Source organism: Schistocerca nitens, chromosome 1 (genome assembly GCF_023898315.1).
Source record: "Schistocerca nitens isolate TAMUIC-IGC-003100 chromosome 1, iqSchNite1.1, whole genome shotgun sequence".
Lineage (NCBI taxonomy): Eukaryota > Metazoa > Arthropoda > Insecta > Orthoptera > Acrididae > Schistocerca > Schistocerca nitens.
In genome coordinates this window covers 1034697383-1034769471 of record NC_064614.1, presented here as the reverse complement: position 1 = coordinate 1034769471, position 72089 = coordinate 1034697383, and positions in this window count along the sequence as shown.

The following is a 72089-nucleotide window of genomic DNA, read 5'->3' as shown; positions in this document are numbered from 1 at the left end:
TTCTTCGTTAACTGTAGTGACTCCTTAAGCTGCCTTCTAGCTCTTTGTCAGAGCTTCCCTCGGTATCCTTTGGTAATGGCTATCCTGGTGTCATTGGATGCCATTGTAAAGAGTGGACGTTCAGAATCCTTCATTTGGACCCAGGACATTTCGGGATCCAGGGCAATGAACTTGCTGACATCCTGGCGAACAGGCTTCCACAAATCAGTTCTGGTTATTGCCCTGCCATAGAGTGATCTCCGATCAGTTTTCTGCAGTAATGCTTTCGCAGTTTGGGAAACTGAATGCCCCACTTTCAGTACGCCAATTAAACTACGTGTTATCAAGGAGACAACGAATCTGTGGCGGCCTTCCATGCGAGCCTCTCGCCGGAACTCCACTTTCCTTTGCCGCTCTGCATCCTCCATACTTTGCTAACAAACGGTCACCCCATCCTTCGTGAGGACCCACCTTGGTGTCACTGTGGCTCTCACAAGACAGTCGTCCACATTTTGGTGGACTTCCTAATTTTAGCCGCTCTACGAGGTGCTTTTAAACCTCTCACCACACTGCCAACGGTAGTGGGAGACAAAGCCTCAATGGCCGATATTGCTTTACATTTTATTCGTGAAGGGGTTTATCACACATTCTAGGGGTGTGAGTCTGCCATGTCTCCCTAGCGCCCACCCTCCTTCCATTTTTATTCCTCCTCACTCTTTCTTTGCTGCTTGTTCATCTTGGTGTTCATCATTTTCCTTGTGTTCCTCTAGCCTTTGCCTTTCATACTTGAGATTTTGTTGTGTTGTCGGGTGGCTATCTCATCAATTTTTCTTTTGCGATCAGCCAGCCCAGGCCGTCGGCTATGTTATTTTAGTACATTCTACTCTTTTTCCTGTTACTGTACGTTTCCCTCTTTTTGTTAGCTTCTGTCGTTTTGTCTTTTAGTGTGGTTCGAAGTTAGTTTTACGCCTCCTACTTCCCTGACCCCTCTGGGGACAGTTTTTTACTCGAGGCGGTTTGAATGAGGAAAACCGGACCTTTCACCCCATAGTATGGTCCCTTTAGCCTCCAAACCAACGAAACACCCGATTGCAGACAGAGGAGGTACACAAATTTCGTCTGAGATGTGTGTGGGGGCGGGAGAGATGGTGGAGTGACGGCGTTGGAAAGGGCATCCGTCCACTCGCTGCCGCTAATGTTCCCAAATCTGAAGTGATATACCGAACCAGGGAGACACAGGGCCAGCCCATGACTAAGAGGAGGAGGAGAAAGAAGAAAATGAAGAAGAAGATGATGATGATGAAGATGGACGTTTTTCCAATAAAAAGGCGTCAGGTGGTAGCGAACAATTTCTGATCAGTTTACGTTACTGTCATATTAGAGAAATTAAATGTAATACAAAGGCTTACCAGCCATCATTCTTCCCATGCACTGTTCTTGATTACGAGAGGGATGGGGTATCAGTTAGTAGTATCAGAATTAACCTCCGCCACAAACCGTGAAGTACTTTGCAAAGTATTGATGTGGATTTACATGGATTAGATTTTGGACCTCTTGACACTGTCTTATTGAATGCAGACGCGTGACACCGTTGAGAGGGACGCTCTTCCTCCTCCTACATCAGCTACGTGGACGAACACAACATTCCACTATATCTCTATTAGTCACAATAAACATCGCACTTAGGAGTCCACATTCTCGCTTCCATTATGAAATATGCGTAACTTATCCAATTAAATACAATTCTTATGATATAAACAGTTCAAACCCAGGTTAACAAAATGCCATATGATATATATTCACACGAAAACGTCGAAAGTCATGAATAATTTACCAGTCATGCGAGTATCTTTTTTATTCGATGTGCAGTAAGTTTCATGTGTATTATAAGTTACTTGCCTACGAGGAAGCAACGTAAAAAATCTAACCGGGTGCGAAGAAAGAAATTTCGTTGTTGCTATTTGACTCCCTGCATTATTTATATGAAATTTGTTATTGAAAACGAGTTACGATTTTATAGACAGAGAGCTCCTTACGAAAGAAGCGTGTATTCTGGAACACGTGATTAAAGCCAAACGATTTACTGTAGTACTACTTATCAGAAAATGGTTTGATGCTAGTGGTTCACGGTTGCTAAACTGTTACGATGGGAATCATGTGACACGAAACGCAGTAGAAAGTCCTTTCGTCTGATGTTCTCATAATAATCTATGCCTGCAAAGGGTAAACAATGGCCTAAAAAGAACTTTACTGTTTTTATCAGCGACCAAATGAAGTGTAGATTATGACGTGCTCGGTATTCAAAATAATTGTCGTAGGCCTCCAGGGCGACTTCATGCTGCAGATCAACCTAATCTTCCAGTGCTTATTATCTGTTCTGTTGGCAAATAGCTTTCCGGAAAACAACTGCTACACTTGACACTGACGTTGAGAGAAAACGTTCAGATTTTACGTATTATTTCGTTTGCATGAAAAAATTGCTAGTATTTCTGTAATATGATATATGTTCTTTTCTGCTTTTATAAGCTTACAGTAAGGTTTACAAAATAACGATAATGTCTTTGAATTTTCCAACTTTCTGGTTTTGCTTGGTCCCTTTTGTCGATTTATGGACTCATGAATATTCAGACATGAAATCGAATTGAGGAATGAAAAGGACGAAGCGGAATGAAATTCCTTCTTTCCACGAAAAAAAAGGTATTGCAGTCGTGGCTTTGTTGTGATTTCTTTGCGCTTCACGAAAAAGCTTTCCCCCGCCCTACGACGTCAGCTTTATTTTACCCATAGGCTGTAGCTTTCTGAACGTAATTCTTATCGCTTCCTCGACATATCAATCGGTAACAGAGCACAGCGCAAAGTGAAATCTCTACATAGAAGAGTTATTACTTCCACTGTTGATCAGAGAGAGAAAGAGAATCCGAACAAAGTTAAATGAGATTCCTGAAAAAAGCTCGATGTTGCTTTAAGAGCCAAAGCGGAGACACACCTGTCTTCGGAAAAGCGGTAAAAAATGGAATGGCGGGCGTAAAATATCCGTGGGCCGAGGGTGCTGCGGTAGCCGTTGGGTATCGGCGCAGCGCCGTGATAGCGCTCGGAGGAGAGAGTAATTTGGGTCGTCCCATTATTTGTGTATCTGCAGGTAGCTGCGGCCGTTATTGGCGGCGGTCCCCGAGCGGCCATTCGTCGAGGCACTCATTAGCAGCCGGCGACGTCGCTGGTTGGCGGGATAGCCGGCCGGGGTTCGGCGGGGTCCGCCTGGCGGCTGCGGTCGGGCGGCCGATATAGCGTGGGAGGCTGCAGCCGAGTAGTGACGCACGGCCAGGCCTGGTCATTACCACCGCCACGTCCGCGGCTAATGCCTCAGCTTTTTAACCACGCCATCAGATAGGCCCGGCCGGCGAGCGTGTGAGGCCGCAAAGCTGCGCCGCCGTTACCTGCCCGCGTACTGAGACGCTTGCATACTGGCAGGCACCACGTGAGGAATACACTGTGCAGGAATAGTAACCTTTTAAGAGGTAGTACTGTAGATGAATTCGAGAACTAGCTTTCTTTATAACATGTGTCTCATTTTTATTGGTAATCGAAATAGAGCTGCTTATAGGTGCAAGTTTTTGTTTAAAAATTGTGTGTGTATTACATCACAAGGGGCGTTTAATACATATTGCAACACATTTTCCTTCTCTGAAAGCAGGGAGCTTTCATTCAGGATTCCGATACGCTATACAGAGGGGTCAAAAAAAATGTATCCACTGTTTAAAAGTCCCTAACTGGCAAACTAATTGACGGAGGTGTCTCATCTTTGCTAGTGTAATAGTTTGTAGTTCCGGCAATCACCACACAAGCGTTGTACTGCGTTATTTTCTTTTGTCAGATGACAGTCGCCAGATAGTTAGTGTTTTGTTATTAGTTGCAGCTAGTTACTCGAGTAAACATGGCTGGCGCAAGGTTTACATTCTATGAAAGCAAGTCAGTTTTCAAGTGGTATTTTAAGTACAAAAACGTTAATGAGGTTCAACGGCAATGGCGAAATGAGTATCAAACAGAGCCTCCGACACGTTTAACGATTCGTCGCATTCGAGACACATTTGAAGCCGAAGGCTGTGTTAAAGATGTACACAAACAACGATCTGGGCGACCTGTAACAGTAACAAGTCCAGCTAACTCGTATCGTGTGATAAAACAATTCACTCGCTCAACACAGAAGTCTGTGAGACAGTGTGCCCGTGATTCGCTCAAGTGTTCGGCGAATTTTGAAGACAGCCAATTGGAAGTGCTACATCCCACGATTGCTACTCGCAATGAACGAGGACGACCAATATCGTAGAAAGGAGTACTGCGAGTGGTTTACTAACATGGTGGGCAACGATGAAGAGTTTGCAGAGATGATTGTGTGGTCTGATGAGGCACAGTTGAAACTCATCTACTGGGCTGCCGAAAATCAGAAGTCCATGTAGACAAAGCCGTGAATTTGCGAGGAGTAAATGTGTGGTGTGGGTGGTCTTACCGGGGCTTGATTGGGCCATTCTTCTTTGACGGCACAGTTACCGGTGAGGTATACCTTCAGAAGCTTCAGGGATCGATTTTACCTGCCATCCGAGACTTTTATGGAGACGGAAGAGTTTACTTTCACCAAGATGGTGCCCCAGCCCACTACCAAAATCGTGTTAGGGCATATCTCGATGAAAATCTACCAGGAAGATGGGTAGGCTGTAGAGGTGCTGTGGAGTATCCATCACGTACCCCAGACCTGACTCCTCTGGAACTTTACCTGTGGGGAACACTAAAGGACGTCGTTTATCAACAAAAGCCACGCACATTGGGTGAACATAGAGAATCCATCGTAATGTGCAAATATCCAACTGAACACTTTGCAGTCAGTAGTTCGTGCTGCAGTTCGGTGGCATCGTTTGTGTGTGGATGTTAATGGTGACCTTTTCTAACACCTACAGTGATATTTTTAAGGTGGACTTTAAGCTACACTTTCACCAGTTAATTATTCTGCAAGTTATGGATTTTTAAACAGGGGATACATTTTTAGGGCCCCCCCTGTATTACCCCCCCTCTTTCGTCTATTAAATCTTATTTTCCAATATAACCTCCGTTCAGTGCGACGGCTTTAAGGCTCCTTAGTGGCAGAGCCTCTGTGTCCGCATGGTTAACACTCTAATGGTTGACTGGGGGTTGGAGCCAATCTCTTGTTGCATGAGAAACATCCCCATTACAAACGTAGTGCTTCACATTGAGTGTATTCTACAGTGGACCAAACACGCGGAGGTCGGAGGGCGCGGCATCTACTCTTACAGAGTGGATGAGAAATCCAATCAAGTTATGTCAGTTTGTCTCAGGTACGCAGTCTTCTATGAGGCCTGCCGTTGTCATGCAGAGAAATGGTTTGCAATTTTGTGGTAACGAACACTGTGAAGTCGTTTCTTCAGTTTCCTGAGTGTAGCATTATACACTTCCGAACTGATCATTGCACCATAAGGGAGGAAAAGAATGTTCAACCGTGTGTGTAATCCTAAGGGACCAAACTGCTGACGTCATCACTCCCTAAACCTACTATGCTTAAACAAACTTATGCTAAGAACAACACACACACCTATGCCCGAGGGACGACTCGAACCGCCGGCTGGAGTGGCCGCGCAATTCCTGACATAGTGCCTCAATCCACGCTGCCACTACACTCGGCAGAAGGGAGGATATCAAACAAAATAACGCTTTCAGAGTCCCAGAAGACCGTCCTTATGACTTTACCGCGTGAAGGTGCGGCTTCGAACATCTTCTTCAGAAGTCAGATTGTGTGGACAACGATTTTGTGTTGCAGTTCAAAATAATAAACTCGTCTTTCATCACCTAACTCGATGCTCTACAAAAATTGTCGGGATCAGTCTCATAATACGAAAGCTATTCCGCATACATGGTCCTTCGCTCATCTTAGTGATCTTCTGTTAGGTGGCGAAGAACCCTTTTGGCGAATACCTTTCAATACACCAACTGGTGGACGAATGTGTCAGTATTACCAACAGAGACATGCTGCTGTGCAAACAGGTGTTTCATATCGATCCGACCATTACCTCAGATGAGAGTGTTCACACATTCCAACACTACAGGACTCACAGCTGTGTGTGGCCATCCAGCACCTGGGAGATCGGACAGGTTGCGATGATGACGGATGCCACATCCTACGACTCATCTTGCTTTTGTTCACTGTCACGTCTCCGCACGCATTCTGCAAGTATATATGAATATCTGTGATGCTCCGATATTCCACCAAAAGAAAGTGAGGGACAGCTCTCTACTAGGAGTGCAAAGCAGTCAAAGGCGCCATTTTGAATGCACCACTACTGATCGAAACTTCATGACACTATGGTGACTGAAGAGGGAATATTTCACTATGTCCCACAGCAAATTCCGCATATTGTCAAGCGAAAACGACCGACAAAGAATGTGTTACGTTACTTACTGAACGACCATTGTACAATGTTGATCTGACATACACGCATACATATCTGAAGGAACAGGCACTATTGTGATGATTACAGATGTTGTAAGTATTACGAATTCACAAACTTCTAATACATGTTGGCGTTAGCTGTATTATATATTAATGACACCTGAAAATATGTGCAATCCCTCAAATGCAACCTGAATTTCCTGCTTATAATGAGATGTCGCCTCAATCATTTCAGTTATCAACATACGTCTCCCAGACTGACAAAATTCCATATTTCATGTTGTCCACATACTCTACTTTGTCATTTCCACACAGGGAGAGACAAATATTTACTGTCTCCATTATAGCCTGTTGAGGCATATAACACACGCAGTGTAAATCAATAATACTTATGCCTAGATGGGTTAAAATGATGACAAAAGGCCGGCCGCGGTGGTCTCGCGGTTCTAGGCGCGCAGTCCGGAACCGTGCGACTGCTACGGTCGCAGGTTCGAATCCTGCCTCGGGCATGGATGTGTGTGATGTCCTTAGGTTAGTTAGGTTTAAGTAGTTCTAAGTTCTAGGGGACTGATGACCACAGCAGTTGAGTCCCATAGTGCTCAGAGCCATTTGAACCATTTTGATGACAAAAAAATTTCGTCTTTTCCTGTGTGCGAATCAGAAAGTGCAAATATTTACATGTGGACAACATAACATATGGAAGTTTGGGTGGTGCAGGAGGAGGCATGCATGGATAACCAAAATGGTTAAGCTAGACGTTCAATATAGACAGGAAATAAAAGTTCGACTCCCTGTGTGTCACAGATTTATTTGTATCATTAATTAAATACACAGCTGACATCCTTATGTATTCGCAGCTTTCAAATCTATTTCGTAATTCGTTTCATGTCTTAGTACTACTGTCCATATGGGTTAACACATTTTCATTTTTCTTCTGAAGTTCTACTTTTTACATGACTGAATATTTCAGTTGTGATACTGAATGTGACTTGTATGCAGATTGTGCTGGATCGTTTGAAAGTACAACATGAACACCGCCGACAAAAATCAAGAACCCAAGAGGGAAGTAGAGGAAACAAATCTTCAGGGTTTTTGAAGGGATCTGATTTTACGTCAGTGATTCAAAATCAAGTTAAATTTTTGTGTATCTTGGCAGTACAAGCCCACTTATCAGTATGAAGCTGCATCCTCTGTGGCCTCATAAATGCACTGATGTAAATGGTGTCATGAAGCTGCAAGGTGGCCAGCAACTGCTGCAACTCGTCTGTGGCACTGGGACAGAGTTGATGTCCAAGCTGGTTTCACGTATCTAGTATCAGGAATAGACCTGGGAATCTTGCTGGCCATGACAGTACCTCAACATTATGCAGACAGCTCATAAAAATAATGCGAAGTGTGAACAAGCATTGTCATATTGAATATTGATACTGTCACATGAGGTATTACACATGAGGAAACAGCATATCTGTGTGGTACCATTATGACGTCAGATCTTCCTCAGTCACTACCATCTATGACCACAAGTCACACCCCATTTGTCACCACACCATGATACAAGGAAAAACAATGTTGTATCCTTTGGAAACTTTGGAAGAATGGGACACATTCCCAGGTTGCACCATATTCGCTGTCAATGGTCTTGTAGGGCAATGGTTAAACCGGATTTGACACTAAACACAGCGCAACGCTTCCCAGTCACCGCGCCACTCCAGCCTTAGTTGTTTCTGTTGAGGTATTAATGGCATTGTATACCTGGGATTCACATGACCGTCTGCTGCTAGTCCCATAGTTTCAGACCAATTGTTTGGGGTGACACTGATGGTCGCAGACAGTATGCTACTGATTCTCTGATGGCACGCGGAGATGTAAAGAATTAACGATGTGGTTGGTGTGCATTACAGCGGATGTAGTCGACTGGAACATTGATGACGAGTATGCCTGCGTAGCTGCATTAAACCAGTCATTAGACTGATGACATGTCAGCATTCAACATTCTCATGCAGTCAGACAGAGCGCTAGTTTTCACACTGGTCGCTGCACGATTCGACCAGCCCACCAGATGGAGATCAAACATTGAGGACACTTACCATCTCTTCGAGATGCTGATAACACTGTTTTACATGAGTACTCCTCATCTGCAATCGTTCAGTCATCACTTATCTCTTGACGCTGTTCACGTCCCTTATACATCCTGCCAGGCCTGGCGACAACACCAAATAAATCATATGCATTTTGGCGTCCACTCTACCTTCACGGAGAACTGCAACCCTAATCATCTGCACACTAGCTATGTATATGAAGGCAAGCATGTCTTCTGAGTGTTTCACTTGTTTTGTCAGCAGTGTGTTTTCCAAACGTTCAATACGCCAATGTGGTGTTTATGTGTTTATGATTTGTAATAGAAACACCGCTGCTTGAAGCGAACACTGTAGGCGATTTCCCAACTGCAGAGTAGCAGCTGCTTCAGTGTTTATCCATGTTTTTATTAATATGCATAATACTGATGCCGCGACAGCAGTCATAAGCAATCTTCACATGCAAATTAACAGACTGTAGATGAAACATAAGACAAAATTCAGTTGGTGGAACACAGTCCTTCAAGAAACAGACGACGAATTTCTGCAAGTACTGGTGTCTCACATATTGCATAAGTATATGGTCAATGTTACGGATGTTTGAACTCTATTATTATTAACTCCTTCGAGATTGAGTTGAAGGTAGACATCTTGAACTTCGTCACTGGCTAATTGCAAACTGCCCAGTTATCCTTTTAATACTCTTTACAGATGAAGCCACTTTCACTTTTGACGGTATTGATAAAACTCGTAGCCCACGTTGGTGGTCCGGCGAAACAGCATACGTCTTTGCATAGACACGTTTTCAAAATTGTTTCTGCGAGAATAAGTGGAGTGGTGTGACAATCAATCAATTAACTGGACATGTTACTGGAACAATTATCTGTACTGTCTAGAAAACAAGCATCAATCCGCATTCAAAAGCTTCCCATTTGTGCTAGGATAGGTGTATATTACTCTAGCTTGACGAGGCTTTAGTAAAGTTTCCCAGAAAAATTACAGACTGAAATAGTCTCGCTTCTTGGACAGCCATGTCCCAGGTTCATTGAATATTTTTCACGTGGTATTTGTTGACTGACGATGACTACGCACAAAATGTAAACACAAAATATTAACTGATCGTTCAGATTGCAAAAATACTGCCCCCCATAAAAGAACGCTTAGCCTATCTCAGAAGAGCTACGCACGGCGCTGTTGAAACAGTTCCAAAGTACATGAAAGTCGGAGGTGAAGGTTATGATAATCAGTTGAGCATAGTCATTGGCCTTTGCCTAACATCTTCTATATTTACTTACATAACATTGTAATAGATATGTCTCTGTAAGAAAAAACATTAGCACATGTTATATCCAATGCTTTATTCGGAATAATCTATAGTGACAACTACAAATGTTCACTGTTCCTTCTGAAAGTCCGTGTATAGGAAGTGTAAGACACAACGATGAGAGTTCATGAAGTTTATGCACTCTTTCCAAACACTGTTCACAGGCAGAGTGGAAGCGATGAAAGAGAATCATAGGGAAGCTTGACGAAATATCATCCGCAATATTTTGAACTTCGCCAAAAGATGACAAGTACAACACTTTTCGAATCATCTCAGTATTTTAACATTGATATTCGGCTGGAACTCTAGAACCCTTCATCAACAGCACACGCCGGGAGAGTCTACACTGGCACAGTTTGATAGGTTATTTAAAACTGGTAAATAGAGTGAAACCAACCCTCGAGATCAGACGCAGCGTTTATGATAGTTATTAAGCTTCGAAAGCCAACGAATCAACTATTTAATAATTGTTGTGTGTGGGTAAGTCTGCTTTTGTGTATTGATGTTTATTCATTACAAACTGCAACTACACCCAGCGAGTTGTCGTATTGGGTACCTGCATTGAATCTGCTTTCAAGTAGCAACAGAAGACATCTGCTCTATATTGGAGAAGCATTGGCAGTACCAAAAGTAAATTTATTGTATTCATAAAGCGCAAAAGGAATACAGATTCCTAAAAAACGTTTGATTTGACATACAATTTTAACTGCAGGGAAGTGTCAGATAAATCCAGTTTAGAGCAGAACTGGCTCCTGAATGGAACTGCCAGTAGATGATATGCAAGTGAATCAGATAATTATATTCATTACATTTACTAGCAGAATACTGAAAAAGCGATAACACTATTTCTCACAAACTTAGATCGCTGGAAGAGAGATCAAAATCAGCTAACATGTGCTTGGCTTATCGGTAGATTACGTAATCTGAGAAAAGGACGGTCAAACTTCTCAAACTAAATGAGATGCCTGTTTAAGCACTATCATCTCAGCCTAAATGATAGCACACTGGCTGGAGTCGTGGCCTCCCATTTTTTGACCCCGTGTAAGAAACTCGATTATTGTTTGTATCTATTTTACGGTATTTTCTATTTTTTTCATTTACCTACACATGTTCATAGAAGGATATTAAACAAAAGTTACTTATCAAGGTAGGGACTGCTAGGGCGTTTCTATTAATTTTAAAGTTACAATTGTGTTTTACAAGCCATACATTTATTATCTTCTTTACACAAAGGATAAATTCACTACATTTGTAAATTCTCATACTGATTCTTTTCGTTCTTTTGTAAAGGCCTCGTAGCTACTGCTGTGGAGCCCGAGTTGCCACTGCTGTTATAGTAGGCCGAGTGTGTAAGCTCAGATCCCTAACAAAATCGTTAAGTTCGGTCTGAGTTAACAATTTGGGCTCTAGGCATTCTGTATTACAATGGAATTCATCATGATCTGTTCGTCTAAATCACGTTGTACCTCAGAAAATACTTCTGTTGGAATAGAATTTAAATCATCTGGTGGTTCAGGAACAGGCAGATGTACACCATGCCTATTGGTCGGATGGCGGAGAGAAGGTCAGGGTAGCTTATTACCTTCTTGTTTTTTGAATTATGAACAGTAATACCAACATATCAAAAGTAGCAATCATTGGAATGATTTCTTGGCTCCCTCCATATCATAATAACAGCAGATCTAAAGGCTTTTTTCTCCTTTTTGGACCATTTTCTCAAATCTTCAACACACATATCATACCTTATGTGGCGCCCGAAATTCATCTTGATAACCAAGTTTAGATACAAAGTATGATAGATATACCTTTTTCACAAAGTCTGTAATGTTTCTTTGGTGCTTTTTAATCACATATTCAACACCAATATAATAAACACTGCTAGTAGAGTTTTTACAACCGTGATCAGACATTGTACTGAGCACATGTACAGCAAATGGGAAAGTGAGGTTAGGTTTACAGTAAACAAAACACCATCTATAACACAGAAATAGAATCGACATTTTATTGCCAGCAAATGTCTTTCAGCAGGGCTACCAACATCTGCATTCATTACCCCTCCTTTACAAATTATTTTAACTATATAAAAGATGGTAAATTATTAAAAAACGCTTAATTTAATAAATTTAACTGTAAAACATGAATAAATAGTAGGTGATACATTTTTTAAGTATAAATTTGGATTTCACACCGTAAAAACATAAGAAGAAGGTATTTGCAGCAAAAAAAAATTTCCATCGCTGGCCTGTGCTATGAATCAAGATACGCTGCAGGCATTACACCGAAAAAGATTTCAAATAAATTTCGCATTCATTTATTGCTTTTTTCCTACTTTTAGTAGACGAGTAATCTCTTAATGAAATGAGTAGATAAATGGAAAACAAAAATAAAAGTAACACTCGGGTTTCGCACACAGGCCGTAAAACTGCGAAGCTGAAACGCTAGCCACTGCACCACCGCTTCCATTGAGCTACTTACTCAGTAAAGGCACATGAAGTACCTCGAAAACTTTCACCGCTGTTTCGTCACACACGGTCGAGTATCTACGTATTGGTCACGACAAGTGTTCGTTTATTTTTACTCCTCTTCCAGTGCGCGAAGTCTCTGCTAAATTGGGTTACGGCACTTGCCTTTTTCTTCCAATCAACACTGATAGACGTTAAAAAATTTGCACTGTTAGGATTTTTACATACACTGTTGGGGAAATCAGAATAGACGAGGATGGAAACATTTGAGATATGGTACTGCCGACTGTAATATCACTACGTAATTTGAACTGACGGTTGTATGGTGTACAGTAAAGTACTTTTATTAACTGCGTCATATATGTTACGTGAAGTGAATAAGATATTCTCTTTAATGAATGTACGTATACAACACAGACTCATATTCCTTGTGGTGTGAATGAAAAAGAACGTAACCAATGCAACGGAGAGGTTAATTAATTTTAATTGATTAATCCGACCGCGAGTGCTAACCAGGATGCGCTACCGTGATTGAGAGGACAACGCTCGTTGCTGTAAAAAGGAGTACCTATGCCTTTTGTAAGTAGTGGCTAAGGGACATTGCTTTTGGGGGTCAAGAGACGTAATTTGAAGTGCAGAGGAGATACAACTTGTAATCGCAATTACCAAGAGTAAATAATTTCTCTTATGAAAAAGAAGGTCTTATGAAAAAGAAGGTAAATACCGTCTACGAACTTTGATTCGATGTTGGATCCCCGGACCTTCTTAAAAACTATTGGGTGTTTAGCAGTACAGTGCATAGTGATTTCTTCGCACATTAACAATACTGGGCGAACCTTTCAATCAAGGATACACATATACCAAATAATGCGACATTTGGATTTAAAAAACCTCTACAGTAACGTCCGAGTAAAAGAAACCAGTGACATTATTGGAGGTAATCTCCTATCCCATAACAAAATTAGTACTGCAGAGTATACAGAACTTATTGAACTTCTATATTACAATACGAAATAATGCGATATTTGGATTTAAAAAGTACCTTTGCAGTAGGGGATATGTCCAAGCAACAGGTAGCATGCACCTAAAAATCCCTTCTACTACTGAAGCTGAAAAAGAGAGCTGCATTAACTACCTTGAAATCACTATTAGGAAGGTTGATAACAAACATAAGTTTTCGATTTTAAGAAAATCTACTTGTTCAGATAGTATTATCAATGCCAGTTCCTGCCATCCTCCCCAATACAAAAAGGCCTCCTTCAACTCCATGATCCACTGCGTCTACCTTTGGCCAAAAGCGAAATAAGTAAGGAATTCAGCATGTTAAAGCAGGTTGCGCGCACGCTCCCCCCCCCCCCCCCCCACCCCCACACACACACACAAGCGCACACACACACACACACATGGGGGCGAGAGGTAGGTAGGGGCGGAGGAAAGGAGTGAGAGGGGAATTAGGAAGCACTGTGACACCTGTTTATTTATGTCGAGATTTGTAATATTGGGACTTAAGCGTATGTCAATTGCTGTCTCTTACCTCTTCCCCTTTTTCTCAAGATATCTTTTGTCGTGTTTTATTTTGTCGCTTTTTATTACTGTAATGCCTCTTACACCTTATAAGCGCATTACAGACTCTAGGGATTGTACCCCCCTTAATTTTACGTTGTTCAATCAATCATAGACGAATATGTATGTGCTTCCAGTAGCGATATCTCGTGAACTTGCAACACAAACGTTTTGTGGTTACTGTGTGGCAGTTTGCTTTCGACAGTAGTGCAGGTGACAAGGTGACTCTTGCATAATCTGTTATTTATATATTTTTGACGATGCTGGGCTGATTTTGTGTTTAACATTTGACGATGCCCCTATGGCTCCAGTATATTAGGAATTGCATACTTGTTTTTCATAAAACAGGTATGCCTTTTCATACTTACAGCGTACAAATGCACATGTACGTCAGCAGTACTTTTCATTATGGTCTATTTTCTTCTCTTAAGCTGTGGACAATCTGCTAGTGTATTTATGTTTTTTCCCATATTTTGTTGCAGATCGGAAGGTGGTCATTATAGACCGGAACCGGTAATCTGATGACAAAACACAAAAACGAGATTTAAGTGACAATACACATAAAGTAAACGAAATCTAGTGTGTACCTAAGCCACAGTTTCGGCTGGCCCTGTTACATGGCTTAAGGACTCAGTTCCTCAAGTGGCTCTCCACTGTCACTTTCTCTCGATTCTTGACACGTTCCACTGCTCGATAGTTGATGATCACGCTGGCTTCGCCCACGCTCAGACAGGACATACTGAATAGCGCCCCTTGCCGGATGGCAGCGGTGTTTTCATTGCAGAGCTGCTGGCCGTACCCTGTGCTCTTGAGCATATCCGCTCCTCCTCCATGGAGTCCACTCCTGTCAATACTGACTCTTTGAGCAGCTTACACGCTATTGACCAGTGCTACCCTCGCCATCCGTTTATACTGACCATCCACGTGTCCGTCTATACCCTGGAATGGTTTGCTCATTCAGTGGTGTTTGTCTGGACCTCGGGACATGTCAAAATCCCAGAAATGAGGTTTCTGACAGTCTGGCCAATCAGGCTACTCGTAAACCGCTTCTGGAGATCGGCATATCTCAAACTGACCTGCTCTTGGTATTACGCTGCATGGGTTTTCGTATTTTGGATAACGAATGGATAATTTAGTCCAATAAACTGCGTGCCCAATAGAGGAGACTACAGATGTGTGGACGATCTCCGTGCTGGCCTCTCGCAGGAAACCTGTAGTCCTCTGCCGACTCCATATCGGCCATGTTTCGCCTACCCACATCTATCTCCTCTGCCATGGAGACCCACCCCAGTGCGGCGGCTTGTTGACGGTGGCCCTTGTTCTGTTGTACCGTCTTACAGAAGTCGCCCTGCGAAGGAATTATCAGTTACCAGACTCGTTACCATTAATTTTATCTGACAACACATCATCAGCTGATTTAGTTTTACGTTTCATACTTGAAGCATGGTTTTTATCGTTCAATCTAAGTTTTAGCACATGTCCGTTGTCAATCAGTTTTCTGTGCCCTAGAGCTTTTAGGCTGGAGGTTTTAATGTGTTGCAGAGTGGCTGGCCTAGCCTTTTTTATTCTCGTCATCAGCCAGCCATGGTCATCTGCTCTCTTGTTGTAATCATTTCTATCAGTTTCTTGCTTCTCTCTGTGGTTTCATTGTCTTATTTTGTCCACTGTGGTGTTTGTTGCCCTTCTGTAATTTTTGAGGTCTTTCTTTTCTCTCCGTTCTGTGTGGTTACTCTTGTTCGAATTATTTTTATCCATGTGGGATTGTTTTATAAGAACAAGGCACTGATGACCAAGCAGTTAGCCCCCTAACCCACCCCGCTCTTAAACCAACCTGCTTCCTGTAGTTTGGGCCCTTTACACCCCTAACAAACCAACCTAACAGCCCGTCTAAAATTGAGGGAAGTGGCAACTAAAGGACTTTTCAAGTTGGTGTGTGAATTGCATGTGTCTGTCAGTGTGACATCTGATTTTCGAAAATAAATCTGACTAAGTTGTGAATAATTGCGAAAATTATCGCACAGTCGCACGATCCCTTAAAAATCACATAAAAATAAAATCAGTAGAGCACACATACAATATATTCACCTTACGGAGTATCGAGCAATCAGCAATGGCCAACGTACACTACACTTTCAGGTATCAACTATTCTGCATCCCCAAATTTATACTAACTATCTAACCCCCTATTAGAAATAATTGTCAAAGTAAAATCACGACTAATTTTTAATCAAGGACAACATACACATTGTTTACACAGATTTTAAAAAAATGGTTCAAATGGCTCTGAGCACTATGGGACTCAACTGCTGAGGTCATTAGTCCCCTAGAACTTAGAACTAGTTAAACCTAACTAACCTAAGGACATCACAAACATCCATGCCCGAGGCAGGATTCGAACCTGCGACCGTAGCGGTCTTGCGGTTCCAGACTGTAGCGCCTTTAACCGCACGGCCACTTCGGCCGGCTACACAGATTTAAATGTACGATCCCACGGACATTGATTTACGTTCCTCTCAGTTTGCAAATAGGTACAGATCTACTCTTTGAATTTCTTTATTTTCGAAGAACGTTTTGTACCTTTTGGCTTCCCCTGCAAATCCATTAGTTAGAGTAGACCCGAGGTATTCCTGACTGTCGTAAGAGGCGACTAAATGGAGTCTCAAACCTTTTTGGCCATTCTGTGATGGTCCCATATTGCGTTTGACCTTCAGTCTTCAAAACTTTAAATATAGTGAGCCAGTTGGGGAAGGGCGCCTTAATTGCCACATCTTGTCATCATGCGCTGAGACATTTAGCATCCTCTATCAATGTGGATGTGCAGTTCCGTGCATTCTATAGTCGTTGGGCTAGGACACCTTCCTGGGTGCTGTTCCTTCATCCATAGTGCGTTGTCGTATTCTGCACCGACTATGGTAATTATATTGGTCGCACCTGACATCCAGCACGGTAGTTAATGCCTTGTGGTGGGGTCATCGTGTACCATCTTGGTGGTAGTCCATTCCCCTGTCCCCGTAAGCTCTGGGAATACTACACCATCGTGCGGTGCCACAGTGAAACTTTGTGTGACACCGGGAAAAAGGATCTTGTCGAGGATGGAATAATATTTCCCTAGCTGCTCGTGGGACCGAGATGCTGCTCGTGGGACCGAGATGCTGCTCGTGGGACCGAGATGGAATCCTCTAAATCTTCTTCTCCTCAGAGCCAGAAGGGTTTACTGCCTGGAAGTAGTCATCCCCTCTCATCAAAAAGAATGAGGGAGGCTAGTCCTCCTGATGATCGACCTGTTGTTAATAATAGGGCTCAGTGAGTCATGAATCAGAATGTCATTGTAATAATCAAGAGGAAGGAGGTGAAATTTGAAAAAGTGTCCACACTCTATATCCACAAAGTCTCAGAAGGTCTTGCTGGTACCCTGAAGCCCATTAAGCGGTTGGGGAATGGTTCCTTGGTGGTCGAGCTGAACGGGGCAAAGCAGGTGGAACTACTTATGAAGACCCAAATATTGGGTGAGCATGACATCATTGTTTAGTTGTGTAACTCCCTTAACTCCAGCATACATGTGGTAACCTGCCGTGATATTATGGACATAGATGACGCAGTACTTAAACAAAAATGGGCACCAAAGGGGATAATAGATGTGGAGAAACCGACATGTAAGAACAATGCAGAACTTGGGATGACTGCCACCTTCATTTTGATCTTCCATTCTCTGACGCTACGTGAACACATCATGGCAGGTTTCCGATTTATGGTTAGGCTGTATGTACGTAACCCAATGTGCTGCTTCAAATACAACGCTGAGGTGCAGAGGCGAAGCGACCTGTGGTACTTGTGGAAAAGCAGCCCATGAAGCTGGGACTGACTGTCCATCTCCAGCAGTGTGCATTAACTGCTCTAGGGGCCACCCACTCTGGAACTGAGTCTGCCCACTTGTGGCATACGAATACAAAATTCAGGAAATCAAAGTGACCGAGAGGATCCACTTTGCAGAAACCGAAAGGGACTATGAGGCGCTGAAACCCCCTGTCTCTGCCACTTCTTAATCTTAGTTGGTGCAGAAACATCTATCTATAGACGACGCTTCGATGCACACTAAATCCAGTGTACCATTATCTACCACCAGCACCAGTACTTCCATCTGCATGTGCCAAAGCAAAATTAAGGACACAGCGATCCACGCAGCTACGACACAAGGCATACGTAATGCTATCATAGTGCGCAGCCCGAATGCACCCCAAAAGCAGAGAGCATCACAACATCCACTTTCTTCAAATCTCAGTGGTTCTCATCTCCCCCTTTGCCCCACATCCTTGCTGTGATGGGGAGCAGAGAAAGCATCTCAGCATTCAGGTAGTCTCTAAAAAGGGAAGGTTGATTACAATCACGACAGGTATAGCTCTAAAGCTTTCCTCTCCCTAGCAAAACCACAGAAGGAATGTAGAGTTACGGAATGAGGAGAACCATACAGTGTGCAGCAGACGCTTGGATGGCGTCTATAGGTACAGCTGCCTACGCAGCTTCAACATGATACCACAGTTCATCAAGAGTAAAGATTGGCGTATTGTGACGAGCCAGTTGCTCGGCCACCATTGACCAGACGTTTTCAATTGGTGAGAGATCTGGAGAATGTGATGGCCAGGGCAGCAGTCGAACGTTTTCTGTATCAAGAAAGGCCCGTAGAGGGCCTGCAACATGCGGTCGTGCATTATCCTGCTGAAATGTGGGGTTTCGCAGAGATGAATGAAGGGTAGAGCCACCGGTCGTAACACATCTGAAATGTAACGTCCACTGTTGAAAGTGCCGTCAATGCGAACAAGAGGTGATCGACACGTGTAATCAATGGCACTCCATACCATCACGCAGGGCGATACGCCAGTACGGCGATGACGAATACACGCTTCCAATGTGAATTCACCGCGATGACGTGAAACACGGATGCGACCATCATGATGCTGTAAACAGAACCTGGATTCATCCGAAAAAATGACGTTTTGCCATTCGTGCACCCAGGTTCGTCGTTGAGTACACCATCGTAGGGGCTCCTGTCTGTATGCAGCGTCGAGGGTAACCGCAGCCATGGTCTCCGAGCTGATAGTCCATGCTGCTGCAAATGTCGTCGAACTGTTCGTGCAAATGGTTGTTGTCCTGCAAACGTCCGCACCTGTTGACTCAGGGATCGAGACGTGGCTGCACGATCCGTTACTACCATGCGGATAGGATGCCTGTCATCTCGACTGCTAGTGACACAAGGCCGTTGGGATCCAGCACGGCGTTCCGTATTACCGTCCTGAACCCACCGATTCCATATTCTGCTATCAGTCATTGGATCTCGACCAACGCGAGCAGCAGTGTCGCGATACGATAAACCGCAATCGCGATAGGCTACAATCCGACTTTTATCAAAGACGGAATGGTGCGCATTTCTCCTCTTTACACGAGGCATCACAACAACGTTTCACCAGGCAAAGCCGATCAGCTGCTGTTTGTGTATGAGAAATCGGTTGGAAACTTTCCTCATGTCAGCACGTTGTAGGTGTCGCCACCGGCGCCAAACTTGTGTGAATACTGTGAAGAGCTACTCATTTGCATATCACAGCGTCTTCTTCCTGTCGGTTAAATTTCGCGTCTGTAGGATGTCAGTTTTGTGGTGTAGCAATTATAATGGCCAGTATTCCGAAGAGCTCTCCCAGCCCCTATGGCGCAGCGAGAGGGCAAACAATCACAGAAGTAGTGTACTAAGATACAGGAGCTTCTGTCTGGCCCTGAACCACCACTCCCCCACAGTTCTCTGTCTTAGAATAAGGTGGAGATTCCGGCTTCCCGTGAGGACCTATATCTCCCTGAAGCCTGAGATGCAATGGTTTTGGATGTGAACACTCAATGGCAAGTGACCCTGAGGCGTAAATTGTCTCCTTTGTCTCTTCTTTCCATCCCAGACGACAGGGAACGTCATTCTCCATTGGAACTGCACCGGTTCTTTTCCCACCCGTCTGAGATACTAAAACTCGTAAGTGTTACATCTAATTTTTGCGTTGCACTTCAGGAAACCAGGTTTCCTGCTATGCAGAGCCGCGCCCTTCGTCGTATCGGGGATACTACAAAAACCGTACTGACTGTGCAGACTGTCGGTTGGAGTTGGTTTCTATGTCCTTACTTCCCGCTGTAGCGAACCTGTGCTCCTTCAGAAACCTTCAGAAGCTGTAGCCATCAGTGTGAGGGCAATGATAGGAAATTACCATGTGTAACACCAGCACCCTCCAGATGGTGACGCACCACCGATGCATTTGGCTGTGCTAATTTCCGAACCCCCCCCCCTCCATGTTTTCTACTACTAGGTAGTTTTAACGCCAACAACGATTTTTGGGGTGGAACCAAGGTTGCTGGCTGTGGTAAAGATGTCGAGGCTCTAATAACTGGACTCGAATTTTGCCTCCTAAATACCCTACACATTTCACTATGACACAAGGCACATATTCGACCACTGATCTCTCTGTTTGCATTCCTGGCCTTCTGCCATCTGTCCACTGGAGATCTCACGACTTGTGTGGCCCAGATGGGTTCTTACCAAGGCTGACTGTGATCCTTTCAGCCACCATTGATCTCCATAGCATGGCAACATCTATGAGGAGATTCACACCATCAATACTACCAAAATTGCCGTAGCTGAATCGGCAATCTCTTGTTCCTCAGGTTGCCCCAGTCGACGTCAGTGCCTTGGTTGTCGCCGGAAATCGCAGCTGCCATTAAAGACCATATGCTGGTCCTCCAACGTCAAGACAGACCCCTCCTTGGGGAGCTTCATTGCCTTCAAACAGCTCCATGCCATGTCCACCTACTCATCAAACGACAGGAACAGGAGTGTTTGTAAAGATACATCTGCATCATTTAAAGATGAACCACTCCTATCCAGGTTTCCACAAAGCTCAGACTTTACAGCTATCGAGCCCCTGCAGGTGTACATGGAATTTCTACACATGGATCTGCATCTACTGACCCAGACTTACTTGCAGAGCGTCTTGCCAGGCGTTATGCTAGCACCTCTGGATTTCATACTTACCACCCCGCCTTTCGTCTCCTCAAGCAGCAGGTGGAACAAGAAAACCTATCTTTTGGCCCACAGCACCTTGAGTCATATAGTGCTCCCTTCAGTGAGGGGTAAATTCTCAGTGTCCTGGTACATCCCCTGGAAGAGACCGCATCCATCAGCAAATGATGAAACACGTGTCAGCAGATTATCAAAGCCACCTCCCTGCCATCTTTAACTGCATCTGGAGCGATGGTGAATTCCTGTCGCAATGGTAGAAAAGTAACATCGTTCCAGAGCTAAAGCTTGGTAAAAACCGCCAAATGTGGAAAGCTATACTCCTATCAGCGTCACTAAAGTTCAGTGCAAGCTGCACTAACGTATGGTGAGTGTGCAGTTGAGCTGGCTCCTTGAGTGTTGGGACCTTCTTACTCTGTCCCAGCGAGGTTTTAGACAAGGGGACGCCTATGTGGAGATCTTGATCCTATATAGAGATCTTGATCCACCTGGAGTCTGTTATTCGATCGGATTTTCCTGGCGCCAGCACCTTACTGCTCTCTATTTTAACCTGACGAAGGCCTACAATACAACTTGGTGCACCATATCCTCGCTACTCTGCATGAATGGGGTCTTCCAAGCCCGCTCCCAACTGTTATACGGAACTTCTTACCACTCTGAACTTTCACAGTTCGCGTTGGTGCTTTGCGCAGTGCACCCCATGTTAAAAAGAATGGGGTTCTGTATGCCCTTGTCCTGTGTGTCCTACTCTTTTTAATTGCCATAAATGGTCTTGCACTAGCTGTAGGGTCCTCAGTATCTCCCCTCCTATATGTTGACAATTTTTGTATTTACTTCTCTTCCTCTTTTGTTGGTGTTGATGAACGCCAGGAGCTGGGAGCCATACAGAAGGCGCAGTCGTGGGTCCTCACTCACGGCTTTCACGTTTCGGCTACCAATGCACCCATCATGCACTTCTGCCGTCGTCTTGCAGTCCTACAGCATCCAGACCATTACCTCACTGTACAATTAATTGATGTAGTGGATACATACCGCTATTTGGGACTGGTCTTCGACTCCTACCTAACTTCGCTTCCTCAACTTCTTTCGCTTAACGACAAGTACTGGTGGCATGTTAATATTATCCCTGAGCCTGAGCCTGAGCCTGAGCCACCCCCACTAGTGTGCTGATTGCACTTCACTGATGCAGCTGTATGAAGCACTCATACAGTCTAGTATTGACTATAGGAGCCTGGTGTATGGTTCAGCATCGCCCTCTCCGCTGCATCTACTGTACCCTGTCCACCACTGTGGTGTTCAAATCGCGATGGGAGCTTTCTGAACAAGCCCAGTGAACAGCCTCCTCATTGAAGCTAGTGTTCCTCCATTGTGGCTCAGGACACTACTACTACTGTCTGCATTCATATTTTGCCTCGCCATCCTAATTACCGTCTCTTTTTCCTTATTATGACTATCAATCTCCTGCAATGGTGGCTCAGAGCCGGGAATCCCCTTGGCGTCTGATTGCTTCTTACCGAACTCGACGCTTTACCCCTACCAACTTTGTCTTAGTCCAGTTACGTATACCTTCCTGGTCGATGCCCCGACTACAGCTTCGCTTGGACCTGTTGCAAGGCTGAAAATGCTCTATTTCACCTGAAGCCCTCTGCAAGCAGTTTTTCTCTCTCTTCTTGGCAAGTTCCAGGACTCAGGAATAGTCTACACCGATGACCAATGTTGAATTCACTTAAGTTGGCTTACGATCCTGACCGAAATGCAAGAGTGTTTTCACTGCTGAGTTAGTAGCCGTCTATCCCATTGTGGAGGACATCTGATCTGGCATAGGTAAGTTCATTATCTGTAACGACTCCTAAAGCAGCCGACAAACTCTATACCAGTGCTTCCCACACCATCCTTTCGTAATGACTATCTTTGGGTCTGTTTATGTCCTGTGGACAATCACTGACAATTTGAACCTCAGGACATGTCAGGATATTGGGCAATGAACTTGCTGACATCTTGGCGAACAGGCTACCAGTAAACCACCTTTGGAGATTGGCCTGCCAGACACTGAGTTCCATCGATCTTCCCCATAAAGTTTTTACCATTTGGGATACCAAATGGCGCACCCTCAGTCCACTAAATAAACTATGTGTTATCAAAGAGACAACAAATGAATGGCAGACATCCATGTGAGCCACTCACAGGAACGCTGTTGTCCTTTGTTGGCTCCACATCGCCTACACTTGGCTAACACATGGTCACCTCATCTGTCACGAGGTTCACATATAACTGTCGTCCACATCAAGTTGGACTGTCACATTTTACCCGCTATGTGGCATACTTCTAACCTTCCCACCACACTGCCAATGGTGTTGGAAGACGATGCCACAGTGGCTGATGTTGCTTTACGTTTTATTCGTAAGGGTTGTTGTTAAAACACAATCTAAGCATGGGCATCTAGCCTTCTCTCCCAAGCCTCCACCCTCCCTCCCTCTTACTTTTTCTCTGCTGTTTGTTTGCTTTGTGTTCCTGCTTTCCCCTATCTGTGATCCTCTAGCTTTGTCTTACCAGCTTCAGACATTAGTTTGTTGTAGAGTGGCTGCTCATCCTTTCTTTTGCGATCACCCAGCCGACGTCATCTGCTACATTATTTTAATACATTGCACTAGTTTTTCCCTTTAGTGTGCATTTCCCGTTTCTGTTAGCTTCTGTAGTTTTGACTTACAGTGTGATATGACGTTAGTTTTACTTTCCCCAGCTCCTTTTTAGACCCTTTTCAACTCGAGACCTGTTTGAATCAGGGAAGAAGGACTGATGACACCGTAATCCAGTCCCAATACTCCCCAAACCAACGAACCAACCAACTGGTGACAATGTGATTGTTGTTCGTGTCTTCAGATTTTTTCTGGAATTCTTTGAATATATTGAATGTGAGATCATAATGAGTCACAAAGTGGCAGCGTGAGGCATTATTTTTTTGTCGTCATTCATCCAGGGTCATCTGCCCTTTTTAAACGGCGTCTTTACATATATTTTGTCGATGATTTTATTTAGTTACTTGCAGTGTCTCGTTGGGGTTCTATTACGGACTTTCCTGAAGATTAGCTTCTAGGGGCTGTTTTACGATTGCTTTGGTGGGATGAGATGTAGTTTTTCAGTTTATAGATCCTTTGCTAAGGATTTTCACAGTCTTCTTAGGAATGTCATTAATGCAAGGGCGCTGATGACCTGTCTGTTTAGCATCCTGTGCCATAATTCATCGTCATCATCATTATCATCATCTATGAACTCAAGGTCACAATTCAGTGAAATGAAGTATAACGCCAAAACGTTCCTCTATTTCGCTATACCATGGGAAGAATGCATGCTAAAGATGGAAGCAAACCTTATTCCTCCCAGTATGGAGTATATACAAGACCTTATGGCGCATGTTTGTTTCGACGAAGCCGCAATTTTTTGTGGGGCATTTAGAGGAAAAGTCTAGGGAGATGGAGTGAATGTTCAAAATTTGAGCTGGGTCAGTCCTGATAAAGTCAGCATCCTCTGCCCTCTCACGGACATTACCCACCTACAACAAGCTGGGGGATGTTTCTGTTTCCATTACATCCCATAAGAGTTCAAATACGGTCCAAGATATTGTATTCCATAGGGACTTTCTTTTGAAGTCTAATGAGTTGGGAGGAGTTATTCATGTCATCTGGCACATCCATAGCAGTAATTATTTTTCCACCAGTGCTTTCATCTTGGCCTTTGAGGGTGACACATTAATATGGAAAATCAAGGCGATGGTGTACCGACGTGATACAGGCCATATATCACTCCCTCGATGGAGATTAAATATGGTGCGCGTTATTAAACCTCACACAGAACTTGTTTTGCAGTTGCGCACCAACTCAGAGTGACGAGGTGTTCATTTTGTTTGGGGCGTCCATAGGGTTCCGAAGGTTAATCAGGTTGCCACCAGAGCCTTCATCTTGGCCTTTTACAGTGACACATTACCCGAGAAGGTCTAGGTTATGATATTCTGATGTGATGCCAAGCCATATATCCGACCCCAATGTGTTGCTTTAAGTGCTGAAAGTTCGGGCATATGTCTTACTGCATTGTTTCCAGCGTCACACGTCCAGATTGTGGATGTACATCACATCCCAATATTCCATGTGCCCCGCCACTCATCTGTGTAAAGTGTGGGGAGCACCACGCCACTTGCTCGCTGGATTGCGGGGTTCTCCAGAAAGAAAAGAAATTCATGGATTACATTACCCTAAACTTACTGACTTACACAGATGCAAAAGAGAAATTTGAAAGTCTAAGCCGTGTGCAAATTACATCGTTTTGTGCTGCAGCTACAACACCTGTTGCAGCCCCATCAGTTCTGCCACTTACAGTTGACCCTCAGGGCCACAAGTGTATAACTGGCCCCTTGTTGGTGGGGACATTCCTATCCCTGTCGCTCCCACAACACCTACGTTCGTAGAAATGTCTCCCCACCCTGCTCAGGTACGTCATGCCCAAAAGTCGGTGAGGCGTCAGTGTTCTTTGGCTCCTCTCGCTAAGAAGGTATTCGTTGGGTCACTTCCTTCCCTGGTTTCTATTAGTAGGAAAGAGGACACCTGCCAGTGGTCGAAGAGTCCACAGTCGTAGGGCTTCAAGATCCACCTCAATCTCTGAGACTGAATCAGGGCAGTCCTCTCAGCCAGAGAAACACAGGAAGCAGCGACAAACATCCAAAAAGAAGAAGACCCCCACGAAAATATAAATTGCCGTGATTCCAAACCCATCACTACCTAGAAGCTCCATGTCTGAGGACGGGGTGGTGATTCTGGCATCCTCTGAAGACCTAGATCTCGCTGGAACCTCAGTCCTGAGGCAAATACATCGCACATATTCTCAGTCAGTAACACGAGGTGACCCTGAGGCTGTCTCATTGGTCACTTCATCATTTCCATCAATGGAACGTTACCCACCAAAGCAAACGCAATTTCCAGGCGCTTTTCTGAGTGTAATGCTCGGGTCTCTGCATTGGAGAAGTACCCCAAAATGTTCATACCCTAAAACGGAGACTGGAATGGAAACTCCTCTAGTTCACTACATGCTACAGTGAAACATTTAACGCTGCAGTTGCTGAGTGGGAGCTCCTCCACCCCCTTGCACGTTACCCTCACACAGCTCATGGGCCAGATTGCATCACACTCGTTGGATTACGAGCTACATATCCTCATCATCTTCAATTGCATCTGGAATGATGGCGTATTTCCATCGCAATGGCAGGAGGTCACCATCGTTACTGTGGTCAAACCTGGTGACAATGCATTTGATGTTGATAGCTATCGGCCCATCAGCCCAACCAAAACGTTCTTTGTAAGTTGCTGGAACATGTGGTGAGTCGGCAGTTGTGTTTGCTCCTGTAGTCACAGGGCCTACTGACTCCACGCCAGGGAGGTCTCCTCCAGGGTCGCTCTAAGCCTGATAACCTAGTGTCCCTCAAGTCTGCAAACTGAAAAACCTTTTCCAGATGTCGTCATTTTGGAGCCATCTTTTTGATTTAACAAAAACCTTACACATGAAATGGCGATACCACATCCTTGCTATATTACATGAGTGGTGTTTCAAGGACCCTCTCCCTATTTTAATCCAAAACTTCCTGTCGCTCTGTACCTTCCATGTCCAAATTTGTGCCTCCCATAGTTCCTCCCTTATTCAGGAAAATGGGGTCCTGCTGGGTTCAGTATTGAGAGTGCCTCTACCTTGAGTGGCCATTAACGGTGTAGCAGCAGCTGTGGTGCCATCTGTCACACCCTCTCTATATGCAGACGACTTTTTCATTTCCTACTGCTCCTCCAATGCTGGTGTTGCTGAGTGGCCTCTACAGGGAGTCGCTGAAACGGCGCAGTCTTAGGCTCTGACCCACAGCTTCCCAAACCAGCTGCGAAGTCGTGCATCATGCACTTCTGTCTGCTTTGGACCGTTCATTCGCAACCAGATCTGTACCTCGATTACGATCCATTCACTGTAGTGGAGAGATGTCGAATCTTGGGACTGGTTTTTGACACCCAACTGACTTTGCTTTCTCATCTTAGTCAACGCAAGTGGATGTGCTGGAAGTATCTTATGCTCTCCATTGGCTGTCCAACACCAATTGGGCTGCAGACCACTCTACACTAATGCAGCTCTACAAAGCCCTAGTTCGGTCCCACCATTACTGTGGGAGTCTTGTTTATTATTCAGTGTCACCGTTCGACCACCCTACACTAATGCAGCTCTACAAAGCCCTAGTTCAGTCCCACCATTACTGTGGGAGTTTTGTTTATTATTGTGACACCCTTCGCTTTGCTTCTGCTAGCAATGGGTACTTTTAAGATGAGTCTAGAGATCACACCAGTGGTAAATGCTGCAGTCCCTCCATGTCGATAAGGCGCAAACAAATGCTCCCCAGTTATGTTACACACATTTGAAGCTCCTGTGAGTATCTAAATTACAATCTCCTTTTCCCAACCAAAGTGATTCATTTTGCTCATCAGTGGCCCATGTCAGAGATTACCATAGCTGTTCACATTCGATAACTTCTGTCTAAATTAAAATCCTTTCCTATACCACCTCTCCTCCGGATCAATTCACATACACCTCCATGGTGTATACCTTGGCCGCAGCTTTGGCTGAAACCTTTTGCATTGCTTTAAGAACACAGTTCCTCCTGAGATTCGCTGCTATCACTTTCTCTCGATTCTACACACATCCTGGCTCAGAAGTAATCTTCAGCATGCCCAAGGCAGGATTCGAACCTGCGACCGTAGCAGCCGCCCAGTTCCGGACTGAAGTGCCTAGAACCGCTCGGTCACAAAGGCCCGCGCTTAGCCACAGCCTGTGGGATGTTTCCAGAATGAGATTTTCACTCTGCAGCGGAGTGTGCGCTGATATGAAACTTCCTAGCACTTGCCCGTGAAAGGCAAAGGTCCTGAGTTTGAGTCTTGGTCTGGCACACAGTTTTAATCTGCCAGGAAGTTTCATTCCTGAAGCTGTTGGAGGATGAGATTCCTCCGCGTGAATCGTAGGGCTTCTCTATGTCAAGAAATATACTTAGAAAGTGATGTCAGCATTTGAAAGCCTATTATATAGCCATCTGTAGTAACGTCAGGTTATCGACAGTGAAGCCACACTGAAAATAACTGCATTTTCAGACCCAGACAAGGGTGTGGTTAACCAACCGCTCCAAGCTCTTTCACACACAGCTAGTGAAAGCAATACTATGGTAACTACACGGGAATGCACGTCATTTCTCAGGTTTTAAAAGTGGAATTAAAAGCGGTCCGACACCCAAATGGCAGTAAAAATGCGAGTAGGATTCTGTCGTGACCAGGAGATGTGTCACAAGCCGCATAAAATGCAGAAACCAGCTTCCACATCGAAAACGGTCTGTTGTAATCATCATCAGAGGTGGAATGGAAGTCCAGACTGGGCACTTCACCAATTGCACCATCTGGTGGAAGATATATATTGCAGAGGGTTGTTTCTTATGTTGTCTTTATCCTGATAAGCACAGGTTCAAAATGAGTTTGAAGAGGCACAGTGTGGCTACAACCGTGTTCAAGACATGCACACAAGTCCCACCTTACACTCGATTATATTCCTTACAGTTTTTGGAAGATCCCATAAAGCTGCGAAGGGCAGGAGTAAGCATGACCAGGAATCAGGTTTCCTAGAGGGCAATGCAGAAAGCAGGTGAAAGCTTAACAGTAGTCGAAGCTCAGCCAGGTGGTGGAAAAAACTGCCGCATTTCCACCGGAGGATGACGTTGTCAGGAGGCAGGGTAGGTATGAAGGGACCAAGGAGGCAGTTTACGTCTCAGGATCATCTGATGCGACCGATAGAGTACCTGCGCGATCTGTATCCATTGGGTCTGAGGTTCATGCGGACGTCTGTCGCTGGTCATTGGGGTGCTCTGGCAGCTAGGGCTTCACTGATCCAGTGACTGAGGAGGATCTTTAAGTATTATGATAAGCTGCCTGGTGATCCTTCAGGGACTTGTGGGTATCCTCTTTCCCACAGTTAGGAACTGGGCAATGGAGTAACGTAAGGGATCCATTCTTAGCGAGATGAGCCTAAAAAGACTGACACTTCTCCGGCTGAAAAGTTGGGACTGACGTCCCTTTTGTTTGGGGGGATGAGGGGAGGGGCATTGCTTCCAAAGCAGGTGTTGTGGGAGCAACAGGGATAGCAGTACTCCCACCATCTTGCTGTGGCATAGGTCGATGTCATGCACACAGAACTTAGGATTTCCTCTTAGCCTCTGTTTAAGTCAATCAGTGTGGGGTCTTGTCTCGCATGATTTTCCTTTCCATCTGTGGAATCCTGCTCTCTGGTGAGCAAGGGGGCATGTTTCTTGCCGCAGTTGATGCAGATGGGAGGCGGGGTACATTGAGAATTGGGATGTTATCGACATCTGAAATCTCTAATTGTGTCACTGGAAGTACAGCAGGAAGATGTAAGCCACTACTTGCAGCACTGGAAACTGTTTATCATCACATCAGTATACCATCACCTTGACCTTTTACAGTGTTGTGTCAGCCTTAAAGGCCAAGTTGATGGCACTGGTGGCTACCTTATTATCCTTCATACCCCTATGAAAACGATGGAGAAAATGAACGGCTTGTCACATTAAGCTGCCGCTCAATTCGTCATCAGACTGTAAAATAATGTTCTTGTGGAATATAACATCTTGGATCATATAGAGGCTCTCATGGGCTGTGATGGAATTAGAAACTTCCCCCAGCTTGTCACAGATGAGTAGTGTCCATAACTGGGCACAGAATGCTGTACTTATCAAGACTGACCCAGACAGAATTTTCGACAAACTTGTTCTCTAAATTCTCCTTAAGAAACGAAGCTTCGTCGACAGGGAAGATTCCTCATCAGCTCTCGTACATATTATGTACTGGGGCAAATAAGGTTCCTCCCATGATGTGGCTAGGGAGGGGAACGATTGGGGTTCATATTTATCAGCATTGAATTTTACTTTCTGCTTCTTAGAGACTGCTGGGGCGATTCGATAACCACTGGAAGATTGCTTGGTCACCTTCATAGCATGTCATCTGCCCTAATGCTACGCAATCTGGTCTCGGAGCCTTCTGACCCCTCCCAGTGCTGATTTTGGTGGGATTGCTCCACTGCTGACGAATTTGTCTATCTGGAGTCTGCCATCCGAATGGCCTTATCCCAATGTCAACACCTCACTGCCACCTTTTTTGACTTGACAAATGCCAGGGATACCACTTCGCCACACAACATCCTCCCTACTCCGCGTGAAGGGGATCTCAGGGGTCCCTCCCTATTTTTATATAGAACTTTTTGCCAGGTCGCACTTCCAGACTCCCATTCCCCTCCCTGCGGATCCAGGGGTTACAATACGCCCACGGTATTCCTGTCTGTCGTAAGAGGCGACTGAAAGGAGTCTCACACGTTTTGGCCTTTTTGTGATAGTCCCCTGTAGGGTTTGGCCCCGATATTTCCAAATTTTCCTGAAGAGTGAACCGATTGGAGAAGGACGCCTTACATGATGCATCGTGTCCATAATGTGTTGAGATCTTAAGCCCTCTTTCTTGTTGTCGCATTGTAGTCGCACTCATTCTCCATCTCTTGGACTAGGATACATTCCTGGGTGCGATTTCCTCCATGCACTATGCAGTGTTGCTTTCTGCGCCAATGACAACCATGGACTTCTTTGCACCTGATATCCAGCATGGTAGCCAGTCCATTGTAGTGTCGCTGTCATGTACCCTTGTTGTTTGTAGCCCCCCTGACAACACAGGGATCACTCTGCTGATGCCTGCGCTGTTACCTCGCCACGTCTGCCAAGGAGTAGATGCCTATCACCATTAGGCATTGGGACTCCCGGTAATGGCCTTTCTGCCAGGTGGCCCTTGCTGCTACTGGATGGCGCCTATGGGGAGAGCCCTTAGTCACAGTGGGTGGCATCAGGGCAGATGACATGCAATGAAGTGTGGCAAATCATCTCTTTCTGGTGGCCAACCACTAGCGGTCTCCAAATATTCGAGGGCCTAATTCAATGACAGACATATGACCCAAAATCGTTGCCCTCCCTGGACAAACTGTGGGATGAACGAAAGGCTAAGGCTGGCGGCGAGAGGTATTCGCCCTGTTACCTAATATGTACAGGAGCTGATGGGGAGTCTTTCATGACAATGAATCCTCAGTTTTTTGCAGAGCATTAGAGGACAAGTTTGGGGAGGTGGAAGGCTAGTCCAAATACGCTATGGGTCAATTTTGATAAAACAGCATCCTCTGTCCTGTCATGGGCATTACTCGCTTGTAACAAGTTGAGGGATGTTTCTGTTACCATCACGCCCCATAAGAGCCTAAATATGCTCCAGGGTATTATATTCCACTGGGACCTCCTTTTGCAGTCAGATGACGAGCTGCATGCCAATTTAGAGTGGCAAGGTTTTCATTTCGCCCAGTGCACTCATCAGGGTCCCAGGGATAATCAGGTTGCCACCAGTTCATCTTGGCCTTTGAGGGTGATGCATTGCCTGAGAAGATCTAGGTGATGGTCTACCATTGTGACGTCAAGCACTATATCCCTCACCTCATGCGGTGCTTTCAGTGCTGGAAGTTCGGCAATATGTCTTGCCGCTGTACTTCCAGCCTCGCATGTCGAGACTGCGGATGCCCATCACATCCCAATGCTTCATGCGCCCCACCTCCCATCTGTAACAACTACGGAGAGCATCATTCACTTTGTTTGCCAGACTGCAGGATTTTACAGAAAGAGAGGAAAATCATCGAATGTAAGACCCTGGACCGACTGACCTACACTGAGGCTAAATGGAAGTTTGAACACCTCCATCCTGTTTGTATGTCCTCCTCTTATTCCGCCGCTACAGCTGTTCTAGCCCCATCAGCTCCAACTACCCTGCCACCTCATAGAGCTGGAAGACTACACCTGCCCCCTTTATGGTGGGGGCAATTCCCACCCTATTGTCCTGCACCACCTATTTCGGGAGCAACACTCACAACCATCGGGGATGTGCGTCCCCACTTCTAAGCTGGGGAAGCGTCCACTTTCTTTGGCTCCTCTCGCTCAGAAGGGTCCCTGTAGTCCCTCCCTTCCCAGGTGTCTATCAGTGGGAAAAGTGATGCCAACCAGTGGCTGAAGTGCCCAAAAGTAGTTGGTCGTATTGCTTCACGATCCACCTCTGTTCCAGAGACTGACTCAGTAAAGCCCACCCAACCAGGAAAACCCAAGGAGCAGCGAGACAACTACAACAAGATGGCCCCTAAGACCAAGTAACTTGCAGTGGCAGCCACCCCACGGCTACCTACAAGCTCTATGTCCAACAATGAGGTGGAGATTCTGGCATCCGCTGCAGACCTGGATCTCGCAGAACCCTCATACTTAATGGATATCACCTCCTCAAGAAATCAGTCAGTGGCAGCAGGTGAACCTGTGGTGTAAACCACCTCGTTGAATGTTCAATCCCTACCCAGCCTCATGATCATGTTATCATCCAGTGGAATTGGGGTGGATTTTTCCACCACCTGGCTGAGGTCTGGCAACTTATCAGCTCCTTTCTTTTGCATTTCTTTCGAGGAAACTTGGTTTCCGGTGATGCTAACCTCCTCCCTCTGTGGCTATTTGGGTTATTATAAAAATCGGGTAGCTTATGTGAGAATATCTGGTGTAGTCTGCATCCTTAACTCTCTTTACAGCGAGTGTGTACCTCTTCAAACACTTTTACAGACTGTCTCTGTTAGGGTGTTGACGCCTCAGGCTGTTACTGTCTGCATTGTCTATCTTCCACAGGATGGTGATGTCCTGCAGTATGTATTTGCGGCGCTGAACGCCCAACTGCCGCCTCCCTTTCTGTTACCGGGTGACTTTAATGCACATAACCCTTTGTGGGGCAACAGGCCGAGGCACTGTCATTGATCAAGTGTTGGCACAGCTCTACATTTCAGTATGGAGCATGGCACATACTGAGCAACTGACCTTTTGGTCTTCAGACCCGGCATTCTAACATCTGTCGAATGGAGTGTGCATGACTTGTGGAGTAGTGACCACTTTCCAATCATTCTGTCACTTATGCAGCATTGCTCGTTTGGGCGCCTCCCCAGATGGGCCTTGAATAAGGCTGACTAGGACTCATTTGCCTCCATTGGCACTATTGAGCCTCTTTCTCATGATGCCACTGATGTGGTGGTTCACGCGATAACCATTGGCATCGTTTCTGCAGTGGAATCTGCAATTCCCTGTACTTCCAGGTCCCCTCGGCGGAGGACTGTGCCTTGGCGGTCGCCAGAGATTGCAGAGGCGATTAGAGATTGCAGGCAGGCCCTTCAACGTCATAAGTGGCTCCCATCACTGGAACACCTTATTGCCTTTAAGCACTTCCGTGCACAAGCCCGACACCTTATTTGCCGATGGAAGCAGGAGTGCTGGAAAATGTGTGTCTCCACCAATGGCATCTATAACTCTCCATCGCACGTTTGGGCAAAGATTAGGCGACTCTATGGATATCAGACCCCTGTCAGCGTACCTGGGGTTTCGCTGAATGGAGCAATTTGTGTTGAATCAGTCACGATTGCGGAAATCTTACCAGAGCATTATGCTCAGAGTTCAGCTTCGAAGAATTACCCACTGGCCTTCTCCTCCCTGAAAGAGCGTTTGGAATGTCAGAGACTTTCATTCCATATGCGCCACATCTAATCGTACAATGCTCCATTCAGTGGGTGGGAATTCCAAAGTGCCCTAGCCGCTTGCCTGATACGACTCCAAGGCCTTATCGCATCCACTATCAGATGCTCAAACATTCTCGGTGGACTGCCAGCGACACCTCCTCGTCCTTTTGAAATGTATCTGGGTTGAGGGTGTGTTCCCATCGCCATGGCAGGAGAGCATCGTGTTGAAACCTGGCAAGAATCCACTGGAGGTGGACAGCTACCGCCCTGTTAGCCTCACTAACATTCTGTGCAAGTAGCACGCATGTATAGTGTGCCAGAGGTTGAGTCGATTACTTGAGTCTCAGGGTGGGTTTCATAGGGGTTGCTCTGCTACCGATAATCTGGTCTGCCTGGAGTGTGCCATCCGTAAGGCCTTTGCCCACTGTCAGCATGTGGTTCCCATCTTTTTTGTCATGTGGAAGGCATATGATACAACATGGTGACATCACGTCCTCACCACACCTCATGAGTGGGGCCTTAGGTGCATTCTCACGATTTTTATTGAAAATTTTCTGTCGCTTCATTGCCTCCGCATACAAGTTGGTCCCTCCCATAGTTCCTCCCGAGTCAATTAGAATGGGGACCTGAAAGTCTTGCATTTGCTGAATGGGAACTACAGTGCGCTATCGACATGGTGCAGTCATGGGCCATCACACATGTCTTGCAGTTCTTGGCCGCCAAGACTTGCCCTGATGCACTGTTCATCCTGAGCCGTGGCTTTATCTTGATGACGAACCTCTTGCCGTGATGGAGAAAAAAAAAATGGTTCAAATGGCTCTGAGCACTATGGTACTTAACATCTATGGTCATCAGTCCCCTAAAACTTAGAACTACTTAAACCTAACCAACCTAAGGACATCACACACATCCATGCCCAAGGCAGGATTCGAACCTGCAACCATAGCAGTCGCGAAGCTCCGGACTGAGCGCCTAGACCGTGATGGAGACAGATGGGCTTTTGGACTTGCTTTTTGATACCTGGTTGACTTGGCTCCCACATATTCGGCAGCTTAAACAAACATGCCATCTTAATGCTCTTTGTTGCTTGAGTCACACCACCCTTCTCCGACTGTATCAGACGTTGATTCAGCCCCATTTCGATTATGGGAGCCTGGCTTACAGTTTAGCATCGCATTATGCATTGCAGTTGCTTGACCCCATGCTCCACTGCGGGACCCGACTCGCAACTGGAGCTTTCTGCACAAGCCTTGTAAACATCATACTTGTGGTGGCTGGTGTCCCTCCATTGCGGATCCGGCGCCAACGACTACTGGCCGCTTATGCTGCACATATTTGTAGCTTGCCGGGGCATCTAAATTACTGTCTCTCGTTCCCCACTTCGTTTGTCCATCCTCCGGAACGGCGTCACCTTTCAGTGTCCGATTGCGGTTCACGTCTGATCTCTTGTCTCTGGGCTTGAGTTTTTCCCTCTCCCACCTCTTTTCTGAGCCCAGATAAGTGTACTCCTGTTGTGAGTGCCCTGATCATTCCTTCACTTGGATTTAGCATCAGAAATGGAAATGGCTCTGAGCACTATGGGACTCAACATCTTAGGTCATAAGTCCCCTATAACTTAGAACTACTTAAACCTAACTAACCTAAGGACATCACACACACCCATGCCCGAGGCAGGATTCGAACCTGCGACCGTAGCAGTCCCGCGGTTCCGGACTGCAGCGCCAGAACCGCTAGACCACCGCGGCCGGCTTTAGCATCAGATTCAAAAGACTTAGTCCCTCCTAAGGCCTTCCGCTGACGCTTTCTTTCCATCCTTACCGCGTTTCCTAACTATGCCGTCGTCTATACCGACGGTCTGATGGTTGCTGGTCGAGCTGGGTAAGTTTTTACTCTTGGGGAACAATCTGAACAACGCTCATTACTGTGGCTGTGCGGTTCTAGGCGCTTCTGTCTGGAACCGTGTGACCGCTACGGTCGCAGGTTCGAATCCTGCCTCGGGTATGGATGTCTGTGATGTCCGTAGGTTAGTTAGGTTTAAGTATTTCTAAGTTCTAGGGGACTGATGACCAAAGATGTTAAGTCCCATAGTGCTCAGAGTCATTTGAACCATTTGAACGCTCATTACTGGATGGCTGCAGAGATTGTCGCCATCTCTAGCACCTTATGGCATATAACCCGTGGTCTAAAGGCAGCGTCTTTGATACATAATCAAAACGTCTTCGGTCTCGGGTTCAATCCCCGCCACTGCCTAAATTTTGATAAATAATCAGCATTGGCGGCCGGAGACTTCCGGCATAAGAAGTCAGCCTCATTCTGTCAACGGCTTTGTCAAAGAGGGCGGAGGAGCGGATAGAGGTTCAGGACACTCTCTTGTCCTACGGGTGGGAAATTGCCCCGAAAGGTGTAAGAATCAGCAATGATCAACGACATGAGGATGCAGAAGGCAATGGAAACCACTGCATTAAAGACACATAACGTGTATCCACACGACATGTGGCCTGTATTTGAAGAAGTGTCATGATGACCTCTCCATTGGCAAAAGATTCCGGAATTGTCCTCCATTCGGATCTCCGGGAGGGGACTGCCAAGGGGGAGGTTACCATGAGAAAAAGATTGAATAATCAACGAAAATATAACGTTCTACGAGTCGGGGCGTGGAATGTCAGAAGCATGAACGTGGTAGGGAAACTAGTAAATCTGAAAAGGGAAATGCAATGGTTCAATCTAGATATAGTAGTGGTCAGTGAAGTGAAGTGGAAGGAAGACAAGGATTTCTGGTCGGATGAGTATCGGGTAATATCAACAGCAGCAGAAAATGGTATAACAGGTGTAGGATTCGTTATGAATAGGAAGGTAGGGCAGAGGGTGTGTTACTGTGAACAGTTCAGTGACCGGGTTGTTCTAATCAGAATCGACAGCAGACCGACAACGATAGTTCAGGTATACATGCCGACGTCGCAAGCTGAAGATGAACAGATAGAGGAAGTGTATGAGGATACTGAAAGGGTAATGCAGTATGTAAAGGGGGACGAAAATCTAATAGTCATGGGTGACTGGAATGCAGTTGTAGGGGAAGGAGTAGAAGAAAAGGTTACAGGAGAATATGGGCTTGGGACGAGGAATGAAAGAGGAGAAAGACTAATTGAGTGCTGTAACAAGTTTCAGCTAGTAATAGCGAATACCCTGTTCACGAATCACAAGAGGAGGAGGTATACTTGGAAAAGGCCGGGAGATACGGTAAGATGTCAATTAGATTACATCATGATCAGACAGAGATTCCGAAATCAGATACTGGATTGTAAGGCGTACCCAGGAGCAGATATAGACTCAGATCACAATATAGTAGTGATGAAGAGTAGGCTGAAGTTCAATACATTAGTCAGGAACAATCAATACGCAAAGAAGTGGGATACGGAAGTACTAAGGAATGACGAGATACGTTTGAAGTTCTCTAACGCTATAGATAGAGCAATAAGGAATAGCGCAGTAGGCAGTACAGTTGAAGAGGAATGGACATCTCTAAAATGGGCCATCACAGAAGTTGGGAAGGAAAACATAGGTACAAAGAAGGTAGCAGCGAAGAAACCGTGGGTAACAGAAGAAATACTTCAGTTAATTGATGAAAGGAGGAAGTACAAACATGTTCCGGGAAAATCAGGAATACAGAAATACAAGTCGCTGAGGAATGAAATAAATAGGAAGTGCAGGGAAGCTAAGACGCAATGGCTGCAGGAAAAATGTGAAGGCATCGAAAAAGATATGATTGTCGGAAGGACAGACTCAGCATACAGGAAAGTCAAAACAACCTTTGGTGACATTAAAAGCAACGGTGGTAACATTAAGAGTGCAACGGGAATTTCACTGTTAAATGCAGAGGAGAGAGCAGATAGGTGGAAAGAATACATTGGAAGCCTCTATGAGGGTGAAGATTTGTCTGATGTGATAGAAGCAGAAACAGGAGTCGATTTAGAAGAGATAGGGGATCCAGTATTAGAATCGGAATTTAAAAGAGCTTTGGAGGACTTACGGTCAAATAAGGCAGAAGGGATAGATAACATTCCATCAGAATTTCTAAAATCATTGGGGGAGTGGCAACAAAACGACTATTCACGATGGTGTGTAGAATATATGAGTCTGGCGACATACCATCCGACTTTCGGAAAAGCATCATCCACACAATTCCGAAGACGGCAAGAGCTGACAAGTGCGAGAATTACCGCACAATCAGTTTAACAGCTCCTGCATCGAAGCTGCTTACAAAAATAATATACAGAAGAATGGAAAAGAAAATTGAGAATGCGCTAGGTGACGATCACTTTGGCTTTAGAAAAAGTAAAGGGACGAGAGAGGCAATTCTGACGATACGGCTAATAATGTAAGCAAGGATAAAGAAAAATCAAGACACTTTCATAGGATTTGTCGACCTGGGAAAAGCGTTCGACAATATAAAATGGTGCAAGCTGTTCAAGATTCTGAAAAAAGTAGGGGTAAGCTATAGGGAGAGATGGGTCATATACAATATGTACAACAACCAAGAGGGAATAATAAGAGTGGACGATCAAGAACGAAGTGCTCGTATTAAGAAGGGTGTAAGACAAGGCTGTAGCCTTTCGCCCCTACTCCTCAATCTGTACATCGAGGTAGCAATGATGGAAATAAAAGAAAGGTTCAGGAGTGGAATTAAAATACAAAGTGAAAGGATATCAGTGATACGATTCGCTGATGACATTGCTATCCTGAGTGAAAGTGAAGAAGAATTAAATGATCTGCTGAACGGAATGAGCAGTCTAATGAGTACACAGTATGGTTTGAGATTAAATCGGAGAAAGACGAAGGTAATGAGAAGTAGTAGAAATGAGAACAGCGAGAAACGTAACATCAGGATTGATGGTCACGAAGTCAATGAAGTTAAGGAATTCTGCTACCTAGGCAGTAAAATAACCAATGACGGACGGAGCAAGGAGGACATCAAAAGCAGATTCGCTATGGCAAAAAAGGCATTTCTGGCCAAGAGAAGTCTACTAATATCAAATACCGGCCTTAATTTGAGGAAGAAATTTCTGAGGATGTACGTCTGAAGTATAGCATTGTATGGTAGTGAAACATGGACTGTGGGAAAACCGGAACAGAAGAGAATCGAAGCATTTGAAATGTGGTGCTATAGACGAATGTTGAAAATTAGGTGGACTGATAAGGTAAGGAATGAGGAGGTTCTACGCAGAATCGGAGAGGAAAGGAATATGTGGAAAACACTGATAAGGAGAAGGGACAGGATGATAGACATCTGCTAAGCCATGAGGGAATGACTTCCATGGTACTAGAGGGAGCTGTAGAGGGCAAAAACTGTAAAGGAAGACAGAGATTGGAATACGTCAAGCAAAAAATTGAGGACGTATGTTGCAAGTGCTACTCTGAGATGAAGAGGTTAGCACAGGAAAGGAATTCGTGGCGGGCCGCATCAAACCAGTCAGTAGACTGATGACCAAAAAAAAAATAGTATATTCGCTCCTGCTCAGGTGAGTCCTTCGCTATCTGTAGTGACTTCCTGAGCGATTTACGAGATTTTCTTCACTCTCGTCTGGTGATGGCTATCCTGGAGTCCATCCATACTCTTGCCCTTTGCCGCCTATCCGTGGTTTTCGTGTGGGTCCTAAGTGATGTCGGCATCCCTGGTAATGAACTTGTTGATAAGCTGGCCGAACAGGCTGTCAGTGCCCCGGCCCTGGAGATTGGCCTTCCGGAATGTGATCTCCAGTCAGTATTGCGGCAAAAAGTCCTGTGTACTTGGGGGTGTTGAATGGCGCACCCTGCCTTATCCCAAACAAACTTCAGGTCATCGAAGAGCCTACTAGTGTGTGGCGCTCCTCCTTGGAAGCCTCTTGCAAGAACTCGGTTGTTCTCTGCTGGTTGCTCATTGGCAACACCTGGCACCGTGAGGGCAAACCTTTGAGTCGCTGTGGATCAGCGTTGACAGTGGTCCACATCTTACTGGCCTGTCCGCTTTTAACAGCGCTCAGGCAGACGTTTGCGCTTCCTGATACGGACCCCCCACTTTTACCGGATGACGCTGCAACGGCAGGCTTTGTTTTGAGTTTTATTCGCTTAGGGGTCTTTTATCGCTCGATCTGAGGGTTTGTCTCTTTCTTTTTGTGTAGAGTCTGGCCTTTGGCCTATGGCTTTAGATTGGGGTTTCTTAGTGTGTCTCGTGCTGGTTGGCGTTTCATTATTTTGTTTTCATGATCGGCCAACAACTCTAACACTCTGTGTGTTTTTACTTCCTCTTTTATGGTCTTTGTCTATGCCTTTCTTGTTCTGTGTCGTCCCTTGTCATCTCCATTGCTTGTTTTTCTTTTTTGTGGGTGTTTGATGGTCGTGGAAAAAAGGACTGATGGCCTTGATAGTCTTGTCCTTCAACCCCCACAAACCAACCACCCAACCAGAGTCTGATTCGGCGCTTCACACAGTTTCACCCACATAGAAGAGGAAGGAGTCCTGCAGGGTTCTGTCCTAAGTGTCCCAGCTCATTTGATTGCTGTTAGCTGTCTTGTATTAGCAGTGGGGTACTCTGTAGCGCTTGTCCTATATGCTGACAATTTTTGTATTCACTTCTGCGTCTCTTCTATTGGTGTAGAATGCAGGGAGCCATAAGAAAGATGCAGTCATGGGCCCACATCCACAGCTCTCAGTTTTCAGGCACCAAGGCTTGCGTCATGCACTTCTAACGTCGTACCGCCACCCAGTCTGGAACTTTACCTCCATGACCAACTACCTAATGTAGTGGAGTCCAACCACGTTTTGGCATTAGTCTCCAGTGCTTATTTAACTTGGCTTGTTAGTCTTTGTCAGCTTAAGGAAAAGTGCTGGCGGCATCTTAATGTTATTCGATGCTGGAGTCAAACTGACTGGGGTGCTGATCGCCCTATACCGCTGCAGCAGCTGTAAAAAAGCCTCCTGCAATCCTGTCTGGACTATGGGAACCTGGAGCATTTTTCAGCATCGACCTCAGAATTGTGTTTTCTGAACCCTCAACACCACTGTGGAGTTTGATTTGCAATGGCACCCTTACCAAATAGTACTGTGAAGAGGCGCCTCATACAAGCTGATGCTCCTCCACCGCAGATTATGCGGTAGCTACTACTTGCAAATTATACCGTCCAAATTCATAGTATGTGATACCATGCACATTGCCATCTTCTTATCCGTGACGCAGGAATCTATCTGCAACGGCGGCCCAGATAGGGGAGTCGATTGGCATTCCACGTCCAGTGGTTCTTACTGACCTCAACACTTTCCCTCTGTAACTTTCTTGTAGACCACTCACGCACAACTCCGTGGTCCAAGCGTCAACCATAAATATGTGTGGACCTCTCGCAAGGCACTATAGCTTGGTTCCACCTGAAGCCCTCCGCCGGCGGTTTTTACCAATTCTCGCCGAGTTCCAGGGTTCGGAAACAGTTTACACTAAAGGCTTCATGGTGGACGGTCATTTAGTTTTGCTTACGCTCCCGTTGGCCATACTGAACGGGGCACCTTGCTCGCTGGCTACAGTGTTTACAGTGCAGAGTGGTAGCCACCTGACTCGCTCTTTTACATGTCCACTCCTCCACAGTTGAGTCGATTGTGTTCTGTAGTGACTCCTTCAGCAACTTACAAGCTTCTCTTGCTATGCTTGGTAATAAGTGTCCAGGAGTCTCTCTGTGCTCTCTGAAACAGTGGACATTCAGTGACCCTTAGGATTACAGGACGAAACCTGGGCAATGAACTTGGTGGCAAGCCGGCGAAACAGGCTCCCGGTAACACAACCCTGGAGACTGATCCACCAGAGACTTATCTCTGATTGGTCTTTAACCGTAATGTTTTCTGGATCTGGGATAGCGAATGGTACATGCACAATACACCAAATAAACTATGTGTTATCAAGGAGACAACAAATGTGCGGCGGTCTTTGATGCGAACCATTCATAGGGACTCAGTTGTCCTTTGCCAGCTCTTCATCGGCCATACCCGGCTGACTCATAGTCACCACCTCTGTCGCGAGGCCCGCCTCAGTGTCACTGTGGTTCCCACTTGACTGTCGTCCACGTCCTGTGGGACTGATTAGCATTAGCGGCCCTGAAGCAGACCTTTAACCTTCACACCACTCTGACAATGGTGTTGAGTGACAATACCTAAACAGCCGATATCGTTTCAAGTTTCATTTTTGAGAGGGGTTTTAGCACACTAACGGTGGGCGTCTGGTATTATCTCCCAGGCCCCCACCCTCCCTCAATTTTAGCTCTTCCTTGCTATTTTTTGTTGTTTGTTCGCTTTGGTGTTCATATTTTCTCTATCTGTGTTCCTCTAGCGTTATCTTTTAGGCTGAAGATTTTAGTGTGTTGGAGAGTGGCTGGCTCATTCCTTTTTTATTTTGCGATCAGCCAGTCCATAACATTTCCTACAATACTGTAATACTTTCCACTACTTTCCCTTTTAGTGTACGTTATTATCCTTTTTGTAAGATTCTTTTGTTTTGTCGTTCAGTGTAGTTCGAAGTCACTTTTACGCATTTTACTTTCTCCAACTCGTTTTGTGACTGTTTTTAACCTGACATGTTGTAACGAGGAAAAAGGGACCGATAACTCTGTAGTTTTGTCCCTTTACTTCTCAAACCAACCAGTCAACCAAACAACTAACCAACCAACCCATAGATACTGGAATGATGCAAGTATGACCCCAGAGACCAGATGGCAGGCATCGTTTATTCTTGCTTACGCCACAAACTGCAGATATTAATTAGCTGAAGAAGATGGTTTAAATCCGTGAAACAGTGGTTAATGGCAATTGAAAGACAACCATTTATTGCTACTGATTGGTTGTCTTATTCACCTGCTATTCTGTAACCATTTTTGAAATGCTGCCGTGTTCAAAATATTGAAACCACAATTTGTATTAGAAATTCACAGACGCAAAGAAATGCGAAGTTGTCCCCGACGAAAAAGGAGTAAATGAATTCAGCACGGCTTCCCTTTCAAGTTGGTATTGTTTATTCCCTAAGTTTAGGAGAATAGCCACTCCGCTCCAAAAAATAGGAACATTGACATCACTGAAACCATTTGACAAACAAAGCTTGTAATTACACGAGTTTTCGTTTAATTTTCGTATAGAAACTACTAGCCGATTTGTTGTGTTACCTCTGACTAATTCCTATTTTAACCAATACAATATTATTGTTTGTTTAGGGAGCTCTGAATCTGGACAGGCAACGATTACCCAGATGTAGCGACGTTTCAGACTTGCCAGTTCTGTTAACGGCAGAGCACTAAATCTGTCCTGGAGATGTTTTGCGTAAAAGGTTAACAGTGGCGAAACTGTAAACAGCAAACAGCAGAGAAAAAGCTGTGTGCAAATGAAAAGCAAAATATTGCTCCAATAAAGCAGAATTTGTCGGAAGATGCTCCTTTCTTTGTCGTTACGTTTTTTATTCCACCCTCGCCATCCTCCACCATGCCAAACTGCGAATCTTCCTCCACATTTCAGGCATAACGGTGGCATTTCCTTTCTGTCCATTGCTCAGATACGCCCACGGTTTTTTCCTCGTAAAGCTTCTAATGCTTGTGAAAAATTATTGAGGTGTGTCTGCCTTGTTTTGTTCTCTGTATTGTGTTTCGCATTGACATCAGAGGTGCAGATAACGTACGAGGTGCATTCAAGTTCTAAGGCCTCCGATTTTTTTTCTAATTAACTACTCACCCGAAATCGATGAAACGCGTTATTTCTTGTCGTAATCGCCCTGCAGACGTACTCATTTTTCACAACGCTGACGCCATGATTCCATGGCAACGGCAAAGGCTTCTTTAGGAGTCTGTTTTGACCACTGGAAAATCGCTGAGGCAATAGCAGCACGGCTGGTGAATGTGCGGCCACGGACAGTGTCTTTTATTGTTGGAAAAAGCCAAAAGTCACTAGGAGCCAGGTCAGGTGAGTAGGGAGCATGAGTAATCACGAAGAAACTGTTGCGTAACGTTAGCTCGATGTGCGGGTGCGTTGTCTTGGTGAAACAGCACACGCGCAGCCCTTCCTGGACGTTTTTGTTGCAGTGCAGGAAGGAATTTGTTCTTCAAAACATTTTCGTAGGATGCACCTGTTACCGTAGTGCCCTTTGGAACGCAATGGGTAAGGATTACGCCCTCGCTGTCCCAGAACATGGACACCATCATTTTTTCAGCACTGGCGGTTACCCGAAATTTTTTTGGTGGCGGTGAATCTGTGTGCTTCCGTTGAGCTGACTGGCGCTTTGTTTCTGGATTGAAAAATGGCATCCACGTCTCATCCATTGTCACAACCGATGAAAAGAAAGTCCTATTCATGCTGTAGTTGCGCGTCAACATTGCTTGGCAACATGCCACACGGGCAGCCATGTGGTCGTCCGTCAGCTTTCGTGGCACCCACCTGGATGACACTTTTCGCATTTTCAGGTCGTCATGCAGGATTGTGTGCACAGAACCCACAGAAATGCCAACTCTGGAGGTGATCTGTTCAACAGTCACTAGGCGATCCCCCAAAACAATTCTCTCCACTTTCTCGATCATGTCGTCAGACCGGCTTGTGCGAGCCCGAGGTTGTTTCGGTTTGTTGTCACACGATGTTCTGCCTTCATTAAACTGTCGCACCCACGAACGCACTTTAGACACATCCATAACTCCATCACCACATGTCTCCTTCAACTGTCGATGAATTTCAATTGGTTTCACACCACGCAAATTCAAAAAACGAATGATTGCACGCTGTTCAAGTAAGGAAAACGTCGCCATTTTAAGTATTTAAAACAGTTCTCATTCTCGCCGCTGGCGGTAAAATTCCATCTGCCGTATGGTGCTGCCATCTCTGGGACGTATTGACAATGAACGCGGCCTCATTTTAAAACAATGCGCATGTTTCTATCTCTTTCCAGTCCGGAGAAAAAAAATCGGAGGTCTTAGAACTTGAATGCACCTCGTATTTTGTTGCAATGGAAATATAAAAGTTCTCTTTATTATTAGAGGTATACGCTTTTAGTTGAAAAGTACCGATGCGACGAAAAAAATTCTAGCAGACAAAGCATTGAAATGAAAACAAGGACTTCTGGTATTGTCGTTCAAAGATATTATTGGTACCATTTTCATATCCTTGTTAAGTAATGCGGCTAGGTGCTCTACTGCAGTCGTTTGACGACTGTAGTTGTATTTGCTTTATCAAAATATTTAACATGATCACATTTTGGTCATCAGCCACTCCCTTACATCACGCCAGTTTTTCACATGTATACGCCATACTTGCCTAAGATATAAATATTTTATTATTAAAAATAGTACTAAAATGATCTTTCTATCTGTTGACGAATTGATAATGTAGTACTGACTTTGAACTAATGATGTTGCTGCTGGCAGTACTTACAATGATGAAACAAAACATAATGACCACTGCCCACAACGAGTTGAATGCCTCCTGGTGTACATTGTTGTGGCGCTGCGGCTGGAAAAGGGAATCTCTGAAACTGCGTATCTGGTCGGCTTTCGCCTGCTACTGTCGTGAACGCCTGTGAAAAGTTACTGAAGTTTGGTGAAATAACGAGCAGGCCATATGGTTTTGGACGTTCATGTCCAGTCACAAAACATAACAGTCGAAGCATAACCCATTATGTAATCCAGGATAGGCAGCGATCCGTGTCAGATCTGACGACGAAGTACAATGCTGAGGCTGGCAAAAAGTTTTTCGGAGCACATCCTTCATAGGTCATTGTTGAAGAAGCAGCTCCACAGCACATGATCCCTACACGTTCCCGTTTTGAGCCAACGACATCGTCAATTACTACTGTGTGTCCACAGCATCACTGAGCTTTCACCGCAGGTCGAAACATATGTGTCTCCTGGTCGAATAAATAGCATTGTTTGCTACACCAAGTCGATGGTTGTGTTCTTACAGGGCATCACTCACGCTTTCCTGCTTGTAACATGCACCACGCCACAGATCCAGGCCGGTGAGGGCAGACTTATGCTATGTGGTACGTAGAGTTGGGCTTCCATAGGATCTGTGGTGGTAATCTAAGGCATTACAACTGCAGTAAACCATATGAGAATTGTTACAGACCACCCACATCGCTTCATGCTTGAAGTCTCCCCTGCAGATACGACATTTTCCAGCAGGATAACTGTCCACCTTGCAAGGTCACAATCGCGATACAGTGGTTTGTGGAGCATAACAGTGAACTCGCATTGATGTCTTGGCCAATAAATTTGCCCGATCTGCACCTATTGGAACACATATTGGGCACCAGTCACGTACCTACAAACTACCGTCCTGTATTCTGCGGGAATCGCGTGACCTGGGCGTAGACATCTGGTGTCACATACTTCTAGAAACGTATCAAGATCTGGTAGAATCCATGTCAAGAGGAACCGCTGCGGTACTGTGCTTGGTAAGTGAATTAGCACGGCATTAAACAGATTATCAGAGCCTTTCCGCTTATCGGTCTATACTATTGTTAATTCTACCACTAATAGCGATACTATTACTACTAAAACTAAACTAAACTCCTCCCGCACAGGCCATGAAGGCCCCACGGTACTGACCGGCCGTCGTGTCATCCTCAGCCCATAAGCATCACTGGATGCGGAAATGGAGGCGCATGTGGTCAGCACACCGCTCTCCCGGCCGTATGTCAGTTTCCGAGACCGGAGCCGCTAACTTCTCAATCAAGTAGCTCCTCAGTTTGCCTCACAAGGGCTGAGTGCACCCGCTTGCCAACAGCGCCCGGCAGACGGGATGGTCATCCATCCAAGTGCTAGCCCAGCCCGACAGTGTTTAACTTCAGTGATCTGACGGGAACAGGTGTTACCACTGCTGCAAGGCCGTGGGCACTACTACTATACTACTACTACTACAACTACTACTGCTAGTAATAATAATAATAATGACAATAATAAGCACAATGAGAGCGAAAAAGGTAAAGAAGTATTTGTAGGTGTATGAAATGGATGTTTTGTGATATAGCAAGTTCTTGGTAAAAAATTAAGTATACAGCGCCAGCGGAGACTTGCTTCGAGAAAAGGATGTACAAGTGTAACAAATGCCTAAAAGGACAGTAGCAATCGGTACTGTTGCTTTAGTAAATATGTCAAAACTGTGTTCTGGGGCTGGGGAAGTTATTCGGTTCTGTAGTATGCTGCGGGAGGTTATTCTAGAGTCAGGTTCCTGCTACATAGGACGACTGAGAAAGTGGTTGAACGAAGGAATGGGACGGTAAGTAGTTTTTTCTGACGGTAACGAATGTTTCTGCCATACTGTTCAGACAAGAGCGTTAAGGTTTAGGAGATGTGTGGTGTACAGTAGGCTTTGATAAGAGAGTAGTGGACAGGCGGTAAGAAAATTTCTGCGCCTTTCAGCACGCAAACAGTATAGCTCTATATATGATGGTGAAATATGATCTAAAAGCGGAACATCACAGGTATAACCAGATACAAGTGTCCTGAACTTCCATGAGGAAGGCCTTGCATGATAATGTCGCTGTAATCAGTAATAGGAAATACATATGTAGTATTATTGCAGTTACGCGCTCAATCCAATTTAGATTTTCATCATTAGTACTCCTAAACTATTTGCTGAAGGGGGTGGTTGATATTTGTCCCATTTAGGGTTATGATGGTAGGGATTCCTGATAATTCGGGCCAATGAGCCTACAATGACCAACCAGTACCGCTTGAGTGTTGGACAGGTTCAGCTCTAACGCTATATTCTGTTCTCATTTTCATAGTGCACACCGGCCGCTACTGAGATTTTCGACAACTTTCTTCACGTTTATTGGCTTAATATGTACATACAACTAGAGGTCACCAGCGTACATAAGGCATTTTTAGTAGCATAAAAATTATGGCACATAATAGACTTTTAATAATAAGAGTATATGATATAATACCGAACGATGGGAGATGCCCGATTCTTTCTGCTTCTATTGAGACTTTATGGTGCCGGACATGTAGTACTGCTGGCGAGACGTCAGACATGAGTGAAACCACTGTACTGCATAAGCCGGAAAATGTAGGCTGCTAAGTTTGGCAACTAAAATGTCGAAGTCCACAATGTTAGAGTGTTTGTTGAAGTCTAAGAAGTACAGGGTAGACGTCTATGTCGTATCCATGACAGAGTCATCAGTTTACCTTCTTAAAGCAGAGATAATTCTGCGAATCTTAATGAAACCTGTTTGGTATCCGTCTAGCAGGTTGTCTGTGGTTACGTAGTTTGTTAGCTCGTCATTGACTATGTATTCTGAGGCCTAGGATAATTAAGAAAGAATGCAAATTGACTGGTAATTACAGCTGGTTGTGGCAGAGTCCTCTTAGGTACTGGTTTAACAGTTCATTGTATCCAGGCCTCAGTGAATACACTTGTGATTAAGATGTGGTTGAAGATATGTGCTGTAGTGGTCAGTAGTGGGTCAGTAACAACCATCACTGGGACTGTGATGCCATCGTGTCCAGAAGAGATGTGGCCATACCGAAGATGAAGGTTGACTTACAGAAAATGATGTTCTTAGGTTGGCCAGTACATGTATCTCAGTGGTTGGAGGAGGTAGGCGATACGTTATTCTCTTCACGACTGTCCGTCATTTAAGCAGCTATGGTGTGGTAGAATATTATTTCTACACTTATGACACCATCGACCAAAATGCTTCGCTGAAACAATGCGGATATTTTGTCGCAAGTTTACTTTATCTGTTCAAAGCCGTTACACAGTACTACTGTCGCCTGCAGTTACCTGCATCACATGATATTTCTTCATAAGAAGCCGCCAGGTCGTCATAATGAAAGCGAAGGCATCTGAAAATACGACGATCATGAGAAAGGCAATCATCAGGAGCTGTAGACGATCGGTTCTCCTATGTCCTTGCGCAGCAAATAAATGTAATATATTTCATTTTTTTTAATGTTCTATCAGGCGATATCAGAACAGTAGGCTAGTTCTGTCTCAGTGTGCCAATCGGAATGTCAACAATATGTACCACCAGTGTAACGGACTTGCGGGCTTGAAGCCAATACTGTGGCACAACCTCCGGGAGAGGAAAGTAGAAACTCAAATGTCGCATTTCCTCTTAACAAAGCAGCATGAAGTAACACTTCTCATCTTCAATGCCAGAGTGTCACTGCAATAATGAAACCTGAGTGTAGCGTCCCATAACAATCACTGAATTACCACAGTGACGCAGGGAACGCTGTCGGGAGTAATAAACGTGTGTAAATGCAGTCATGGACCAAGGTGCAATGCGTCAGATGTGTGAGCTTGGCCCTTTGAAAAGTAAGGCTTTCGGAGATGAAAGACATATTAGTCGTCCTGACATGCTGTATGTCTCGGTAGAACCAGAGAGAATAAACGTCTACCGAGTTTCAATGAAACCACAACAACCTGTTCGATGTTGGCGTACCTGCTACCTAGTTGCTGGTTGCAACACTGAGATGTAGTCAGTCAGTCTGGTGCATAGCACAGCCTTGATTTACCATTGCTGTCTACTGGAGCATTGTGAGTGAGGGGAAGACTGGTGTGTGGTCAGCCCTCCTCGATTAAAGGACATTGGAGATTATTTACAAGCTGCCATGTCCACAGTGACATGGCACAATGCTTTCTCGCAGCTCCCTGGCTGACATATGAACATCTGTTGCAGTCTTTGTGAATCCATGGTCTTTGAACAGGGCCTAGATTTCATAATAACTGCAATCCTGGGCCACAGTCACCGTTCTCCTCTCAGCAGTCGATGCGCTGTCTTCGACAGCCGCACTGTACTTCAGAATGTCTAGGTAGGTGACGCCTTCTTATCCCCACGCTGCTACCAGAGCAGGACTCTTCCACGTCTCACTGACATGCAGGGCAATTTCACGCCTCGCTGACGAGGTGTTAGCACTACTCCGTGGCGTGCACTTACACACAGCTGCCGACTGCCACCCAAAAGACAGTTAGTAACTCTGTCAACACCACGAAAACGAAACGTTACTCAGATACCACAGCTTGAGTCATGCCTCTGATCATAAACTGGACGCCTCATTCACACTCCGTGTCTGCCCTCCTGCTCACAATTTGACCTCAACTCTGCAGGTCGAAACATGGGTGTCAGAACTGTCTGTTACCCCAAGACCTTAGAGCCCGTGAAGCTATATCTACACATCGACCAATATCGAGCAGTACCAGCACATAATGTGATGTCGTGAGTGAATGTTTGCTTGGCTGGTAACCTTTTCAGTGTACATGTGCATCTGCTTGGGCCATGCAAGCCACAGAGTCATGATTGGCACCCTTAAGGTGTCAGTTGCTAAGCCATTGGAGCCAGGGAATTTGTCACTGTTTGACGGTTTGAGGCGGCATGTCACGGACTGCACGGCCACTCCCACCGGAGGTTCGAGTCCTCCCTCAAGCATGTGTGTATGTGTGTGTGTGTGTGTGTGTGTGTGTGTGTGTGTGTGTGTGTGTGTGTGTGTGTGTGTGTGTGTGTGTGTACGCCAGAAGCATTAATATATCCCTTGAATTTTCCATCCGTACCCACAGCCTGTCTCCATCCGTAAGACCATTTGTTTTTTGTTTTGTTGTGTTTGGTTTTTGGAAGCAAAAATAACTAGAGTCATACAGGTCCATGTCAAAACTGTAGAACGCGAAGACAAAGGGGAGTTAAAAACGACTACACGTCATTACCAATCGATAGAACAGAAGACAGCTAAAACTAGGGACATGGAAAAAGCTCAGTAAAATACGCCATAGAGAAACGGAGGTCCAGAACTAAAATCTAAATCGTGTTGAAATTATTGCTACGACGGATGAAAAGTAAAGCGTCGTTTGCTAAAACGGCCGATAACTCAGACTAAAAACACAAACTGGAACCTAAGCGGTTAATAAAGGGCATTCCAACAGAAAATAGCGGATAGTCAAAAGTTGAGCCCAACGTGCACAAAGAAGGGGGTTGGGGGGGGGGAGGAGAGCACTACTTAAAAATGATGATGTCTAAAAAGAGAGCGCCCAATATGCAATCTAGTTAAAATGACGATTTCGTGGCTAGAGGGCCGAGAGGAGGTCGTTCAAGCGGCTGGGAATAACTTAATAACGCACAGCTTGTTCCATGTAGGGAGGAACAGTGGTGAAGCCAAAGTGACACCACCTGCAGACTCATGGCAACACAGAGCTTCGGACGGAATGTAAAAACTAGCAGACTGAGATACAAGGACTACAGCCTTGGCAACAGCGTTAGCGGTCTCGATTCCTGTCAGACCGATGTGACCAGGAATCCACATAAACATCACAGTGGCTCCGTCAAGAGGAGCAAGTGAGAGCTTTCGTGGACCCGTGGCACTAAGGGATGGATGGTGTACAGCAGACAGGGGCTTTAAAGCTCACTAAGAAAGTGTGAGCAGATGACACAATTGCAAACCCTGTGTCGCTGGATGTACTACGTGGTCTGTTACAGGGCGAAGAGCTCTGCTGTAAATATTAAGCAGTGTACCGGTGGACGATTCTGAAAAACGTCGGTGCCAATGATGAAGGCACACCCGACACTAGGGGCAGTCTGAGAGTAATCAGTATACACAGAGGTACTATCGTGAAGTTCCATGCTAAGGTTGTGAAACTGTAGGAGATTGAGCGAGGCTGGAGTAGTGTCCTTAGGAAGTGAAAGAAGGCCGAGGTGAACCAGGGCCGCCGCACGAAGCCAAGTTGGTGAAGGGTGCACACCCACTGTGAAAGTTGCAGGTAGCGTGAAGTTGTGACGGACCTAGAGCCAAAAGCAAACTCCAGGAAGGATGAACTCCATACTGGCAATCAAATGAGTCATCGAAGAAAGAGTCACGGGATGGGTGACCACGCATGGCAGACGAACGGCACGCATATCTGTTGTGGAGAAAGTCACAGTGGTAGGATAGCAGCAGTTAGGAAACTTCTGTATACAGACTCTCAACTGGGCTAGTATAAAAGGCACCTGTGGTCAAACTGATACCACACTGATGGATAGTATTGAGACAGCATGAAAGGGGTTGACGTGCAGATGCATAAACGAAACACCCTTAGTCTAGTTTCGAAAAGGCAAGGTACGGGTACAAACGGAGGACGGTTGTTTGATCTGCACCACAGGAAGTACCATTGTGGACACGTAGGACAGCCGTGCGGGATTAGCCGAGTGGCCTAAGGCGCTGCAGTCACGGACTGTGCGGCTGGTCCCGGCGTAGGTTCGAGTCCTCCCTCGGGCATGGGTGTGTGTGTTTGTCCTTAGGATAATTTAGGTTAAGTAGTGTGTAAGCTTAGGGACTGATTACCTTAGTAGTTAAGTCCCATAAGATTTCACACACAATTGAACAACACATAGGACATTGAGGGACCACATACAGAGGGCTGCCAGGTAAGACACGTGGGAGGACAAAGAAAGTTTTCTATCCAGCATGAGCCCCAGAAATTTCGCAGTTTCAGCGAAAAGAAGAACAACAGGCCCAAGATATAAAAACTGTAGAAGAAACCAATTGCGCCGCCAGAAATTCATGCAGACCGTTTTTGTCAGTGGAAAAACGAAAGCTATTGTTGATGTTCCATGAGTAAAGACGATCGAGACATCGCTGAAGACGCCGCTCAATGAGTCCGTGGAAAACTGCAGTACATGATAAAATCGTCAACGAAAAGGGAGCCAGAGATGCCCAACGAGAGACAGGCCATTATAGGGTTAATGGCCACAGCAAAGGGGACGGAACCCTGAGCCACACCGATTTCTTGGATGAAGGTGTCCGACAAGGCAAAACCCGCACGTACCATGAGAAATCGATCTTTTCAAAATTCCTGAAGGAAACAGGGCAGGTGGCCATGGAGGCCCCATGTGTAGAGAGTGCAGAGGATACCAGCCTTCCAACAGGCTCTCTGGAGATCGAAAAACATCGCCACAGTCTGGCATTTCGGCAGAAAACCATTAATGACATTGGTGGACAAAGTGAGTTGATGGTCAACTGCGAGACCTTAGCCACCATACCAGCCGGGCATGAATGATATTTTTCTATCACCTTGCAAACATAACTGGTGAGAGAAATGGGGCAGTAGCCAGAAGGAATGTGTTTGTCCTTACCGGGCTTAGGTATGGGTTTGACAGTGGCTTCACGCCAGCGTTTGGGAAACGTGCCCTCTGCCCAGATGCGGTTGTACGTGTGAATCAGATAGTATTGGCCCGGAAAAGAAGGGTGCTGCAACATCTGAATGTGAACATCGTCTGGCACTGGGGCGGAGGATCGGAAAGAAGTGAGAGCATTATCTAGTAAGGGCGGCGTTGAAGCACTCACTATTCTGAGAAGAGAAGAGTGTCGCCCGAGCCTCCCCCGCACGATTCCGGTGGAGGAAGGCTGGGTGATTGTGGGAGCAACTCGATAACTCCCCAAAATTGTGGCCCAAAGTGTTGGAGAGAGCAATAGGGTCCACGATGAAATCGTCTAGTAGTCAGGCCGGAAATTGAGGAATGGATCTTGGTCCCAGACAGCCGTCGGAAGTTAACCCACACGGCGGAAGAGGGAGTGGAACTGTTAAAAGAATTACTGAATAAAATCCAGCTGCCGGCCGCGGTGGCCGAGCGGTTTTAGTCGCTTCAGTCCGGAACCACAAGACTGCTACGGTCGCAGGTTCGAAACCTGCGTCGGGCTTGGATGTGTGTGATGTCCTTAGGTTAGTTAGGTTTAAATAGTTCTAAGTTCTAGGGGACTGATGACCTCCGATGTTAAGTCCAACAGTGCTCAATGCCATTTGAACCATTTGAAATCCAGCTACCTATTTTTCTATCCCGATAAACGCGATGACACTGTGCACGCACCTCTTTATAATGAAAGCAGTTTGTCATCGTACGATGACGGTTAAAAAGGCGGAACGCACAACTCCGCGCGAATCGCGTCGCGACGCGCCTCAGTACGCCAAGGAAAGGGGACATGGTGTGGTAAAGAGGAAGTGCGAGGAATAGAACGTTCTGCGGCGGTAAAGATAACGTTTGTAATATATTCCATCTGGTCGTCATAGTTGTGAAAATGTTCGTCGAACGCCTCTAGGGATGAGTGATATTGCAATATTCTTAAATGATACTACCCAGACTCGAAGCCGCCTGCGATTACAGAGGTATAGGAGATTCTAGAGCAACTAATGAACAAGAGAGCACCAGAGGAAAATGGCATTATCAACGAGATCCAGAAACTCACAGACCAAAATATTACAAAGAAAATTCATAAAATTCTTTAGGAAATACGGCGTACAGGGAAACTTCCACGGGAACGGAAATGCGCACTGATTCACCCACTCCACAAAAAGGGAGACAGGACGGACCCTAATAATTACAGAGGGATCTCATTATTACCACTCACTTACAAAATTCTGTCTTAAGTGTTACTGAACAGACTGGAACCACAAGTGGATACAAGGGAACATGCTGTACTGAACAAATTTTGAACCTGCGAACACACTTGGAGGTCAGACAAGCGAACATCACTGTAGTTTTATTTGTGCACTTTAATAAGGCCTATGACTCCATTGACAGGCAGTCTCTCTTTGATATAGTAGAAGAATATGGAACAGACAGAAAAACTTGGGAACTGATAGAACAGACCCTCACACACACCACATCCAAAATATAACTTATGGAAGAAACTTAGAGCCATTTGAGATACATAAATGGGTCAGACAAGGCGATGGTTGTCTCACCACTTCTATTCAATAGAGTCCTGGACAAAATTATGAAGCGGTGGGAAGAAAAAGTAAAAGGAAAACAGTTAGGAAGAACACGCGCAAGCAATGCAATCCTAAAATGCCTAGCATTAGCAGATGACTTGACAATACTTACCAACAACAGAGAAGAAGTGCAAGAAGCCCAGGAATAGCTAGATGAAGTCTCTGCTTAAACGAGGTCACAGATATCACGCTAGAAAACACAATATATGGAAAGAAAGAACAACAATACACAAGTTATGCATACAAAATACAGATTGGTTAACAGAGTGAGCAAATTCACGTATCTTCCAGAATACAGAAAAATACGAGGATCAAACAAGGCATCCAGTACAGGACGAACAGAAAAACTTCAGGAAGCGTACAAACTCACTTGGATGCATTACAATAAAAGAAGCTTCTCAAGACAGGCGAAACTCAGGCACTACAATACAGTTTCACTACCATAAGCCGTCTATGCGTCAGAAACGAACACAATCGGGGCATCAGGCATCACAGAGACAGAAAAGATAGAAAGTAAAATGCTTCGAAAAATTTTGGGAGCAGTACATAGGGTAACATCCAAAAGAAAGTGATTACAGTTTTAAAGTTTTGTGAACTGTTCATTGTTTCCCGTAGATTTTAGGGAGACGGCTTTAATGTGTTAACAGGGTAACTGGCTCACTCATATTTTTTTAAGTGCTGAGGTAGTAACATTTCCCTGTGCTCTTCTTTCCCGTTTTTTCGGTTTACTTGTGTCTTAATCTCATTTTTAGTTACTGTTACTCTTCCTATGTTGACGAAGTGCATGTGAGATAGAGTGATTGCATGGTCAGTGTGAAAGAGGGTAGAGTGATGGCATGAGTGTCATTTTACAGGTTTTCTCCTCACTGCATGCAACAATTTCAGAGATTTTATCCACAGTCGTCTGTTAATATAGACGTAATGGCGCTGGTAACTTCGTTGTTGAGCACTCATAAACTCCAAACACAAACATCTATCTAATGGTATAGTGTTACTGTGGAAGCAGTTGTGTTACGTAAACAGAGACGGAGACTTTTTTTTAAAACTCTGCTTCTAATTCTGCTCCGTCTGTAATGAAAGAATGGGCGGATAGTGTTAACGTTTCTTTCTTAACTGTTTACTGTGAACGTATTCTGATGTCGGTCTTCTTTGGTTGTGTGGTGGCACTAGCGTTTACTGTGTGTGTGTGTGTGTGTGTGTGTGTGTGTGTGTGTGTGTGTGTGTCTTTCTGTGTATGCATTGCTTACTGATCCTTCAGTTATCCTTGTACCGCTTCTCTCTATGAAAATGACGGGCTGTGCACTTTTCGAAATGTCTTCAGCATGCGGGTGCAGTCACATAAGCTGTTTGAAAAGTTTTACACATCTAGAAATGTGAAATCTCACTTCACCACGATATACTCACACATCCTGGATGTATTCTGTGTGTCGTGGCGTAACGGTGGCGCCTTGTTTGTCGAAGGTGTATAGTAAACGGTATCTAAACAATCACTACTGTAAAAGAAACAAATAACTCATTAGTATCTTACTTATAATTCGTTGATTTGCATGACACCATGACGGAGGATATAATACTGTGCACTCCCTTTTAATGTCGATGTGTTCTCTAAACTCTGACTAGTGCCTGCGTGTTAATAAAAGTTAATTATGTGTATTACTTAGCACTGTAATACCCTCTGTACAGTAACTACAATCGAAAGGAAAAATTACGTCACCGGATGTGCACATGTAGTCTGTAAGTCACAAACAAATTATAGAATTGTTTACGGTAACGCAGCTTTTTAAGTCTCCCAAGGCCGTCCTCATAATCTAGAAGCTGAAGTAGTGAAGTGCAGAAGTGGTGGCTCGTGGCCAATGGAGTAAATCATGCAAATACTCGAGAAGCTGGTAAATCATCCGTGACTTGCTCTTGCTTTAAATGTATGAATATTAATGGGAGCGAGGCCTAACTTTAGACAGTTAATTACTGTATCTAATTGTCTCAGGCACGGGGCGTACACTAATGTAGAGAGGGCGGTTTACGGCAGGCATCAGCGAGAGAGTGATGTTCTCGATATCCTGGTTGGCGTTGTAATCACTTTCGAGAAGTATAGAATGTATTTTCATTTTTTAGCGCAGGTGCAATCAACACCTGTATAATCTTATTAAAAATAAATAAAATACCTTAGGCTATAGTTATGTTGTTCCATGTTTTATTCAATTATCGATTTCGATAATTCACATCTCGTCTTCAGATGTACTGTACACAGTTCACATATCTGGTAGTGGAATATGCGTAGTTTCCTCATCCATCAAAACCTCATACTAGCTGTTTTATTGTTCATACTATACGCAGTTGCGTTACCACCATAAACTATGATGGATAATGAGAATATTTGTATTTCACAGCAGGAATGGAACTATGCACAGATAGATCCGAAAGTGAGATGTGAAGTCACGAAACCGATAATTCAATATCACCATCTACATCTACATGGATACTCTGCAAATCGCATTTAAGTGCCTGGCACAGTGTTCATCGAACGACCTTCACAATCCTCTACTACTACTATCTCGTATAGAGAGCGGAAACAACGACACCCATACCTTTCCGTGCGAGCTCTGATCGTTTCTACCTGGGTGGGTCGGTGTCACATAAATTATTTTCGGATTCCGTGGAGAAATTTGGTGATTGAAATATCATGAGAAGATTCCGTCGCAACGGAAAACGGCTTTCTCTTGATGATGTCCTGCCCAAATCCCGTATAACTTCAGTGACACTCTCTCCTATATTTCGCTATAACACGAAACGTGCTGCCCTTCTTTGAACTCTCTCGATGTAGTCCGTCAGCCCCATCTTGTAAGAATCCCACACTGCGCAACAGTAATCTAAAAGAGGACGGACAAGCGTAGTGTAGGCAGTCTCCTTAGAAGATCTGTCAAATTTTCTAAGTCTCCTGCCAATAAAACGCCTTCTTCGTTAGCCTTCTCCACAACACTTTCTATGTGTTTATTCCAATTTAAGTTGTTCGTAATTGTAATTCCTAGGTATTTAGTTGAATTTACGGCCTTTAGATCTGACTGATTTATCGTGTAACCGAAGTTTATCGCTTTTAGCACTCGATGACCTCACACTTTTCGTTATTTAGGGTCAACTGCCAACTGTCGCACCATTTAAATATCTTTCATAAATCGTTTTGAAATTTGTTCTGATCTTCTGATGACTTTATTAGTCGATAAACAACAGCGTCATCTGCAAACAACCTAAGATGGCTGCTCAGATTGTCTCTCAAATCGTTTATGTTCATAAGTAACAGCAAAGGGCCTATAACACTACCTTGGAGAAAGCCAGAAATCACTCCTGTTATACCCGATGACTTTCCGTTAATTGCTACGAGCTATGACCTGTCTGAAAGGATGTCACAAATCCAGACATATAACTGAGACGATATTCCATAAGCACGCCATTTCACTTCATACCGCTTGTGTGGTACAGTGTCAAAAGCCTTCCGAAAATCCAGAAATACGGAATCGATTAGAAATCCCTTGTCAATAGGACCCAACACTTCATGCGAATAAAGAGCTATTTATGTTTCACTAAAGCAATGTTTTCTAGACCCATGTTGACGGTGTGTCAGTAGACCGTTTTCTTCGAGGTAATTCACAATGTTCGAACACAATATATGTTTCAGAATCCTGCTGTATATCGACATTAATGTTATGGGCCTGTGATTAAGTGGATTACTCTTTGTACCTTTCTTGAATATTGGTGTGACCTGTGTAACTTTTCAGTCTTTGGGTACGGATCTTTCGTCGAGCAAATTGTTGTATATGATTGTTAAGTATGGAGCTAATGCATCAGCATACTCTGAATTGAACCTGATTGGTATACAGTCTGGACCAGAAGATTTGCTTTCATTAAGAGATTTAAGTTGCTTCACTACTCCGAGGATAGTTACTTCTACGTTTCTCATTATGGAAGCTGTTCTCGATTCGAATTCTGGAATATTTACTTCGTCTCCTTTTGTGAATGCATTTTGGAATGCTGTGTTTAGTAACTGTGTTTTGGCAGCACTTTCTTCGATGGTAGTTCCATTGCTATCGAGCAGAGAAGGCATTGATTGTTTCTTGCCGCTAACAGACTTCACATACGACCAGAATCTCTTTGAATTTTCTGCCAGCTTTCGAGACAAAGTTTCGTTGTGCAAACTATTATAAGCATCTTGCATTGCGGTCCGAGCTACGTCTCGAGCTTCTGTAAAAGATTGCCAATCTTGGGGATTTTGCGTCTTTTGAAATTTGGCATGTTTGTTTCGTTGTTTCTGCAACAGTGTTCTCAACCGTTTTGTGTACCAAGGAGGATCGGCTGCGCCGTTTGTTTATTTATTTGGTATAAATATATCAATTGCTGCCGATAATATTTCCTTGAATTCAAGCCACATCTGGTCAACACTTATTTTATCAATTTGGAAGGAGTGGAGATTGTCTCGCAGGAAGGCTCAAGTGAAATTCTATCTGTTTTTTGAAAAGGTATATTTTTCGTTTATTTTGGAGGATTTGGGGGCTACAATATTTAATCTCACTACGAGAATCCTGTGTTCACAGGGCATCCGTTTTGATGCTCATTATCAACTCAGGATTATTTGTTGTTACAGGGTGTCCAGGAAAGGACTCCCTGATTTCAAAATTAAATATCTCGAAAACAAAGATCGATGGAGGAATGCAGTAAGCGGTATGTTTATTGTGAAATCTGTAAGAAGGTTATACAGCAGTTTGAAATAATAGTTACAAAAGCTGCTAACAGATGGCGCTGTAATCGCCATACGTAATTCCTAGTATAAAGAGTGATCCGAAGTCCAGACCGATCAGTTCCACTATTGAAATGAGGTTAGCGTACCGAAGGAAGAGATTAAAATCATGTACTCCATTGAACAACGCGTTTTTCTGGTGCTAGAGTACCACAGGTTAGAAGAGAGTCCTACGGCAACAAGGCGAAGTTTTCAAGCACGATTTAATGTTCCAAAAGTACCCGATGCGAAAACCATTCGTACGCTCTTCGCAAAATGTCAACGAACAGGCAGCGTAACTGATGATCTATCGGGGCATGTTGGCCGCAAGCAAACCGTAGTTACGCCTGAAAATATCACCACAGTTTCTGGAATTATTCAGCGCAATCCAATGTCATCCGTCCGTAGAATTGCATCTGAGACTGGTTTGAAGCGTTCCAGCACGCAGAAAATACTGAGAAAGAGCCTACACATGTTTCCATTCAAAATTCAAGCGCACCAGGCCATACCCGTACGAGCTGTGCAACAAAGGGTTGCCTTTGCTAATCAGATGCTCACAATGATTGATAGTGAAGGATTTGATGTTGGCTGCATCTGGTTTACAGATGAAGCACACTTCCACCTGAATGGATACGTGAATAAGCAGAACTGGCGATTTTGGGGTTCCGAAAAGCCCTATTGGTGTGAAGCGAAACCTCTGTATTCTCCTAAAGTTACTGTGTGGGCTGCAGTATGCAGCAGAGGCATTATTGGCCCTTTTTTCATTCGAGAAACGGTCACTGATGCACGTTACGTTGCAATTTTGGAACAAGTTGTCGCCACACAGCAAGCGTTAGAGGATCCACCAGGTACTGAATGGTTTATGCAAAATGGACCCCGACCACATCGGAGCAAACAAGTGTTTCGCTTTCTTGAGGAATACTTCGAGAATCGAGTCATTGCTTTGGAATATCCCAAATTTACTGGTGCAGGCATGGATTGGCCTCCATATTCGCCGGATTTTAGTCCCTGTGAATTTTTTTTGTGGGGCACAGTGAAAGACATGGTCTACCCGAAGCATCCCGTCACGCTGGACGAGCTTGAATCGGCGATCTCTGTGGCATGTGAATCCATTTCGGTTGAGACACTACGAAATGTGACGGCGAATTTCATTCTTCGTTTGCGCCACCTCTGTAGTGCCAATCGTGAACATTTTGAAAACATTGTGATGTGATTGTTTTCAAAGATTGTTTTCATACGATTATTTCATTTATGTGTGCTGATATGGGCTGTACAGCGTACAGCACCATCTGTTAGCAGCTTTTGTAACTATTATTTCAAACTGCTGTATAAACTTCTTACAGCTTTCACAATAAACATACCGTTTACTGCATTCCTCTATCGATCTTTGTTTTCGAAATATTTAACTTTGAAATCAGGGAGCCCTTATCTGGACACCCTGTAAGAGGTCAAGCGTGTTTTCACAACCGTTTACTGTTCGCGTCGGCTCATGAACTAACTGCTGGAAATAATTCTCAGAGAATGTGTTTAGCACAAGTTCGGATGATGTTTGAGGCGTACCTCCAGAATTAAACATGTGTATTTTCACCAACATATCTAGGGTAAATAAAAGTCACTACCAACTACAATCGTATGAGCCTGGTACATGTTTGAAATCAAATACGAGTTTTCTTTGAACCTTTCAGCACCTGTATCATCTGAATTGCGAGGTCGGTAAAAGGATTCTATTATTATTTTATTCCGGTTTCCAACAATGACATATGTCCATACTAACCCACAGGAAATATCTACTTCAATTTTTCGACAAGATAAACTTCCTCTACCAGCTACAAACACGCCACCGCCAACCGTGTTTAGCCTATCCTTTTGGAATACCGTTAGGTTCTTCGCAAAAATTTCGGCAGAACTTATCTCCGGGTTTAGCCAGCTTTCAGTGCCTATAACGGTTTGAGCATCAGTGCTTTCTTTTAGCGTTTTGGGCTCTGATACTTTCCCAACACAGCTACTACAGTTTACAACTGTTATCCTATGGTTCGTGTAACGACATTCTTCCTGCATGCAGCCTGCACCATTTGTGACTCAAGCCCTTCTTGTGTTTTCCCGAGACCCTCTAACATGAAAAACAGCGCAGCTTATGCTACCCGTGTAGCCGCCTCCTGCGTATAGTGGACTTCTGACCTATTCAGCGGAACTTGGAACCCAACCACCCTTTAGCGCAAGTCGAGGAATCTGCAGCCTACACGGTCGCAGAAGCGTCTGAGCCTCTGCTTAAGACTCTCCACTCGGCTCTGTACCAGAAGTCCGCAATCCGTCCTGTCGATTATCGACTTTGCTGCAAATGGTCAGCTCTTCTTTCATCTTGCACGCAAGAGTGGCAGGCCTTACCACTTCTGTTAGCCGCTCCTAACCAGATAGAATCCCTTCGGATCCAAAGTGACTCACATCAATGGTACCGACGTGAGCAAACAGCTGCAGTTGGCCGCTCCCTCTGCTCTTCATGGCATCCGGAAGGACCCGTTCCACATCGGGAAAGACACCACGCAGTATGCACACGGAGTGCACATTGATTTTCTTTCCCTTCTTGGCAACCATGTCCTTAAGGGGCCCCATAACCATTGAACTTAAAATACATTAACTAGGCATGGGGCTCATATATTCATTTGTTAATACTATGGGCATCTTCATTCCTATCTGTCATTATGGTGGATAATGAAGATATACTGAATGTCCCACGAGGAATATGTCCAAACGAGGGATATGTCCAAACCGATTATTCTAATCAAAAAAATTATGTAAACAATGCCTCTAATATGCAACCATGATCACCCAGAATATTACGACCACCTACTTAATAGCCAGTTATGTCCACATTTGTTGAGGACAAGAGCAGCGACACATCATGATATGGACGCAATGAGGTGTTGGTAGGCCGCTGGAGGGAGTTAGCATCACACCTGTACACATAAGTTGCCTAATTCCTGCGAATTCCTGCGAAGTAGGCAAGTTGGTGGCAGGGGAGGGCAGCACATCAATCGTAACCTTCCACTGTGTTCCTAAAAGCACTCCATTATACTCTTGGCCTCGTAACGTACATTATCTTGTAGAAAAATGTTACTGCTTCATGATCACCATGAGGGATTGTACACTACTTCTTAGCAGTTGTAGCTTGCACGAGTTGCAGTGAATGCCCATTTGAATGTTCTTCAGAGCGTAATGGAGCCACGGCCAGCTTGTATCCATTCTGCAATATAAGTGTCAAGGAGCTGCACCCCCAGAGGACGAAGGATTCACGCCTTCCCATCGGCAAGATGAAGAGGATGCAACGCTCTGCCACAGTGACAACGTCGAATGCCATAATCGCGTGACCATATCAGTCGTCTTGGCCGATTTCCTGGTGTTAAGATTGGTACATGCATGGTTCGTCTGCTGGGAAGGCCAATAGTTAGGGCTGTTTGCAGCACTGAGTATTCAGACACAAATGTGGTCTGCCCAGCATTAAAGCCTGATGTTAGTTCCACACAGTTCGCCATCTGTACTGTTAAACCAGCCTACGATGTCCAACACTTCTAATGAGGGGTAGCCACCCAACCAACAATGTCTGGACTTGATTTCACCTTTGTTTCACCACCTGTGGAAGTAATTCACCATGTTGTTGTTGTTGTGGTCTTCAGTCCTGAGACTGGTTTGATGCAGCTCTCCATGCTACTCTATCCTGTGCAAGCTTCTTCATCTCCCAGTACCTACTGCAACCTACATCCTTCACCATAGCACTCCTCAAATACCCGACAAGCCGTGCAGTTTCTGATATGCTCGTGCCGAGGCTTCAGCCCATCAGAATCTGCCCTCGAACAAACATAGACAGATACGCCTCCCCTATTCTACACACATACAGCATGTTCACTGATACTACATGCACCATGCGTGTGTCCGCCTAGCAGTCATTCCTCAGGAGATGACTCCGATGTAGCCTGGAGAGGATTATATTAGTAGTTGGCCAGTGGTCTTAATACCACTACTACTTTTGTTGCCACAAGATGAATCGACAATACCTTACTCCGCAGGTGGCCCCTGGCGGAAGTCAGTGCCTTGGTGGTCGCTGGAAATCACTGCAGCCATTAGAGACCACAGGCAGTCCATCCAACGTTATAAGTGCCACTTACCCCTGTAGAACGTCATTGATTTCAAACGTCTCCTTGCCTAGGTACGCCTACTCATCAATCGACGGAAGCAGGAGTGTCAGGAACAATACGTCTCCGTCATTGGAATGTGAACTTCTCTTTCCTAGGTTTGGACCAAGATGAAACGACTTTACAGCTATCAAACCCCTGCAGGTGTACCTGGAATTTCTGCCGACATAGATCTAATAGCAGAGCGTCATAACAAGCAATATGCTTGAACCTCTGCATCAGATTATTACCGCCACAACTTTCGTCTCATCAAACAGTGGGTGGAATAACACACCTATCCTTTGCTCCATGCCTCACTGAGCCATATAATCTGAGTTGGAATTTATCAATGCTCTTCCAACTGTCCTAACACATCCCCTAGCCAACACCGCATCCATTCCCAAATGATTAAACATCTGTCAATGGACTGCCAGCGCCACCTGCTTGCCGTCTTCAACTACATCTGGAGAACGGCGAAATCCTGTCGCAATGGCATGAAAATACTATTGTCCCAGTGTTAAAGCCTCGTAAGAACCTGTTAGTCCTATCAGCCTTACCAACGTTCCCTGCAAGCTGCTTGAACGTATGGTCAGGCAGCGATAGTGTTGACTCCTTGAGTCTCGAGGCCTTCTGGCCCCATCCCAGGGCGGTGTTCACCAAGGCGCTCCCCCATCGACAGCTTGGTCCACCTGGAGTCTGCCATTCGCTCGGCAATAACCCTGCAGTAAAGAGTTATTGCTGTCTTTTTTGACCTGACGAAATCCTACCATAGCACTTGGGAACACCACATCTCCGCTACTCTGTACAACTGGAGACTTAGGGCCTCGCTCCAGATTTTTGTACGCAGTTTGCTATAGCTTCACATGTTCAGAAGTTGCGTCGATTCTTTCCACAGTGCGACGTATATACAAGAGAAAAGGGTGCCGCAGGGCTCTCTCGTGATTGTCTCACCCATTTTCATTGCCGTTAATGGTCTCGCGCAAGCAGTTTGGTCCTCAGTATCTTCCCTCTCACATGCTACCGATTTTTGTATTTCCCTCTGCTCCTCTTCTGTTGGTGTGGCTGTACGCTGGCTGCAGGGAGCCATATGGAAGGCACAATTGTGGTCCCTCATTTAAGACTTTTAGTTTTCGGCTGCCATGATTTGCCCCATGCGCTTCTATCGTCGCCACACTCTCCACCCTCCTCCAGAACTTTACCTCAATGACCAAGTACTTAATGTAGTAGAGACTTACCGCTTTTTGGTGGGACTGTTCTTCACTACCAGCTCAACTTTGGCTTCCCCATCTTCGACAGCTTAAGGACTAATACTGGCGGTATCTTAATATTATTCGATGGCTCAGCCACAACAACAGGGGTGCTGATCGTCCTACACTGCTGCAGCTGTACAAAGCTCTCGTACAGTCCCATATCAACTAAGGAAGCCTTGTTTATTGTTCAGTATCGCCCTCTGCTCTTTGTCTGCTGGACCCTATCCACCACTGTGGAGTTCGGTTCACGACAGTAGCTATCCAAACGAACCCAGTGAACAGCTTCGTTTTGGGAGCATGCGCTCTAGCGGCAATTGCTGCTCGCAAATTGTACCGCCCACGTTCATATTTCGCCTCACAATCCAAATTACTGTTTCTTTTTCCCTAATATAGTGATCTTTCTCCCACAACAGCAGCCCGAAGTGGAAACCTATTGCACTCCGTGTCTGGTCGCTTCTTACTCTACTCTACACTTTACCTCTACCACCTTTCCTGTGGGTCCACTTGGGACCTCCAAGGTCCATGCCTCGGCTACATCTTTGTCTGGACGTATCGCAACGCCCATGAATCTACAAGCTCTCGACCAATGCTTGCATCGCCATCCTTTGCTAATCACTGTCCAGAACTCTGTTTATGCCCTCTGCAACAGTGGACATATGGCAACCTTCATTTCGACCCCAGGATACGTTGGGCGCCTGGGCAATAAACTTACTGCCAGCCTATCAACCTGTCTACCAGTAAATCAACTCTGGAGATCGGCCTGCTGGAGACTGATCGCCAATCGGTTTCCCAACGTAAAGTTCTCACAATCTGGAATACTGAATGGCGCTCCCTTTGTGCACCAACTAAACTACTTCTTGTCAAGGAGACAACAAATGTGTGGGAGTCATTCATACGAGCCACTCACAGGGACTACATTGTCCTTTGCCAGCTTGCGTCAGCCATACTTGTCTAACACATGGTCACCTCCATTGCTGCAAGGACCCACCTCAGTGTTGCTGTGGCTCCCTTCTGACTGCCATCCACATCTTTTTGGAGTGCCCAATATTAGCCACTCTGCGGCGGACTTTTATCCTTCTCTCCAAACTAGTGACGGTGTTGGAGACGATGTCTCAATGTGTGATGTTACTTTACGTTTTATTCGTGATGGGAGTTCTTATCACACAATATATGGGTGTGCATCTGGCCTTCTCTCCCAGGCTTCCACCCTCCCTCCATTTTAACACTTCCTCACTCTTTGTGTGTTGTGTATTCCCCTTGGTGTTCGTTTTTTCGGTATCTGTCTTCCTCTACCCTTGTCTTTGAAGAGATCAGTGTATTGCAGGATGGCTGGCTCATCCTTCTTTATTTTTGCGGTCAGCCACCACAGGCCACATGCTATATTAATTTAATTGCTCCCACTACTCTTTTCCTTTTAGTGTCCATTTTCCCCTTTTGCTTAGCTACTTTCGGTTTCTCTTTCAGTGTGCTTCGTAGTTAGTTTTACGCCTTTTACTTTCCGCGGCTCTTTTTCTGACTGTTATTCACTCAAGACCTGTTTGAATGTGGAAAAAGGGACCGATGACCCCGGAGTTCCGTCCCATTACTCCCCAAACCAACCAATTAAGCACTCTTTCCAAAATTCTTGCAGTAAGCCGAAGTCGACCATCTGGAAATGTGGGTCACTGCGTTGGAATAAGTCATCAATCACAAGACGATGTGTTACGTACATTTCTATTGATTATAATGTTAGTGATTGGGCCACTGAAACATAATGTGGTAATTAGAAGTTAGAGAATGATGTACACAGATTGATAAGATATACCGTGTGCTTCGTGATGTAAGTCACTGATATCTAAAAGCTTCTGTTTTACTTAATTTTGCAGTTGACGGCAATTTCAAGGCCACTGAAACACGTAACTGAAGAAATTGATTAAGCAGGAGACTCTGTACGCACGATACAACTAATATCCACTGTGTAGGACCTGGAATTTGTTATAGACGGAAGTTTCCCCGGCAATATACACGACATCCGAAAGTGGTGTTTTTCCTTTATTACGAAACACCTCGTTGTTCGAGGTTTTGCAGGTTCTACAGTTATGTTCTGCAACAGAACGAAAATAGGACGCAAACATAAAACACATATCCACCTCACCCTAGCTTAAACGAACGACTTTTGTGGAAACAAACGACAGGGCCTTGCACCGTAGCCCGACCATCAGGTTGTCAATTTGAGCATACTTATCGGATGTTGTTACCATATGGCTCTACCTTAAGCACTATGCAAGTGTACTCACCTTTTGAGGGGCTTTGGAATACCGAGTGCCGTAAAACCGAAAAAAAAAAAAAAGGAAAAGGACATTCTTCTACACACCAATTGCTGAAATGATTAACGGTGTTCACCATGCTACAAAATAACGTCCACGTCAGCGCAGTTAGTATCTTTTGCCCTATCTTCAATTAATGAATAGTAGATGTCTAAGTTTTAGGTGAATTACATCCCAGGAAAACTAGTGAGTATTTGTTGGCCAAGTCTCGTTTCGGTACCTTAAACCGTTCATAAATAATAGACGTCCAGGTTTTAGGTGAATTATGCAGTAAAACAGCATGGAGCAGTGCGCTGCGCTTATATAGGGTGCAGAGTGTTTTCTAAAGTTTTCACAACTGCCGTTCAGTGCTCATGTAGAAATCTTCTCTCCGACGGGAACCTTGCGTGAAGCGAAGTAGCCACAACAGTCTCGTCTTCCTGTGGTCAGTCTGATTTCCCGGGCGACTTGCGGAGAAACTTGGAGATTAGACGGGACGAATCGGCCGGCGCTGGTGCGCCACACGCTCGCCAACCGACAGAAAAACTCGCAGACAGGTAAATAAAAGTCGGCGACGCGCAGCCCCTTCCGCGAAGAATTGCCTCATTCCAAGTTGGCCCCGCAGTCTGTATTAAGTTTCTTTATTAGGTGCGGCTGGCAGTTAGCTTCTGCAGAAGAACTCCCTGTCAACTCATTACCGTCCGCACAAATACCGGCAATTACAGGACTGGTGTTCGCTGCCTCCATCATTTAGGCTCTTTTCACTCCCGTACCCGTACACGAAAAGGAAATTCTAACAAAGCAAAAACTTAGCGAAAGTTACATCCACATTTTTTAAAGAGAAGAAACACGGCTTTCCCAGCTGTTGCATTAGTAATTTATACAAAGAGGGCGAGAGTAAAAGTACGTAGAATTGTAAGTTAACTAGGGAAGAAAATCACAAAAAAGCTTTTTGTACGAAAATTTGTCTCCACAAGCTCATAATCCCATTTCTTACACTTCTTCCGCGGCAGAATATATTTCCGCTGTGCTGAAACGGACGGCCTCCCAAGAAAGCGCCGTTTCGCCATCGCCGAATAGGAGGCGGGGACGTTGTTACGTCACCGTTTGAAAAATATATTTCTACACTTCGGTTTTTGTATTCGAAGCCTATTTCGAAAACAAGCAAAGAAACAGTAGGATTACAGTTATATTATCTCTAAAAGCCCGTAACGCATATTTTCACTTTTACTACTATCGCAGGATTAATTGAATTTCATCTTTACACACGTGTGAAAAGAATAAACTTGTACTCAACGACTTGTAGTCTATTGCCACACCGAAAGATGAAAGCTGATTAGTAGTCGAAGACTGTTTAATTCTGTCAGACTTGTCGTATCTTCAACCGTTCATCAATAATAGGTGTCAAAGTTTTAGATGACTTACAATCTAGTCAGTCTATCTAGTGTGTTTTGGCATATGTCTCGTTTTGATAATTTCAGACGTTCATGAATAATAGACGTCAAGTTTTTAGGGAATTACGGAGTAAACACCCAAATAGTGTCGCCAGTGACGAAGGATGATTTTCATTTTACTTGGCGCAGCAGCAGTAATGTTGCCATTTGGTTGTTGAAAATACTTTAATGTATCGAAAGATGAACCGAAGGCCGAAACAACTAGCAAATAAAGGATTATGCATCAATAACTTTTGCCAATTGAGGTATGACATTTTTCAAATACATGCGACTTGTGACACATGGACGAAATATAATGAGATTTCGATTACTGAGTTCACCCATGGAGTTCTCTGTGCACTGTCCTGTATCTGGGTATCTCGAGTGTAATATAGGTAACGTACTGCGGTGAACTAAATTATGTCTGTAATAAAGTTGCTTGCTGAGAAATGTGTATATTATTTGACACAATACCTTAGAGCCGATGGAATTGCTACGTAGTTCTTTTGTAAGAATTATAGCTGGTTCTCCTAGAGTCCTTCTTGGTATCCGCCTCCTCTTCTGTTCCTACGATCGTAATACCCTCCAATCTGTACCTTTAGTATTAACTGTTGTAAGAGGTCCATGACTAAGGAATTTATTGCTAATGCAGTCGAGCAGATGTATCTTCGATGAATTGCTCACGCGCTGCCTGCCATTAAAATTGCTACACCACGAAGATGACGTGCTACCGACGCGAAATTTGACAGGAAAAAACGCTCTGATATGCAAATGATTAGCTTTTCAGAGCATTCACACAAGTTTGGCGCCGGTGGCGACACCTGCAACGTGCTGACATGAGGAAAGTTTTAAACCGATTTCTCATACACAAACAGCAGTTGACCGGCGTTGCCTGGTGAAACGTTGCTGTGATGCCTCCTGTAAGGAGGAGAAATGTGTACAATCACGTTTCCGACTTTGATAAAGGTCGGATTCTAGCCTATCGCGATTGCGGTTTATCGTATCGCGACGTTGCTGCTCGCGTTGGTCGAGATCCAATGATTGTTAGCAGAATATGGAATCGGTGGGTTCAGGAGAGTAATACGGAACGCTGTGCTGGATCCCAAAGGCCTCGAATCACTAGCAGTCGAGATGACAGGCATCTTGTCCGCATGGCTGTAACGGATCGTGCAGCCACGTCTCAATCTGTGAGTCAAAAATGGGGACGTTTGCGAGACAACAACCATCTCCACGAACAGTTCGACGACGTTTGCAGCAGCATGGTTATCAGCTCGGAGACCATGGCTGCGGTTACTCTTGACGCTGCATCACAGACAGGAGCGCCTGCGATGGTGTGCTCAGCGACGTATATAGGTGCACGAATGGCAAAACGTCATTTCTTCGGATGAATCCAGGTTCTGTTCACAGCATCATGATGGTCGCATCCGTGTTTGGCGACATCGCGGTGAACGCACATTGGAAGCGTGTATTCGTCATCGCCATACTGGCGTATCACCCGGCTTGATGGTATGGGGTGCCATTGGTTACACGTGTCGGTCACCTCTTGTTCGCATTGACGGCACTTTGAATAGTGGACGTTACATTTCAGACGTGTTACGACCCGTGGCTCTACCCATCATTCGAACCCTGCAAAACCCTACATTTCAGCAGGATAATGCACGACCGCATGTTGCAGGTCACGTACGGGCCTTTCTGGATACAGAAAATGTTCGACTGCTGCCCTGGCCAGCACATTCTCCAGATCTCTCACCAATTGAAAACGTGTGGTCAATGGTGGCCGAGCAACTGGCTCGTCACAATACGCCAGTCACTACTCTTGATGAGCTGTGGTATTGTGTTGAAGCTGCATGGGCAGCTGTACCTGTACACGCCATCCAAGCTCCGCTTGACTCAATGCCCAGGCGTATCAAGGCCGTTGTTTTGGCCAGAGGTGGTCGTTCTGGGTACTGATTTCTCAGGATCGACGCACCCAAATTGCGTGAAAATGTAATCACATGTCAGTTCTAGTATAATATATTTGTCCAATGAATACCCGTTTATCATTAGCATTTCTTCTCGGTGTAGAAATTTTAATGGCCAGTAGTGTAAGCTACAATAGAATCGCAGACTAGAGAGCAGTGTCGGCAGCAGTAGTAGTAGTCGCTCGCAGTCGGGCAGTTGGGCCTATGTAAGGGGTCCATGACTAAGGAATTTATTGCTAGCGCACTCGAGCAGATGTAACTTCGATGGATTGCTCATGCGCTGCCTGCGATATGTATGCTACAATGTATGATGTACATCACACCAAAGAATGAATTGAGTTACTTTGCAACTTAATTCTACCTCAACACTTACCATAATTACAGTTCAGTCCCACAGTGATGGACCAAACATATCTGTTGAGATATTGGATGTCATCACTGAAAATGTATTCAACAAAATACTGCACACCTTTCTGCACAAGAGTCAAGAAGTGTCTATCCGTTGCAGACTGGGCTTCTGCCAAGTATTAGCTGATTTATCAATAGAAGTCTGTAAATGAGACCGCATTCATTTTATTTTTGGCCTTTTTACTTTCATAAGTCCGTCTTGATCACACAGATTTCTTTACACTTTATTACCGGTTTCGGGTTTCTGTCATCTTCATGTCGTTAAAATATTCTGATGAAGAATCATCGTCAAGTTAAACATGTGAGTACATGGTACGTGCACCATGTACTCACATGTTTAACTTGACAATAACATATGAGTGCATGGTACGTGTACCATGGACTCACATATTTAACTTGACGATGATTTTTTGTCAGAATATTTTAACGTTCTGAAGATGATGGTAAGCCGGAACCGGTAATAAAGTGTACAGAAATCTGTGTGATCAAGACTGACTTGTGAAAATAAAAATATTAGCTGATTGGCAGCAGGCTTATTTATGTGAAGAAACGTTGTTAAAAATAGATGACATTGAGGAAAATATAGATATTGAGAGACCAATGTCATAATTCCCAGACACCTGACCTAGGTTCGATAAGTGTCGCGCCATCTTAACACAACTTCTTGCTGAAACTACGATTCTGAGCAAAAAAGCTCCTCTTGAGTGTGAAGAGTTACCCCAAAATACAATACCGTATGCCATAGGCGAAAGACTAAATTTTGTGTTGAGCTACCACTTATAGCAGGTACTATTCTACTGCTAATTACATCATCATTCAGTTTTTGACAAGATCTTGAATTTGGGCCATCTATAACAGTACACCACCTAACTGAATACCTAGGGATATGGACTGTTCAGATCACTCACCATATATCCAATTTTTGTAATTAAAACTCCAGTTTTGGATGAACTCCCTGTTAGAAAATATAAAAGCCATGTCTTACTGTAATTTAAGATCAATTTTCGTTCTGTATGCCATGAAATTACGTTTTGAGCTTCATTATTTGATACAGTACATTTGTGGCACTCAACATACTTCACTAACAAGATAGTGATACAGTCAAATAGAAACATTTTACTTGTCATATTAGAAAGAATGTGGTGAACTGTTCCTTTTTCTCTTTTTAATGTTTTCCATATGTTCCTTTCTTCGCCAGATCAGCTGAGAACCTCCTAATTCTTTATCTCATCAGCGCACCTAATTTTCAACATCTATAACACCACATCTCAAATTCTTCTACTATCTTCTTTTACGATTTTCCCACATCCTGAAACTAATTACCATACACTTTTGTGCTCCCAGTGAACATTCTCAGAAATTTTTTCCTCAGATTATAGCCAATGTTTGACACTAGACGCTTCACTTGGCCAAGAATGCCCCTCTCTTCCTGAAGTAATCTGCTTTTAATGTCCTCTTTACTTTATCCAACTTGCGTTATTTTGCTTTCAAACTAGCACCATCCGTTAACGTCGTCTACGATG